The 72,089-nt window shown below is 36.7% G+C and overlaps 1 protein-coding gene across 1 annotated transcript; it reads right to left on the bottom strand.

Moving 5' to 3' along the window:
• Positions 1–37,775: 37,775 nt before the first annotated feature.
• KIF2B (kinesin family member 2B) lies at positions 37,776–39,839 on the bottom strand. Its single transcript, XM_025996290.2, has one exon. The coding sequence runs from the start codon at positions 39,837–39,839 to the stop codon at positions 37,776–37,778; it is 2,064 nt and encodes a 687-aa protein (XP_025852075.2).
• Positions 39,840–72,089: the final 32,250 nt, after the last annotated feature.

The raw sequence follows: 72,089 nt of genomic DNA, 5'->3' as shown, positions 1-72,089 counted from the left end.
TATAACTCATTAATTACGTGTTAGCACATTAATGGTAAACAAATGGATCAAACTGTTAGAATAGTGAATATATGTGTTTTGTAAGATTTTAGCCAGTAAATCTATAAGTTTGTACTGAGGCTTAGATATAGTTATTAAATAAATAACCTTCTCACATATGTATAGGTCAGATATATGTATCTGTATGAGAGTATGTGCTATAATTTTTGCATATATAGAAGGAAATTAAATTAGATTCTCTACATTTCACTTAAGAAAACACAGAATAGCTTAAACCATTTGAGCATGGCTGCTAATAAAATGGTTAAACTTTAAAATGATACTCAAAGGGAGATAAATCATGTATGTGAAAATTCATAGTTTTTGGGGGGGGGGTTGTATATGTTTTTAACTGGAGTTGATTTGCCAACATATAGCATAACACCCAGTGCTCATCCCGTCAAGTGCCCCCCTCAGTGCCTGTCACCAAGTCACTCCAACCCCCTGCCCACCTCCCTTTCCACTACCCCTTGTTCATTTCCCAGACTTAAGAGTCTCTCATGTTCTGTCACCCTCACTGATATTTCCCACTCATTTTCTCTCCTTTACCCTTTATTCCCTTTCACTATTTTTTATATTCCCCAAATGAATGAGACTATATAATGTTTGTCCTTCTCCAATTGACTTACTTCACTCAGCATAATACACTCCACTTCTATCCACATTGAAGCAGATGGTGGGTATTCATTGTTTCTAATGGCTGAGTAATATTCCATTGTATACATAGACCACATCTTCTTTATCCATTCATCTTTCGATGGACATTGAGGCTCCTTCCACAGTTTGGCTATGGTGAACATTGCTCCTATAAACATTGGGGTGCAGGTGTCCTGCCATTTCTGCTAAATCCCCAGCAGTGCAATTGCTGGGTCATAGGGCAGTTCTATTTTTAACACTTTGAGGAACCTCCACACAGTTTTCGGAGTGGCTGTACCAGTTCACATTCCCACCAACAGTGCAAGAGGGTTCCCTTTCTCCATGTCCTCTCCAACATTTGTTGTTTCCTGGCTTCTTAATTTTCCCCATTCTCACTGGTGTGAGGAGGTGGTATCTCATTGTGGTTTTGATTTGTATTTCCCTGATGGCCAGTGATGCGGAGCATTTTCTTATGTGCTTGTTGGCCATGTCTATGTCTTCCTCTGTGAGATTTCTCTTCATGTCTTTTGCCCATTTCATGATTGGATTGTTTGTTTCTTGGGTGTTGAGTTTAATAAGTTCTTTATAGATCTTCAATACTAGCCCTTTATTTGATATGTCATTTGCAAATATCTTCTCCCATTCTGTAGGTTGTCTTTTAGTTTTGTTGACTGTTTCTTTAGCTGTGCAGAAGCTTTTTATCTTGATTAAGTCCCAATTCATTTTTTTCTTTTGTTTCCCTTGCCTTCATAGATGTATCTTGCAAGAAGTTGCTATGGTCAGGCAACTGCTATGGGTGTTGCCTGTGTTCTCCTCTAGGATTTTGATGGATTCTTGTCTCACATTTAGATCTTTCATCCATTTTGAGTTTATCTTTGTGAATGGTGTAAAGGAATGGTCTAGTTTCATTCTTCTGCACATGGGTGTCCAATTTTCCCACCACCATTTATTGAAGAGACTGTCTTTTTTCCAGTGGATAGTCTTTCCTGCTTTGTCAAATATTAGTTGACCATAGAGTTGAGGGCCCGTTTCTGGGTTCTCTATTCTGTTCCACTGATCTATATGTCTGTTTTTGTGCCAGTAGCATACTGTCTTGATGATCACAGCTTTGTAGCACCACTTGAAATCTGGCATTGTGATGCCCTTGGCTCTGGTTTTCTTTTTCAATATTCCTCTGGCTATTCAGGGTCTTTTCTGATTCCACACAAATCTTAAGATGATTTGTTCCAACTCTCTGAAGAAAGTCCATGGTATTTTGATAGGGATTGCATTAAATGCATAAATTGCCCTGGGTAACATTGACATTTTCACAATATTAATTCTGCCAATCCATGAGCATGGAATATTTTTCCATCTCTTTGTGTCTTCCTCAATTTCTTTCAGAAGTGTTCTGTAGTTTTTAGGGTATAGATCCTTTACCTCTTTGGTTAGGTTTATTCCTAGGTATCTTATGCTTTTGGGTGCAATTGTAAATGGGATTGACTCCTTAATTTCTCTTTCTTCAGTCTCATTGTTAGTGTATAGAAATGCCACTGATTTCTGGGCATTGATTGTATCCTGCCACATTGCCAAATTGCTGTATGAGTTCTAGCAATCTTGGGGTGGAGTCTTTTGGGTTTTCTACGTACTACTATTATCATGTCATCTGCGAAGAGGGAGAGTTTGACTTCTTCTTTGCCAATTTGAATGCCTTTAATGTCTTTTTGTTGTCTGGTTGCTGAGGCTAGGACTTCTAGTACTATGTTGAATAGCAGTGGTGAGAGTGGACATCCCTGTCATGTTCCTGATCTTAGGGGAAAGGCTCTCAGAGTTTCCCCATTGAGAATGATATTTGCTGTGGGCGAAAATTCATAGTTTACATGATGTTACTTCAAGTGTACTTGGATATAATCATATCTGTAGGGCCTGATGAGCAACTAAGTATGACTTTTGTCTTTTAACCAAAATATCCTAGGGTATCATGCTTTTATAATATTTCTTCAACCATCAATTCCTTTGTGGCTTTTGGTTTATCTTATTACATCCATTCTGCTACCTAATTTTCTCATTTGCTTAAATGAAGACCTGGGTATCTTCCCACAGTTCTGCAGAGCAAAGTTTGTGGATTTTATAAATATTTGCTCCTCAGAAAACTTTTCAATCCATCTCCTTGTAAATTTATAGCCATGCTATTAAATATTTGCTTGGTTGAATTCAAACTTATATATAAACTATTAATATGACTATAAATATATTTTAATACGTATTTTTAAGTCTCTCAGGAAAATCTGGATTCCTCAATAGTGAGAGAAGATGAGTCCTGCATAGGGTTTTCAAGCCTTAGCACTATTGACATTTGGAGGTTTTTCCTTCATTGTAGGGTCTGTCCTGAGTATTGTAAGATGTTTGGCAGCATCCCTGGCTCCTAACTACTAGATTCCAGTAGCAATCCTTGACCAGTTGTGCCAGATAAAAATGTCTCTAGACTGCCAAATATCCTTGGGGGGGGGGGGCAACAAATCACCCCCAAAAAAGAATGACTGAAAACCCTGTAATAAACATTTTATTATTAGTTATTTGCCTGAGACTTGTACTTTTAAAAGTGAGCAACTTTCACCATGAACCAAACATCAGTACATAGTCTTGTAAACTGTTATTAATTATCCAGAACTCTAGTTTATGTTTAAAGTTGCTGTTTTCATTACATTTCTGTCCAGCTCTTGACATTTGGTTTGTTTTCTATCTTCAATCTTTCTAATTGAAAGTTTGTCAAGCTACTCTAACAATATAGATTTATTGCATTGATGCATTTATTGCATTGATGGTGTGAATTGATGGCTTCCCTAAATCCAGTCTTTGCAACATAACACTACATCTCCCCCAACAAGAAGTAGAGTCTATTTTCTTCTTTTTTGAATCTGGATTGGATTTGTGACTTGTCTGGACGCCAGACTGTGGCAGAATTGATATTGTGCCAATTCTGAATTTAGGTCTCAAGATGCCTTGCCTGCTTTGCTTTCTCTTGAACATATCTGTACTTACATGCTGGAGGGATGAGAGAGATCACAAAACAAATCATCCAAGTAGAGGCCACCAGAGATGATTTCACCTTGAGCCAACCAGCCAGCTGACTGCAAAATCATGAGTGAGTTTAGCTGAGATCTTTCAAATCCAAATCAGAGGAATACACCCACCTGACCCCAGACTTAGGAGCTAAATAAATGCTAATCATTTAAAGCCACAAAGTTTTGGGGCTGGCTATTTTACAGAATTATTGATCAATTGATATATCTACTTGATTTCTCAGATTATCTCTAAAACTTTGGACCAGGTTATTCCTTTTATTCATTCTGCTTCAGCCACTCCAATAGGATTAACTACTGATCCAGCTTTTGTCCTCAACGGTAGCCCAGCCCCTCTGTAAGGATCCCATTAGTCCTTTCTCAAGCCGTGAAAGGGGCAGAGTGATTCAGTAATAGACTTTACTTTTCACATTCTTCAAAATGGCCTATCTTAATTTAGAATAACTATAATTTTGATTAATGCCACAATCTGAAACGGTTTTTATAAAACCTAGTAATGATTCTTATATAGACTTGTCAGATTTCAAATAGTTAAATTCATAGATGTGACTTGGCCAGACTTTCCACAAGGATTTAAAACTTGGACTCTCTTCAGTCTAATGTATGGAAACCATCTGGATATTATTCATTCCAACTCATTTTGGCATTGTTCTGGTCTTATACTGTAAATCTAGTGTTCAAATATGTTGGAGTTGTGCTTGCTTCAGCAGCACATATACAAATATGTTGGGCTTCCTGGCATTTTCAATAATTTATTCTATCTGATTAAATTTTCTGAGTACCTTGGTATTATCCATCCTCTTAAAAATAGGGTAGTTTGGGATCCCTGGGTGGCGCAGCGGTTTGGTGTCTGCCTTTGGCCCAGGGCGCGATCCTGGAGACCCGGGATCGAATCCCACATCAGGCTCCCGGTGCATGGAGCCTGCTTCTCCCTCTGCCTGTGTCTCTGCCTCTCTCTCTCTCTATCGTGAATAAATAAATAAAATCTTAAAAAAAAAAATAGGGTAGTTTATGTAATTTGGCTGACGAATAGCCTACAAAGGTGGAAAACACAAATGATGACAATTAGATAAGGTGCCAATCATATAATCTGAGAATCCACCAATTATATAACTATGAATTTCAACAATGAGTATAATGATATTTCTATTATATAACCATTTACCAAACACAGGAGAATGTTTTCTTTTTCAGTTTGTGACATGCAATGTATAAGCTAGGACTGTATGCCAAAGGTCTCTGGGTCCCATGTACCCATGGGGCTTCTTTAGGTTCAAAATTCTATCATCTTTGTCTCCAACAGTCTATTCTGTGTAACGACTGAAGAATTCATGCAGACCTAAAAATGCAACTCTAAGATTATTTTAGAAAATAAGCACATTGTTGGTGTGTCTGGGTGGCATAGTTGGTTAAGTGTCTGACTCTTGGTTTTGGCTTTGGTCTGATCTCAGGGTCCTGAGATGGAGCCCAGTGTCTGCTTCAGATTCTCTGTCTCCCTTTGCCTTTCTTGCTCATGCTCTTTCTCTCCCTCAAATAAATAAATAAATACATAAATCTTAAAAAAAAAAAAAAAAGAAAGAAGCACACTGCAATGTATCTCATCAGAGTGTTAATCACAAACCAGCAAACTGTGGCCAACAGTTTGAGTATTCTACGGCTAATAAATGCCAGGTGACATGATAAAGTTATTCTATTTAGTGGGAACATTAAGCCAATAAATACAAATTTGGAAATATAAGCACTTTAAAATAAAGTCAATTTCTGGAAAATAGTGGTCTTATAGTACTTTCATGTTTATTGAGAAACCCTATTTATTTCTTGTTCTGTAAAACTATGAAAGGGAGTAGTGTAGCATATTTAATACCTCATCAGGAAAATTCAACACCCCCACTAGACATTTACAATTTACTTAGGCATAGTCCCTTTGTGGACTTTTGTCTGTTACTTCTATTTTGTAGTTTTTTCTGCCCCCCTTAGAACAATATCCCTTCTTAGGTAACATACTACCTCAACTCCATTTCTTTGGGGAGGGAACAGATACCTATAATTGAAATCTAGTACAACAGAAATAATACATTTTTTTCCTAAATAATGGTTTAATGACAGGAACCATAGGCTGATGACTCAGAAATCCATGTCTCTAGACCATTTTTTTTTTCCTGCCAAGTTTCCACACTTTTATAATCACCAACCCACTTGCTTCCCAACTGGAAATCTAATGGACACTTCAAATTCGACACACTAACATTTAAATTTTTCCACACATCCCTTTCCTCCATTATTTTTGATATATTTTTGGCATGTTACTACTAGATGCCAAAAGCAGAAACCCAGGAACTAATGGATGTGTTTATCCCCACCTGCCATTCTCCTTTATCTTTCATTTTCCCAAATATTATTAATTCTACATTTTTTAAAATCTAGCCCATTTATTTCCACCTAATTGCCATTGCCTCCGTAAAGGCTTTAGGTATCAGTTCTTTGATAGTATCACCATCCAACCTTCTGTCCCATGCTAGACCATTTACTATATTAATTTCAGTGATTTTTTAAAGCCATACATGGAATTCCCTTGCTTAAATATTTCCCATTTAGTAAAACAGGGTGGGAAATGTCTACATAGTTCAACCAGGGGAAAAAAAAAATTACAAAAAAAAAAAAAAAACAAAAAACAAAACAAAACCAGCAAGCAGATTTTGGCCACCTGGAAAGCATAGGTTCCACCTACAGAGGGCAGTAATTACTCAGCTGCAGCCAACTGTCATATAGAAATGTGGGCCTGATAGAGACAGATGGTCTGATATTTCAAGAGAAGCCAGAAATTTGTAGAGAAGTCTCCCAATTTTTAAATGATTGCAGTGAATTAATTTTAACGTGTCTGGCCTAAAGGGTAAAGTTAGAGATCTCCAGCATGTTAACAAGAACCTCTGTGATCTGGTATAACTCCTAAATTTCCTCTTTTGGTACCATCCTCACAATTTACTCTTTGGATAACCAATGCCATTTGTTGATGCCAGATAGTTCCAGGCAATTTTGTGTTTCCTTGAGGACCCTCACCCTTCCAACTGTGTGCTAACCAACTGTGTATTCTTTATACTCAGATGGAGACCACTTCTCCTCTGACCCTTGAATATTTCCCACTCCTTAATGTATATGATCTCTGTATCTTTTATCACAACAACTGCAATCCTATAATTGAAATTCCATATTTGTTTTTCTATCTTCCTATAGCAATGTGAGCTCTTTGGAAAGAGAGACTGGGTCTTCCTCTTCTTTGTGTCTCCAGCTTTAACACCGTTCCTGACACTCCAATGGACATTGAGCAAATAAACTTAAAATGAATAATATAAATATTTCCTCAGCACTGTTTAGAAAATATAGATTTTTAGGGAAGAATCCAAAAAGTAAATTGGATCTCATACATTTTTGTATTAATCAGAGTTCTATTGGAAGACAGAAATCACAGTGATTATTTCAGCAGGTATAAACTTGTTTAATCACGTGACAGAAAAGCTAAAAAGGAGACCATAAAGTATCACAGTGGCAGCATTGTCAGGAAGCAGCCACCATACCCAAGGCTGCAGAAACAAAGAAAAGAGATGGAATTATCAAAACTCAGCAGCCTGGAGGAGGAGGGGTCCTAAGGAGTAAAACCTAGACTTTGAGGGCAGGGTTTGGCAGAACTGGTGATGGAGCCTTTGAGCTGGAAGAGGGTCCCTCAGACCTGGGACTTACACTTCAGAAGGGGGAAGGTCCCAGATTGAAGTTGGTGGATATGGGTGGGTCATGCTGAGGCCTTGTTCTGTGAGATTTAGAAAAATTGTAATTCGGATTCAACTGTTGCTTCTGCAAAGAACTGTTACTGTGGAGTGGAGAAGAAAGGATGAGGCAGGCGGCCAGGAATGGGGGAATGGAGGAAAAGAGGCAAGAGTGGCCCCTTTTGCTTCTTCCAGCTTTAGCGTCTCCCTTTTGTGCCTCTTTTTGGCAGAGCCAAACATGGGATGAGCTGACAAAGAAGAAATATGATTTGCAGGGTCCCAGTCCCAGCATTAAAACGCTAAGTGTACCAGCTAGGGTTTGAAACTGTGACAAAGATAACCGACTGGCATAATGTCTTTTAAAAATGATAGGAAAGTCTGAAATGAAGAAAGCAAGAATTTACATTGAGTAACAGCTAAGCAAAAACATAGCTACAGTAAAGGTTGACTGACTTTTTGCTTTACTCATACAGTCTCTTCTTCTAGACTTAACCTGCAGCTCTTTATGTCAGATGGAAACTTATTTTCAAGCTCATTTCAAGATCTACCTTTTCATAAAAACCTTTTCTAGGATTATAGGAAAAAATGTAGTATTACCCTGCTTTAAATTCCACTGAGTTTTCTAATTGTGTTAGATTATCAAAAATTAATTGGTGCTGTTACTTCCTTTGGGATCTTGGATCTCTAGAAAGAAACAGCATAATGTATACAGTAGGACCCAGTTATGCACAACACATAATCAGACTGAAAAACCAATCAGTGTGACTCACCTATTAACAGGCTAGAGAGGAAAAATTACATTATAGTATTAACTTATTCTGAAAAATTATTTGATGAGATACAAAACCCTTTCATGATAAAAAGAGAATTTCCTCAACTTGTTAAAAACAATCTACTAAAAAACTATAGTTAGCCTTATATTTAATGGTGAATGATTGAATGCTCTCCACTCTCCCCAGGAATGGAGCAAGGAATGGAATTATACTGTTGCTACTGCTAAAGTTCTTGCCAGGACAATAAGTCAATGGAAGAGAATAAAATACATATAGATTGGAAAGGAGGAAATAAAACTTTTATTAACTGTTGACATGATTGTCTACATTAAAAAAAAAAAAAAAAAACCTCCAAATAATCTACCAGAAAAAAGAAATCTGGAACTAATCACTGTGTTCAGCAAGGTCACAGAATACATGGTAAACTTGCAAAAATCAATTTTGTTTCTGTATACTAGAAATGAGTACATGGGCACAGAAATTAAAAATACAGTATCATTTATAATGGCTCAGAAAATGAAATACTTTGATGTAAATCTAACAAAACATACTTGGGATCTGTATGCTGATAATTATGAAATAATGATTTTTTAAAAATCAATGAATACCAAAATAAATGGAGAAGTATTCTGTGGGATAGGAAAGTTTAATGTAATAATGATGCCATTTTCCCCTAAATTGACATACAGGGCTAACCAAATTTCTAAAAATTCTCAGCAAAAATTTTTTGTTTGGATATAGACAAAATTACATTATATTACAAGGCAAAGGTATTAGCTATAATGGTAGCTAAAAGTTTTAGAAAGGAGGAATAAAAGGGGAGAATCACTGTACTCAAAGACTTATATAGCTATAACTATAATAATTAAAACTTGTATTGGTGAAAAGATAGACAAATAGAAAATGAAACAATACAGAACCCAGAAAGAAAAATCACAAAACGTGATATATGTTCAACCTAGTTCTGAATATGTTGCAAAAGCAATTTAATGAAGGAAAGATAGATTTTTCAACAAATCCATAGGCAGAAACAAAATAAAACAAAGACAATGAAACAAACAAAAAAATCTTCAATCCATCTTATGATTTTTATGAAATGAACTCGAAATGAACTTAAACTGTAAAACTATAAAACTTTTAGGAAAAAATGAGAAAATTTTTAGGATCTATGGTTGGAAAAGAGTAGACTTAACAACAAAGGTATGATCTATAAAACTTACAAATTGGACATTACCAAAACTAAAAAACTTTTACTCTGTAAATAATCCCATTAAGAGGATGAAAAAGACAAGTTATGTAGTGGAGAAAATATTTGCAAATTACATATGTGACCAAGGACTAGTATCTGTAATATATTTGAAAAACAACAACAAACAATAGCAACAACAACAACAACAACAAAAAACTCTCAAAACTTAACAGCTAAAAAGCAAACAACCAGATTGGAAGATATTTCACCAAAGATGATATATGGATAGCAGATAACCACATGAAAAAGTGTTAAACATTATTAACTATTAGGAATTGCAAATTAATACCTCAATGAGGTAGCACTATCAGAATGGCTAAAATAAGTACAAATAACAAGACCACAAATGCTTGCAAGGATATGAAGAAACTGGATCGCTTACAGAATGCTGATGAGAATATAAAGTGGTACAGCCCCTTGGAAAACACATCGGTGTGGTCTTTAAAAGCTAAACATGCAACTACTACAGTACCCGGCAATTGCTCTCATGGGCATTTATATCAGAGAAATGAAAACTGCAAGAAAATCTGTGCACAAATGCTTATAACACTTTTACTTGTAATGGCTGCAAAGGGGAAACAAGTCAGATATTTTTTCAACGGGTGAATGATTACGTAAATTGTGATTCATCTAAATCATGAGATATACTAAGCATTAAAGATGAACAAACTATTGATGCACACAATAAACCAACAACCTGGATGAATCTTTAGAGATTTAAGCTGAGTGAAAATATCCGATCCCAGAAGGTATATATATGATTCCTTGCATATATCATTTTTGAAAAGATAGAACTAAAAAATAGAGAAGAGATTAGTGGTTGCCAGGAATTAAGGAGGAGCAATATCAGCAATGAGAATTCTTGTATATCCTACTTGGGTCGGTGTCAACATTGTGACTTTATACTGTAATTTTGCAACATGTTGGGGAACAGGTAAAGCATCCACAGAAACTCTATAATATTCTTTATAAGTGCATATATCTCAAAATAAAGTTTAATTAAAAAAAATCCTCCTCCTCCATGATTCCAATGTGAAAACAAGGTTAAAAACCATTGCAAATATACCATAGTCCTTAATAATTCCAATTGTTTTCTCAGCTCTGAAGTACGTAGAGCTGCCAGTTGCCCTTCATTGTCAAGTTTGACCTGTTTACCTTAGAGTAAAATTATCAGCCAGTAAAATGATTGCTTGTCCCCTTTCAATGAAATGCATTTTTAATCTGATCTTTGAAAGCATTAAATTTTGTAGACTCTCATCTAGCTGTGTGTGTGTGTGTGTGTGTGTGTGTTTAAAGTGCTGGTAAATTGACAAAATGCTTCCATGTTCTTTTGGAATAGATGAGAAGAAGGGCTTGAAGAAAGCATATGGTTCTGAAGATAATAGCATAGATCATATTTTTAAAAAGAAAATAAAAATGTAATGTTAAAAATTAGGAAAAGATGTGAAAACACACCATTTGAAAATTGTCTAGGCTTAGCCATCAGTGAAGTTATTTGTGTATTGTACAGGCATATTTATATTTGGGAAGAGTTATGATGGGTAGTAATACTTTTAATCAGAATAAGGGAGGGGTGGATGGATGGATAGATAATATAGATACATAGATAGGTCTGTAGATTTGTATTTATATAAATAAGTGGATACCTAATGAGCTTACTATTCCAAATTAATTGTGTAAAGTCCTTTTATGATGGATTGATACCTGAGCTCACCAGTTGCTTGGGCTATGACTTTTAAAATTAGCTATCTGGAGAAGTCTACTACTTGCTAGAGTCAAGTTACTTAACCTGTTTAAATTCTTTATCTTTAAAAGTGAAATAATATTAGGATTAATAATAATTTGTAATGACTAAATGAGATAATGAATATACCACTTAGCAGAGTCTAATATACACTTGGTAAGCTTAGCTGTTACTACTAATATTAATACCATTGCGATTATCTTAAATGCTTTGTTCTGCTTATATAAAAAAGAAAGTTATATTTTAGATCTCAATAATTCATTTTATTTTCCCTAGATATAGAGCAAAGATCAAAAAACATGAGGCATGGGTGAAAATACCATCTGTTCAGGCACTGGCTTTCTAGTTCATGGCAGGGAGCAGCATGAACCAAGATAGTAGTGCATTAGGTAGTAGTACGGAGAACTAGCAGGTACTAAATATATACAAAATATCAGGTAGAAAGGGACGTCTGGGTGACTCAGTCATTTAAGCTTCTGCCTTCAGCTCAGGTCATGATCCCAGGGTCCTGGGATTGAGCCCCACGTCAGGCTCCCTGCTCAGTGGGGAGCCTGCTTCTCCCTCTCCCCTCTGCTTATGCTCTTTCTCTCTCTCTCAAATAAATAAATAAAATCTTTAAAACAAAATCAAAATACCAGGTATGTATTTGATGATTTTATTTTATTTTATTCTCACAAACTTCTCTTTAATAGTAATAACTTTGTTGTAATTTATATTATTATTATTATTGTTACTTTATGGGTGAAGAAATGGAGGAAGAGAGATGTTTCCCCAGCATCATTATGTTAATAGGTGATGGGAGTCTGAATTTGAATTCAGAACTCTCTTATTCCAAAATTCACACCCTTTATGCTGAACTTGGATTTTAAGGAACTATGTGTATGCTTCTTAGCAAAAGTTTAGATCGAATGTGTTTTATCCCTACAGATGTTAGAGAAGTCAAGATGAGTAGAGACAGGCTGCTTCCACAAGCTACCAATTTGAAAAAACTACAGTAGCACTGGATATACAGTTGAGATTATACATCAGTGCCTTGTACCTTGGGAGAAGTGGGACTTGAAGTTTGATGTATTTTCTCTGGACAGCTCTAATAAACTCTGATATGTTTATTGAAGATCTAAATAGTTCAGTAGCACAAAACAAGGACAAGATAATTAGCATCTATACTCTGTTCTGTTAGCTTTCCATGTGTACTATTATATAACATTCCTCTCAATGGGTAGTAACTCCCTATTTACAGGTTTATCCATTTAGTTTGGATTATGAGTTCCTCTTCTATTCCTAGTATATAACTCAATTCCTTAAATGTAGGAAATTGATTATTGTTTGTTGAACAAGTGGCAAAAAGCACTATAGTGTCATCACATGAGTATAATAAAGTAACGTTTGTGAAAATTCTTTGTGAACTTCAGATAGCCATTAAATCAGAGGTCAGGAAACTACAGCCAAATCAGACCCAGTGCCTATTTTTGTGAATAGTTTTATTAGAACATGGGCCACCTTTCTAGTTCATTTATATAATGACGATAGCTTGTTTTGCATTACAGTAGCATAGTTGGGTAGTAGCTAAGGAGACAATATGGATCACAAAGCTGAAAATATTCACTAGATGACTCTTAAAAGAAAATGGCTATCCATCCTTGTATTAGAGGCTAGTTCTTTACAGGCAATGCATTTGGTAATTTTATTGTTTGATGCTGGAAAAGGGAGAATCGGAGATGAAGGAATTTTTACAATAATCCAAGCAGAAGGTCATGATAACTTATTATCATCAGAGATGAATAAAAAGGAATATATGTTTATTCATTTAATAGGCAGGTAGTTATTCAGTATGTACAGTGTTCTAATTATTATTTCAGGCATTTAAGAAGTTTATTTAATAAATATTTAGTGAGTTGCTACTATGTTCAAACACTATTTCTGCCTTTTTTAGAGTTTATGTTCTTTCCAGTGAAGGAGAACTAACATTTGAAGGAAGAATAACTAAAAGTAGGTGACAGATAAGATACAGGGATTAAAGGACTGGAAGAAACTTATGTATTTCTATCAGCATGTAACATATTAAGGTGTATTATATTCATATGTATTTGCATGTAGGTCTCCCTCTATTTGATTGTAAGATCCCCAAGGACAGTTGACCTACATATTTGTCATTATAGTTCCAAAGTTGGGACAATACCTGGAGATAGATAGATAGATGATAGATAGATAGATAGATAGATAGATAGATAGATAGATAGATAGATCTTGAGAACGTTTTCTAGAAAAGAAATGATTTTTACATATGAAAACATTAGTTCTTTAATCTTTCATGTAAATCTTAGTCAAGAAAACCTCTTTTAATAGTATTTTTGAATGAAGCTAATACTCCTCTGGTGAATTAAAAGGGATAGGGTTACAAATACTTTGCTTATGTAATTTTTAGTACATATAAAATGTTATGGGCTAAAGGTGGTTAAAAATAATTATATATATATATATATATATATATATATATATATATATATACATATGAAGAAAGAGACATGAAATAAATGGTTGAGAAACTAGAGATAAAATTCAGCTTAGAAAGGAAGATTATGAGGTTCATTTAGGATATGTTGTTTAAGACAGTAATGTGGGACAAGTAGGTGGCTCAGTCAGTTAAGTGTCTGCCTTCGGCTCAGGGCATGATCTCAGGACCCTGGGATCAAGCCCACATCAGCCTCCCTGACCAGCAGGGAGTCTGCTTCTCCTTCTTCCTCTGCCCTTCCTCTGCTCAAGCTCTCCCTCACCCTCTCAAATAAATAAAATCTTTAAAAAAAAAAACAAACAGTAATGTAATACAGCCAAGTCAAATTGTATACATTTCTGTATACATTTCTGTCTATACAAGTGCAGGTAGAGAAGAAGAGAAAGTAAAGACTCAAATCAAGAGACAGCTCCTACTTTCTGATGCGCAGATCAGCACTCAGTCTTTACCATGCATTAATCCAACGAGCAGCAGTCAGCACAAATACTTCTATATGGATGGGAAGCTGTGCTAAATTCTTATTAGCATAAAAGGTATAATCATTACAGTTGCATTATTTAGAGAACAGGGGAGTTGTGAGGTACTGGCTACAATTTCCCTAATCTTGCCTGTGTCCTTACAACCCAGTCCACCAGCCTTAATGGTTCAGTGCCAACATCTTGACTGGCTTTCCTTTGCCTTTGATAATGAAGGGAAACACAACTGTCAGAGAAAGACACTCTAGAGAAATTTTATGACTCACAAATTGTATGCACTTCAACACTAAAATCAACATTATCACAACATAGAACTTGTTAAATCGAAGACATTCTTTTTTCAGTCCGATAGAGTTTCACTGAATATCAATAGGGTAATGGCTATAGCAGTTTTTTGCCAATTAACATACATTTCTTCCGCTGAAATTCACACTATTTTTCTTAATTAATCCTGACCTTTCATCCTGCATTTTATAAGCTTCTTAAGAAGTTAGAAATAAATAATTCACTCCACATATTTTCAGAAAAGAGACAAGCTGTTTTACTCTATCCTCAGAGAATAAATTAGATAGCTATTCAGATTAAGCTCATGGAAAATTGGATAAACAAATGCAGAAGTCATATATCTTCTGCATGAAGCACATAGATGGAGGCTTGTTGCTGCTGAAGGAGACCAAGAAAATTTCTAGAGATTCTAGAGAAAGACAGTGTTAGCGGAGGTCTTCTCCTGTTTCATATGTTGAGGAGGGCATCTAGCTTTTGGGATTCATAAGCTTTAAAGTTCATAGTCCGTGTTTGAAATTTAAATCACACCCTTGTGTTCTCACATTTCCCTGGGTGACGAGAATATAGAAGGTATATGTCACTAAATCCTTTGCAATTTTTCACCATATTACAAAAATGTCTATCTTCTTCCCCATCATGATTACATGGTCCCTCCTTGATACTGTCTAAATTTTTAGAGTAGTGTTAAAAACTTACAGCTCTCTTCATGTTACTCTCACACATTTAAATATTCAGAGGTTTCCTATTGCCACTAAATGATTTTATCATACCTCACCTTTTCAGTCTTATGCCTTATTATCTCCATCTATATATTCTGTCTTCAAGGAAAATGTAAATTCTTACTATTTACCAAGGTATTACCTTTCCTAAGGTGATTCTCTCTGATAGAAAGCTCTTCTATTCATGTAATCATTTATCTCCATTCCCCTCCCTGTGCAAATATACTCTATGTCTGGTGACGTATTATCCATTCTTCAAGGTCTAAATCTTAAAGAAAGTGTTTTATAATTCCTTCAATGAGATATATTCCCTTCTACCGCTTACTTAGATTTCTCATGGCTTTTAACCTACACTACCATGCTTTATAAATTTTATGCATATATACTCTTTTTTTTGAAAGATTTTATTTATTTATTCATGAGAGACACAGAGAGAGAGGCAGAGACACAGGCAGAGGGAGAAGCAGGCTCCCTGTAAAGAGCCCAATGTGGGACTCAATTCCAGATCCCGGGATCATGCCCTGTGCTGAAGGCAGACACTCAACTGCTGAGCCACTCAGGCATCCCTGCATATACAATCCATATACTCTTTACCTGATAATTTAAGAGCTCTTTCAAGGACTTGGGTATGTCTCTCCAGTGGTTAGCAAAGTATCTGTCATATTAGATGAGTATAGTAAAAGTTCAGTGATTAAGAGAATCTTTACCTGTATTAGGAGAAAGTTTTCTAGAAGAGAAATAAGACTTTTATATATGAAAGCATTAGTTCTTTAATGTTTCATGTAAATCTTAGTCAAGAAAACCCCTTTAAGTAGTATTTTTGAATGAAGCTATTATTCTTCTGGTGAATTAAAGGAGATGGGATTATAAATACTTTGCTTATGTAATTTTTAGTACATATAAAATGTTATGGGCTAAAGATGGTTAAAAATAATTAAATCCATTTTAGAGACTAGAATTACTAAGCAACTGGTCCACAACTGTGTGTGTCAGAGATTGAGGATGGATTAGATCCTTGACCTTGCAGTTTCTCATTTAATTTCTAAGAACCATGAGCCAGTCATCTTGTCAAAGACATATATTTTTATTGCTAAGTCTGAGGAGGGATGAGAAATAAAATGGCAAACCTATATATAGTGGAGATATGGGAAAACATTTGCTTATGTACTTAAATTTATGTTCTGGCATCAAACTCTTTACTTACTATATTTCCTCAGTAAACTCATAATCTGAAGATTCCAGCCTCATTTCAAGTGGTGATACAATTCATTTGGTCAAATTCATGTTTTTGATGTTTATGACTATCTTTTTTCCTCCCTTAGCTACTAATATTTTTGTTGTGATTTTGTGTTGTTCAATAATGTTTGTTTTTGCTTGCAATATGATTTGAGAATATGTCTATGTCTTTCCCTATGGCATTTAGAAAGATATAAGAAGTTAGGTTTTTTTTCTTTTTCAATGTTTTCATTGACTTTTGATGAAAATAATTCTATTAATCTTAAAACCAGAGTCCTGCTTTAAATTTTCCACACTCCATCATGATATTATTATATTTCAAAAGATACTTTCTGCTATTAGCTCAAAAGTCTGTGGAAATATGACTCAAAATACATATTTGTTGAACACTTATCTTAAAAAATATATAAGAGTCTGTGATTTGGAAATTGTCTTAAAAATCTGAGCTCCAATTGATTATTAGTCCTGTGTCCACATTTATATTGATGATGTCATTATCATTGGGTAACCTCTTCAAGACTAAAATCAGAGACTCTTTTCTCTAAAACCCATGTATACCACTAAATCATCACAGTCTCAGCTAAAGAAGATATTTGGTGATCTCTGGATCAAAGAAAGCCCATGTCAGAGCTATACATGAAACTGAATAGGAGAAAGGAGTTGACCAAATTCATTTTGACGTTTTACTGTGACCAACATGAAGATTGTTTTGGTTTACTGCTTTGTCAGCCTGAGGTGATTAACAGAGTTCTTCATGGATAGTAAATTATTATTTTACCCTTTGCTTAGGGCTGGCCAACCTTGGCTAATGCTGATTTCAAGATTGTACTCTTTCCCAGGTACCATGTTAACTGTCCTTTGGAGAAGAAAAAAAAAAAAATGAGGTCTATTTCATCAGACTCACTCAATTTTTTTTGGTTAATTTAATAATTTGACTTTGGTCTTCATGATGACTTTTAGAACATTGGTTCTGAAGAGGAACCTGCTGCCTAATATTGACACTTTGTAGATGTCGTATGACTATTCTTATGACTCTATTTACTGAGGGAATAATTTGGTGCCTCTGGAAGGCTTTGGGTTGTAAGAATAATTGGAAAGCTCCACTAACATTTAGTAGACAAGAACAAGGGATTTGAGAAACTCTTTAATAGAGGACAGAGTGAGCATAATAAAGAATTCTCTCATGTTATGTATGACTTTCAAATGTCTTAATGATCATCCACGCAGATTAAAAATGTTTTAGTAAATATTTGAACCCAAAACCTAACTCATTTTTACTCATAAGTCCAGTTATTTTTTGCTGATTTTTTTTCTTTTTTTTAATATTTATTTATTTATTTATTTATTTATTTATTTATTTATTTTTATTTATGATAGTTGCACAGAGAGAGAGAGAGAGGCAGAGACACAGGCAGAGGGAGAAGCAGGCTTCATGCACCGGGAGCCTGACGTGGGGATTTGATCCCGGGTCCAGGACCGCGCCCTGGGCCAAAGGCAGGCGCTAAACCACTGCGCCACCCAGGAATCCCCTTTTGCTGATTTTTTTAATGCACATCTCATTTTCCAGACACCCAACAATTTTGAAAAGCTTTATATTTGATTTTATTAAAACTTAAGCATATTAGTGTTCAATAGTATCTTAGGAATTTTATTCTGAAATAGTAGAAGTGGTATTATAGGAAAATGTTGGGTATCAGGGGAATGTTGGGTATCATGAGGTTGAGAGTCACTGCCTTAGTCAGAGTAAACTCACTTTTGCAGAATTTAGAACGATGTTAAAGGATTTTGAGATCTCCTATCGCTTTTCTTTGTGGTTCACACCAAGACTAAAAGCCAAAAATACCTCATGTGAAAAGAAGCTTTTTTGTGATTGAACTGCATAAGATTTATAGTTTATGGAAGCATTGGCTTAATTTAGGGATCCTGAACTCAAGCACACAAATGAAACCCTTTTCTCTATATATTTTGGTTTTGCCAGCATTATAGCTCCAAAATGTTTCATGTGAATGACTTTAAGTGAGGCACATACTTTAAGCTACACCAAATCTGCTTGTATATAAAGAGGAGCAAAATGTCAGGCAGCTCCCTTGCACAGGACTATGTTATTTTGTGACAAAAAAAAAAAATTGTTGCCAGTATTTAGAAATTAGGAGACTATATATGAAGCCTCTTGATTTCTGGCCAAGCCTGGAAAAATGGAAGATCTAGCAACACTGAATCTTGATTCCCTTGTGGCAACAATAATCTGGGGCTGAGAAGCAGCTGCCTCCTTTAGACAGGCAGCAACTCTCCAGGGGGACAGAGTACTTTATTGTCTTGCTCATCTGTCCTGATTCACTGATTTATATTATCTGCCAGAACCTTATGTTTGTGACCTCTGGCTTAATTGGATGTAAAACTACACACATGAAGAAAAATAAAATATTCAAAGTAATCAGAAATGTGTAGAGTGCTATAAAATACCAGGTCATATTTTATTATAAGGTTATATGTTAATTACAAAACTAAATAACATTATCGTATAATATGATGTAATGGGGGGGAAAACCTGCCAGAGTCGCATAGGATTTACAGCCAGGGTCTTGTATCATCTGTTCACAGCTTTACCTGTACATGATGATATATAAATCATATCTCCTTTCTAAACGTCATAGTTTTTTCATCTTCTAACGTGAGCTAGTAAAACCTGACTGTGGTGTACAGTATTTGTGTTCCACTCATATCCCTTTGGATCACTTTTTAAAAATACTGTTTGATGTATCCCTCCCTACTGCTAACTTCTGTGAGTTTTTGCTTCCAACAGCAAACAAAGGATGGCCCTTGGGCTATTGAAACCTATTTTGCCTGCAAATGGGATGCAACAGAATTACCCGGAAAATCATGTCTGCCTTGGAAATGCACAGCCAATGTCTGAAGGCAGTGGGCATATGGAAGGTTGAATCCCTATCTCAGATCAATAGAATTCTGAGACATAATACTCTACAATTTCTTTGCAGATGATATTAGGTTATCCTCTACTTTTTTTCTTTTTTTCTGATAAAAGGGCAGCCTTACTCCTGATTCCTTCACTTCCCTGTGATCTTTTCCTTACCATAAGTTTTGCATATAAAACCTCATCTGAGGGTCAGATTCCTGGAAATTACAGCTAAAACACTTATTAACCAACCTCACAGTATGGTGTGAGATAAATGTGATATATGAAAATGGAATTTAAAAATATAAAATGCCTTTCTAAAAAAAATTCCAGTAGAATTTTCAAGGCAAAATTGCCATCTTTTTCCATGCTCAGAACTTAGTGAGAGAATTAACCTGAAGAAAATGGAATAATTTGTCCAATCTATCCATATCTTTTACATAATGAGGAAGTCAGAAACTCAGTAGGAGTTAAGAAATAGGGACGCCTGAGTGGCTCAGCTGTTGAGCACCTGCCTTCGGCTCAGGGTGTGATCCTGGAGTCCCAGGATGGAGTCCCACATCAGGCTCCCTGCATGGAGCCTGCTTCTCTCTCTGCCTGTGTTTCTGCCTCTCTATCTCTCTGTGTCTCTCATGAATAAATAAATAAAATCTTAAAAAAAAGTCAATAAGTAATGTTTTGATGACAGATACATCATTTCTGCAACCAATTCTTTCTTACTCTAAAGCAGCAGTGAGGAATAACATGGCATTATGATTTTCTTTTTCATATATATATGAAATATATATTATGTATATAATTTTAACTCAAGTTTTATATTATTTTTTGGAGTAAAAGAGGGTTTTCACTGTTTCACAATTTAGAAGGTTATTTCTGAGTTGTACAAATTATCTCTCTGTATTACCATGATTTTCTCTGCATTTTTCCCATTCAATCTTGTCTGCTTCAACCAGACAGACAGAAATCAGGAGGACACTTTTTTCTTGCATCTGTAATGGGAACTGAAGCCGCAAACAGTAACTGTACCAGGCCCGCTCAATAGATGCATTCTATAGTTTTGATTATGTATTCTACATACCGGTATTTTCTTCTTATGATACTCTTGCTATTATCCTGGGATTATTGCTTTATTTCATTGCCATATCCAACTATCCTCAAAGTTAGAATCTACTTTCATTGACGAAATCTGAAAACTAAACTTTTCAATTCTCTAGTAGAGGCAAAAATGTAGGTGGGTCAAAAAGAGACACATTAAGCTTAAACTAACATTTGCAGCTGTTTTGTTAATTTGATTGTTATGATGGTCAATCAGCATGTATTAAATCACTCAAAACCAAACAATTAAAATATAAAGCATTCAGTTGAAAAAACACTTGTTTTCACACTAAATGATTTTTTTTAGGACATTAAATGAGTTGCTTGGTTTAGAAACATAATTTCAGTATAAAAGATTGGTTTGATACATTTCCCTTCCTCTATTTTACACACAATAGGAAACAACCTGGAAAGAAATACTATAGCCATCACACTTAAAATGTTTTTGTATTAGCTCCAGAAGGTGATTGACTTAAACCAAGTTCTTATTTTTAACTATTTTAGTCTTGGACTTAATGTGCTTATGAATAAAAAGCACTTCCAATTATTATCTTTTTGGAGATATTTTCATATCTACAACATATCTTCACAGTTATTTATGGGAAGGATCATGTCTACACTGATTTGGGAGTCATCTAACTGACTACGTAGACACAGATATCAGAATATGAAAATTTATGGCAGAAACTGTAACAGTTATGCTCAATCTAAAAATTTACCATAACCTGAAGAATAACTCTATTAAAAAATTCAGTAACTTCTGTTCTTGTCAGGAACTATGGAAATTTTTAAATATTTGTCTCATACGAGCTTTGAATCGAAGACTATATGTCAAAATCCTAATCATATAAGATGCATGTGTAAGTATTTATATCTTCAGAAAAAGGTAAATACATAATAAAAATTTGCAAATATTTGAAGACAGAGCTCTTGTATTCTGATGTAGGGTCTAGTTCTCTGGTGAGGCTATAAACAGGAAAGAAAATTACTTAGTAATAAGTGTTTTGATGTACATGATGCGGTAAGAACATACATGAGAGTAACTAATTTGGACTTGGGAACTCAGAGAATGCTTTGCAAAGGATGTGCAGAATTCATACATCTGGACATTTTACCTGAGAATTTTTCAGAGGAACAGATATGGGAAAGTCCAGAGGAGGTGTGTATGCACTCCTGTGAGAGAGAGGGATACACTCAGTGAGGGGAAGAGGAAGGAGGGAAAGGAAAGGGGAGGGGAAGAGAAGGAGAGAGAGGGAGAGTAAGAAAGAGGGGAAAAGAGAGAGGGAGAGAGATGGAGGGAAAGAGAGGGGAACTCAGTATTTTGGAAGTGGAAAGCAAGTCAATAGAACATACAATTGTGTGAAGGAGGGAAGGAAGACATATGAGGTGATTATGGGATAAATTGAAGAGGAAATCAGGAGCCAACTAGGCAGGTCTATTAGGATCAAGAATTTGTCCCTTGTCTCCAAAGAGACGAGGGAAATAGAGAATGTTCTAAAGGCTTCAAGCAAGAGACTTTCAGGCTGAGATGAAAATTTTAAAGAGTTCTCTCTGGTTATAGTGAGGGTTAATGAGTGGTAGGTATGAGACAGGCAAGACAGGAGGCAGGAGAACTGGTCAGAAGGCTATTGCAGTCAGACATGAGAGGGATGATTCTCATGTGAACCAAAGCAGTGGCAGTGGGAATAGATGAGTCTCAGAGATGGGTACAAGAAAGAGACAGCAGGAGCTGGAGATATCTTCATAATGAATGGTAGTGATGTAAAAGGAAGAGAACAGCAAAAAGGCAATGAGTTTTCTAATTGGACAAATTGGGATGCTGCACCATCATGTCTTTTACTGAGAGAGTGTTTCTAGGAGATGCAGACACTAGGATGCCAGGCTTAGATTAATGGTCAGATTTTCAAATAAATTATTCACACTAAAAAGTCATGATCTTAAACTTCTACATGTTGGCAGTATGTCTTCCTCTAAAGTAGACCTCTTAATTTTAGATTGGTCTGTTGCCTTAAAAGCAGAATGTAGGCTGTGTTCAACTCCTGGAAAGGATGCTTCTAAACCATGTGACATAGGGTAAATTACTAAATTTCTCTGAAACCCTCCCTTTTTTTATCTGCTTACTTTAGATATTATCATCTAATTACTTCTCAACTCTTACCTTCACTTTATGTTATCACAATTTTTATTTTTATTTTTATTTATTTTTATTTTTTATTTTATTTGTTTTATAATTTTTTTAAGATTTTATTTATTTATTCATGAGAGACACAGACAGAGAGAGAGAGAGGCAGAGACACAGGCAGAGGCAGAAGCAGGCTCCATGCAGGGAGCTTAACATGGGACTCAATCCTGGGACTCCAAGATTATGCCCTGGGCTGAAAGCAGGCACTAAACAGCTGAGCCACCCAGGGATCCCCACATTCTCACCATTTTTAAATCCACCCCAATAAATGTGAACAACTTGATCCCTCAAACCTGTAGATACACCATTTCATGTGGTGAGATTTGGCAGAAGTGATTCAGGTTAAGGACTCTGAAATGGAAATTTTATCCTGGGTTATATGGGTTGGTCCAGTATAACTGCATGAATCCTTAAAAGCTGTAGTCAGAGAGAGGTAATGATGGAGGAAAGAGCAGAAAAAGGCAACCTTTCTGGCCTTTAGAATGGAGGAAAAAGGCCATGAACCAAGGAATGCAGATAGAGCTGGGAAAGATGAATGGATTTCCCTTTAGAGCTTCAAAAAGAAACACAGCCCTGTGGACATTTTTATTTTAACCCAATGATAGTGAACTTTCAACCTATAGAACTGTAAGATAAATGTATGCTTCCTTTTAAGCCACTAAGTTTATGGTAATTCTTTACGTCAGCAATAGAAACTTCATATATATTTTATTAACATTAATATAATTAACACAATTTATATGAATAAAAGTGAATGATAGCTTTTAAAAATATGGAACAAGGACATATTTAAAGATAACAGGATAAGAGGCCCAAAACTACACACATCCTGTGCTTCAAATGGATTCATGTTGCCCAATTTCCGAACTCAAGTCCTCTTTACCCACATGAGCATGTCATTGACCATTGAGTCATTGAGTCTCCCTCTCTCTTGTTTGTCTATTCCACAACAACAAACTGCTTCAGTAGAGGGTGAGGAGATGTCATGTGATCATGAGATGCTTCCTCCATGTGATCCCAGACCAGGAAATGATAGCCATGCCATATGCGTTCGAATTTGTATCTGAGTAGAAAGCAACAATCAGCCTTCCTACTTGAGTGCAGGACTGGAGGGAGAGAAGTGGCAGGGAAAGGGCTTCATTTTTTTTTAAATAAATTTATTTTTTATTTAAACAATTTGTCAACATACAGAATAACACCCAGTGCTCATCCCGTCAAGTGCCAACCTCAGTGCCTGCCATCCAGTCACCCCCACCCCCTGCCCACCTCCCCTTCCACCACCTCTAGTTTGTTTCCCAGAGTTAGGAGTTTTTCATGTTCTGTCTCCCTTTCTGATATTTCCCACTTATTTTTTCTCCTTTCCCCTTTGTTCCCTTTCACTATTTTTTATATTCCCCACATGAATGAGACCATATAATTTTTGTCCTTCTCCGATTGACTTATTTCACTCAGCAAAATACCCTCCAGTTCCATCCATGTAGAAACAAATGGTGGGTATTTGCCGTTTCTAATGGCTGAGTAATATTCCATTGTATACATAAACCACATCTTCTTTATCCATTCATCTTTCGATGGACACCGAGGCTCCTTCCACAGTTTGGCTATTGTGGACATTGCTGCTATAAACATTGGGGTGCAGGTGTCCTGGTGTTTCATTGCATCTGTTTCTTTGGGGTAAATCCCCAGCAGTGCAATTGCTGGGTCGTAGGGCAGCTCTATTTTTAACTCTTTAAGGAACCTCCACACAGTTTTCCAGAGTGCCTGCACCAGTTCACATTCCCACCAACAGTGTAAGAGGGTTCCCTTTTCTCTGCATCTTCTCCAACATTTGTGGTTTCCTGCCTTGTTAATTTAGGGAAGGGGCTTCAAATGAAGGGTACAGATGAGCTGGGAGGAGAACTCTGGAAGGTATGTATGTGCCCGTTGTCCCTTTCTGTTAGGACCTGCCTTGGATTGTATGTCCTCTCAATACTTCCAACTGCCTCCCCCCAGAATAAATAAACCTCAAAGACTTCTATGACATTTATTTGAAAAGACTATGAGGGGTCAATGAACACTCAACTGCATGTTGTCATGTAATAGAAGCTCAAAAATATTCATTGTAAACAATGAACAGAGAGGTTGCATATATTTTCATTTAAAGGAGACAGTTTTAATACTACCAGGAGTTTAAACAAAAGCTTACTTTAATGGCTTTCTCCAAAATTACACTTTTAAGTCTCACATTTTCAAAGGTTGATTTTTTCTCCCAAAAAAGATTATCAGTTTGATCATTTTTTATTATTTTAGAAGTCTATTTGAAAGTAAAATATTCCTTTTTATTAAGATTTTATTTATTTATTCATGAGAGACTCACACAGAGAGAGAGAGGCAGAGACAGAGACAGAGGGAGAAGCAAGTTCCCCGCAAGGAGTCTGATGTGGGACCACTCCCGGAGCCAGGACCCTGCCCTGAGCCAAAGTCAGATCTCAACCGCTGAGCCACCTCGGCATCCCCCTAAATATAAAATATTCTAATAAACAAATAAATAAAAGTAAAATATTCTGATAGTAGAAAAAAAAATACTGTTTTCAGGGGCCAAGACCAAAGGTAACAAGGGGAGGCTCCAATTTATCCCTCTCCATTAGCAGTCTCTAGAGCTTTTAGCAAATGGCACGTCTCACAATCCAGAGAGAACTACTCCTCAGAAGCTCTTTGAAGTCACATTAGGGTTTTGGTTTCCAGTGGTTTGAAGCATTTTCCACCACATCATATACTGAAAAATACTTATAGTATCATGTTCAGGTTCCTTTAAAGGGCCATATGTTGTGGTTCTTATTTCATTTGTTGTTGGTTGATGATAAATTAGCTGAACATTAATTTTATATTCACTTATGACCATAAATATCATTTTCATTGAATTGGCCAATCTTTTTTTTTTAAATCATATCATATTTATTACGTGTGTTCTCATAAGATTAAATATCCCCCCCCCCCCCATCCCTCAATTATCTATTTTGGCTCTCTTTAGAAAGAGACTCATTTAGCTAGAGACAAACTTTTCTATAAGATTTAACCTAATATTTTGATATTCTTTATAACAAAATTATGAAATATTTCCAAACATGCTTAAAAATGTAATTTTTAAATAAGAATCAGTGTACCCACCATTCATTTATAACAGCTCCTAATTTTATTTTTGTTTCAGATTTGCTTCTTATTTTGCAGTAAGGAAAACATTTAAGACGCAGTTCAGATTCCATATAGTTAAGTGCCCATCTTTGATTACATTTACTCCCTTTTATTTCCAGAGTGATATTTATTATCTTTATGATTGTTGTATATTTTTGTACATATGATGTGTTCACATAAATGAATAGAATTGTTAGATTTTTTACATGATACATAAGGCTTATCATTTTAGGACTTCTTTTATTAATATTATTTGATTCAGATTTATCCATGTTGATAGATTCTATTCTAATTCAATCATTGTATGTTTTAAAGTATACCAATAGATATATATGCAAGATTTTATCTATTCTCCTATAATAGATAATTACAACATTTTCACTATTACAGTGATGTAGTTCTTAAAAGTTTTTTAAAAAAATATTTATTTATTTGAGAGCATGAGTAGGAAGGGCAGGGGGAGAGGGAGAGAAAATCTCAGGCAGATTCCCTATTGAGTGTGGAGCCCACTCAGGGCTTGATCTCATGACCTGAGATCATAATCTGAGCTGACATCAAGATTTGGGTGCTTAACTAATTGCATTGCCCAGGCATCCCTACAGTGATGCAGTTCTTGAAAATGTATCCTTGTATACATGTGTGAGAATTCTATTTAGAGTATTTACCACATCAAAATGCTAGATAGTGGGATATATCCACCGTAAAATTTATAAGTTATTGTCAAATTACTTTGAAAGGGAGTAAGTAATTTAGACTTCTCCAGGTAGTATTTGAGAATTCTAATTCCTCATAGACACTTGTTATTGTCAACTTTTAAAATTTTTGCTTAATTGATTGGTTGGGAATGACATCTTAGAGAAAAGCAAAAGTTAGAAGGAAATTGATCACCTTCAGGTCAAGCTCCATACTTTTATAGACAATAAACTGTAGCCAAGACAGTAAACACCTTTTCTAGTTCATAGATTTAGTTAAAATAAGGACAAGATAGAATAGGCACTTGCCTTGAACTCAGAATTTAGTCTGGGCTTTCACAGATTTCATTTGTACATATTTCAGTGATTTATAAGGAGAAAAGTACATCTGTTGTAACATGCAGCTAACTTTCAGAATTGCATCCCATATTTTTATTGCCTTATTTTTAACAACTAAACAGATCTGGGCCTTTTGAATTGTGAGTAAATGTTCATAGTCTTAAATAAGCAGCTGGATTTGATTTTATATTAAAAATGAAATTTTAGATATCCCCTATTAGTTTTTTTTGAAACAATACATTTAAGAGTTATTATTCTGAAACAAATCCTATAAAATATTGCATTACTTTTAATTTTAAAATTCTATTTTATATGCCATTGAACAATAGATGTCACTGTTTTGCCAACAAAAATAAATATGAAATTAATTCATTTGATTACTTTTCTTCATAAACAATTCTTGAGCTAAACAGATAAGTTGTAGGTTCTGGTAGAAAAATCTCAAACAGTGGCGGCATCTTTTAAATATTAATATCTGAGTATAAAATTAATATACTCAATTCATTGCTTTCTGAATCATTTATATATAACTAATCTAAAACTACTCATTTTATGCTTTATATTAACATTTTGACAATTAGAGGTCATTACAAGGAGAAAAGAATAAGTTCATTTGAGGAGCATGGGCTCAGGTCAAAGAAAGAAACTTCTCAGAGTATGGTTAATAATAGTTTGAGTCCTTGTCACATGTTGCAAGCTGACTTGATTGATAGGGAATCTATACAAAATGGAAATCAGGGATAGAGGAGTCAAGAAAGAAGAGGTATTGAAAGTAATTCAATCAGGTCCAGTTCTAAGGATTGACCAGGTGGTGAATTGTGTTCCAAATCTGATGGCTAGAGTCAAGGCCATATTTAAATTTATATTAATTTTGCCTGAACAAATCAAAAGTTTTAAAGAAGCTTAAAGTAAAGCTGCTAAACTGTTGGCAGCAAGGAGAATGATCTGGGAGAAACAGTAGGGAATATTTCGAGATCATTTAATGATAGTGTTTTTGTTGTTGTTTTCTTTTCTTTCTTTCTTTCTTTCTTTCTTTCTTTCTTTCTTTCTTTCTTTCTTTCTTTTTTTCTTTCTTTCTTTTTTACCTGGGGCATATATGGAAGATTTAGTCAAGGTACAAGAAGGCTGTTAAAATTTAAGGACACTTGTTTCCTAACTTCTCCATTGACTGCAACATTGTTAACGCCCTAGAATAGTGTGCCTGATGACAAAAAAAATAAATAAATAAATACAAATAAATAAATAATTTAAAAAGCTGATTTCAGAGAGTCTGGTGAATGAGCAACAGCCAGACCCTGAATCTAACAAGTTGCATATCCTAATTGTATTTGTAAAGTGGTTTAGAATTCATGAAGTGCTTTCACATTATCTAGGCTCTGACTCTTCAACTCATTGCAAAATGACTTCTGAACCATTTAGTTCACTCAGACTGGTCTCTCACAGGTTATTAATGACCTGCAAATTGTCAGAAACCACCCACCTACTCTTAAGTCTTTGTTTTATTCAATCACTCGTTTTTTTTTTTTTTAATATTGTTAACTATTTTCTCCCCTTTTAAAGTCTCTCCTCCCGTGTTTTCTGTGCCACTTTCTTTTTTCCTGGATTTCTTCTACTTTTTGACCTCTCTTTCTCATCCTCCTTCACTGCCACAGGGCTTTCCATTATCTTTTTAAATATTCTTTTAAATATTAATGTTCTCAGATTTCTTCCTTTTGCTCATTTATCACAGAATATTTTTCTGAGCGATTGTGTTGGTGCGAAATGTTGAGGCTACCTATATCTAATTCATCATTTAACAAATATTTATTTTCATTTATGTATCAGGTATGTTATAGGTGCTGGAGACACAGGAGTCAGTAAAAGTAACATCATGTCTTCCTTTGGTCCTTTGGTTCTTATGAGGAAAAGGGCATGTGTGCGAATATAATGAATTATTGACTGATACATCTATACCTTTTCCTTCATTACCCTCATCTTTGAAATACACTTTCTAGTACTCTCAGTCCCGACCTTAGCAGCTAGGAATTTATGGGAGGGTTGTTAACATAGAAATTCAGGGAAAAATAAATGGGTCAATATTTCATTTTTAGATATTAAAATAGACTTTTAGAATGGACATTAGAAACTATGATCTTCAAGAAAAGGCTTTCAGAAGTGCAAGAAGGGAGAGTTTGGGTTTTCTAAAACATGAACCTGTAGGACTTGTGCTATACATTTTATTCTTTAAACAACAGAGTTTTCAAGACTATGAGAGGATAATAGAGGGACAAGTATGGTGTACAGTGTCTTCCCTTTGAAAAATATCCTCAAGGGTGGTGGTCAAACCCTACAATGATTTAGGGACCCAAGGAGATATATGTTCAGATCCCTGGTTGGGTTTCAAGATGTTTGAGTCCTCTACAAGCGTAGAGAGAGCTGCATATGGCCAAGCAATGGCTGAACCCATGATTACAGAGCCTTAGGGCACATCTCTCGTAGGTGGCAGCTAAGAGCCAAATATTTTTCTGTAAGGCTGACTATGGTAGAGATGTGACAGTGGATGCTGAAGGACCTAGAGGAGCCCTGTGGCTAAGACAGATGAATAGCATTAGCAGGTGTGCCATGGAGTTGTTTGCTAGATGTCAATTTGGAGAGCTGAGGCCAGGTAGGGGCTAGCGTGAAGATATGACTCCTTCTTTGGACTGTCAGCCTAAGTAAATGCTACAGCCAAGGCATTCACTTGTGGCAACTGCCCCTGCAAAAATTTTACTTTCTGCCACTAGGCAGAATTATTTCTCAAAATATTTTGATTTTTTTTTTTAAATCAAGAGCTATACATTTCCACCAATTCTAGTTGAAACTGAAAAAAAAAATATCCCCACAAGTGTTGAGTTCTTATAGTGTCAGGGATCATGTGAGGTGCTAATGATATAAACTAAATAAGACATTGTCCCTGTTCTCAAAGAGCCTACATTTTATTGAGAAAGACAATACTGAGATGGCTTCTGGCTGGTTTTCCTTTCCTTACACAAATGGAATCATCCTATTTCCACTTTGAATGTCCATTCTGTCTTTTAGGTCTACCAGTTTTCTTCTTCATCATTCTAGACTGTGGGGTGGATCATTTTGGAAGATTTCTCCTGCCTCTTTTGCTAAATTAACCATCAACTTCGATATTTCCATAGCACTTACCATACCAAGATAACATATTTTTTTAATGTATTAAAAGCCTCGTTTGTGAGGCTTTGTCTACTCATTTAAATGATAAGCTCCTCAAAGGCAGGGACAATTATATGCCCATATTTGTATCTTTACCATCTGGAACATAGATTATCAATAAAATCTTATTTTATGCAACATTTTTATGTTTATTTTCCAAAATCACTCTGTGAAATTAGTGTTGTGGTTTTAGACTTTTTAAAAACAGATTTAAAAGTAATGAAGAATACATAGGGTCAAATAACTTGTCTGAAGCCACACAGCTACTCAGTGGCAAAGCTTGAAATCAAATGTAAAGTCTCTGACTCTAAACCGGGCATTGTTCCTCACTTAGCTCATTTGAGTTCAATCTCAGAATTCACAGTCTTGCCATGAGAGTCCATATAAGATTGACAATTTAGATTCGCTGTGGTTCGGTATAGCCTTCTCTTTCTTGTTCTCACAGACCTCATGACAAACATAAGACTGAGCATGGTATATTAACTGGTACCACGTCATTAACTTTTATTTTCAATTATTTCAGGGTAAAGGCCTTTGTACTTATCACATTGATAATTTCTCCCATTTTTCTTCATCCTGATTATTCCATTTATTTCCTCTGTTACCATGTAAGCCTTGTCTTCTAGCTCTGACTGGTAGACATCTTCATTCATGTTGAGGATCACCTCAAACACACAAATACCAAAGGTTGTCTGATTTTTATCCTCAATCATTGTATGGGTTCAATATCTTCTTTAAGCCATTAAAATTCTCTGGTATTTTTCTTTTTAATTACTGAGATTACTTTTATTTAAGATTAGAAAGGAAATGCCTTGAATAGGAAAAACAATCACATTTCAGAAAGATGATGCCTTAAGGTTTTCTATCAGCGGTTGCTCTTTTGGAGAATAAAAGGAATTGCACAAATACTTCATCAGTGACAGTTTGCTTTGAAGATAGTATTCTACACTTTGAATAACAGACAATTTTGACATTTTTTTAAAGCAACACATACTAGAAACTGTGTTTCTGCTATTAGAATGATATTTAAATCAGTAATCGAACTTCAAAGAAAGAATAATTCACTCATTCATTGAACCAATATATACATATTTATCTAGGGCTCTCCTACTTTTTTTTAATGTAGATTGTTGAAAATAATGTCACTGAAAAAAAGTCATAGAATGACCCTGTAAAAACTTACTATCACAGATTAACTGTGGGAAGGAGGATTTGAAATTATGAAATCTTAAATTCTGTATTTTATTTTATTTTTTATTTATTTTTTTGTATTTATGATAGTCACAGAGAGAGAGAGAGAGAGAGAGAGAGAGAGAGAGAGGCAGAGACACAGGCAGAGGGAGAAGCAGGCTCCATGCACCAGGAGCCCGATGTGGGATTCAATCCCGGGTCTCCAGGATCGTGCCCTGGGCCAAAGGCAGGCGCTAAACCGCTGCGCCACCCAGGGATCCCTTAAATTCTGTATTTTAAAAGCAGTTTTATTAATTCCAAGTTCATGAAGCAATTAAAAATAAGTCTGTTCACTACAGGAGTGAAGAAAAGCTACTTTAATTAACAGATGCAAGCTTGTAATTAGCATGTCAACTTTTTGTGTGCAAATAGATGTTTCCAAAGTACTGAAAGTATTCTATTTTTCTCACTTTAGTAGTTCTGCCAGTTTCCAAACACTCTTGTTAAAGCATTAATTTACTTTGCAACCCTCCTCTTCAACTTCAGGACATCCATGTGAACTGCCAGCAATTCTTTTTTAGTGGACCCCAATTAATTTTCTGAGTTTTTTCACTTACACAGTATCTTTTCTTTTTTTTTTTTTTTTTAAGATTTATTTATTTTTAAAAAGATTTTATTTAGTTAGTTAGTTATTCATGAGAGACATAGAGGGAGAGGCAGAGACATAGGCAGAGGGAAAACAGGCTGCCTGTGAGGAGCCTGATGGCAGGGCTCGATCCCAGGACCCTGGGATCAGGCCTTCAGCCAAAGGCAGATACTCAACCACTAAGCCATCCAGGCAACCCTATTTATTTTAAAGAAAGAGAGAACAAGTGGGAGGGGCCGAGGGATAGGAAGAGAGAATCTCAAGCAGACTCTGGCTTAGCATGGAGCCTGATGCAGGGCTTGAGGCAGGGCTCCATCTCACAATTCTGACATCATAACCTGAGCTGAAATCAAGAGTCAGACACTTAATCCACTGAACCACCCAGATGTCCCAGTAATATCTTACTTTCTGTGTTAATGTTAAATTTCATGCCATGTGTTTTGAAATCATTTCAAGGACATATATATTCTCAGGAAAACATTTACATTGGTGGAAACATTAATGAGCACTTGTTAAGGGAGAATGGCAACTCAACAAAGGCAGTCAGACCAAGAGCAATTTTTTACTAAAGGAGAATGTTTAAGTTGTATTCTACAGATGTGAAGGTAACAATCCATGGGAAAAATATGTAACTATGTAAAACTCTGTGTCTATACACACATACATAACTAAGTTTGTGTACACAGCTCTTCCTAAGGAGGGTTAAGATCTGTAGGTGAATTGCACTCAGGACTTTGTTCCATTTATTTTTTCCATTTCCAAACCTACAACAAATAAGCAAAAACTAGATAAAAGCCCAGTAATATTTAACATATATCTCTCTAGGTGGCAATGATGCATTCAACATTGTCCTGTATCCTCCAATGAGTACCATTAGTTACCTATGTTGATATGCTGCTCCCTAACTTGTTAGGTTTTCAACATAGAATGAAAATGTCCATTGGATTGAGATCGATTAGAACTTATTATAATAAATGCTAGTGATATGTAGTTTGTCTACAAAGTCATGTATAAAATGCATAATTATTTATGTCAACAAATATAGTGTCATCAAGACAGATACAAGCTATCTTACCAATGGCACAATGAAGTTTAATAGAATATCAAAAGACAGCAGTTTAGGAAGACATCAAAGAACAAGACAGTCAGGACCTACCTAAGGAGTCAGAATTGCAGAGAGCTATAGGGACACACAGTAGGTTAGTGATCAACTAGGGTTAGGGGTAGGGGAATTAAGGAATGAGACATAAGGGGTGCAGGTTTCTTTGAGGGGTGATAAAATCTTTTAAGTTTGATTGTGGTGATGAATGCACAACTCTCTGAATATACTAAAAGTCAAATCTATTTATTTTATTTTATTTTATTTTTCTATTTTTTTTTAAAAATCACAGAGAAAAGAGAACAATATTAAGATGGTCAAAAAAAAAAAAAAAATAAGATGGTCATTACATTCCCTGCTGCTGCCTTTTCCCTTTGAGGCATTTACTTATTCTTGAATGTAAACAGTAAGCCCAAATGAGCAGTACCCAAGTAAATATTGCTGCAGCCTCACAGGGACCCAGTCTCATAGGGATTTAAGACTGAAATTCAGGCCTCCAAGCCCACAGGAATGATTTTGGAGAAAAAAGGACCATAGAGGAGAAAGACCTACCTTTCATGTGCAAATTATCCTCAGCTATTTGCTGAATCTAAACTGTGTGTGCATAGAACAATAAACAGAATGCTGTTGAAAAGTGACTTTAAAAGAGCAGATAATTTAGCAAGCTCGTAGTTTTGGGAAAGCAAGTTTCCATGGAGGTTGGGAATTTCAGTGAAGATATCATACATGCTATACTCTAAATTTAAGGGTAAATCAGAACTATGGATCAGTGTGATATGTGTTGACTCTGTATAGATAAATCAGCACATAGGAGAAAATTTATAATATTAAAAGCCTAAAGAGAGCTGACAAATTCATGATCTAAGTATTGAGCTCAAAAAAATGAAAAAAAAAAAAAGCAGAATTTACACAAAGGAGGGAAAATGGAATTAATGAAATGGAAAGAAATATACAATAAAGAAAATAAATGGCCAAGAGTTGTTTCTTTGAAAAAACTGATAATAATTTATAAACATAGGGCAGCCCAAGTGGCTCAGCGGTTTAGCGCCACCTTCAGCCCCAGGTGTGATCCTGGAGATCGGGGATTGAATCCTGCATCAGGCTCCCTGCATGGAGCCAGCTTCTCCCTCTGCCCGTGTCTCTGCCTCCTCTCTCTCTCTCTCTGTCTCTCATGAATAAATAAATTCTTTTAAAAAAATTTATAAACATATTACAAGTCTGATTAAGAAAAAAAGGGTACAGTATCAGGAATGAAAACTTAGGAACCAATAATATGACCATTAAAGATAATGAACATACTATAGTTCTATGATAATAAATTAATACAACTTATTAAAATGGTATAAGAAAAAATACTAAATCTAAATCATCTTATATGTACGAAATACATCAAGTGAGTAACATCTTCCCATAAAGAGAACTCTAGGTGACATAAGACTCATAGGGTGAGCAAGGTGGTAGAACAGAAAGTCCCCAGCTCCTGTCCTACTCAATAAACAATGATGTGCCAACCATCCAGAGACAGAAACACCTTTTTAGGATCTTGGGGGTCCAGGTAGGAGCCTAAGACTGAGGAGAGCTACTCTGAGAAGGCAGGAAAACATCTTAATGACAGGTTTGGCAAACACGGTCCCACTTGTAGACTCAAAGAAGCCGCACACCGTATGTACTGAGTCTTACTTGGCTCCAGTCCTGCTCTTTTCTGATGCTGACCTGGAGACATACAGATGAGCAAATGCTGGATCCAATCAGAGCCCAAGTGATAGTTTTTAGAAGATGCCAAAAGAAAATACTTTCATGATTTGGGATAGATAGAGACTTACTAAATGCAACTTAACCATTAGATTTAAAAACCTACTAAATTGAACTTCAGTAAATCTATAAGCTTATGGTCATTAAAAGATATCATCAAGAGAATGAATAGGCATTCCACAGACTGGTTAGGAGACATTTGCAATGTCTTAGTCTAGTCTACAGAAGAACTTGCATCCAGAGTGCATATATGGCACAAGAGAGAATAGCTAAATAGCCAGTAAGCATATATAAACATCTTCAACTTTAATTATTGGGAGGGAAAAAACATAATGAGATTGGTTTCCAGACACATGAGAAGGTGTAAAAATTAGAATTTTACAAAATAACAATATTAAATGTAGGCAAATATATGGAGGACCCATAATTCTTGTAAAATGCCTGTGTAAAATTGGTCTACATTCTTTGGAGAACTTGACATCACCTGTATGCTGAATATACACATATTGTAAATCTAAGAATTCCATTCTGAGACATACTTAACATATAAATCGGTACCAAATGACATATGTAAGAATGCTCAGAGTCTCACTAGAAATTGTTTAAAATAGAAACAACTCAATTTTCCATCAGGAGTAAAATTGATAAATTATGAGCTATTTATGCAGTGAAACACTATAGAACAATGTAAAAAGGACAGATCATAGATTATTTTGATTGAGAGAAATAAGAGATGCAAGAGTATCTAGGGTATGATCCCATAAATATGAAAAAAGAAGCAAACTTATCTTTGATAACTTTAGTCAGAATAGTCCTTTTTTTTTCTTTTTTGTCCTTACTTTTGATGCAGGGTAGAGTGAATGGAAATGAGGCAGGAATGAGGTTTCTGAGACATTATGTTCTCTTCTTGCTATATGTGTTCTCTTCTTGCTATATGTACGCCTTGCATAGGTGTACTCATTTTGTTAACATTCCTGGATAAGATTTGTGTGCACTGTAAATCTCATGTCATTCAAAAATAAAATAGGAAAAAATTGATGTTATTGATATCAAAATGTTGAAACTCGCAGTAGGCTACCCAAACTTGTGTGGCAGGAGTGGTAGAGGGGGAATGAGGGAGATGAGGGTTGTAGTACAACAATGAGGACAATTACAACAAGAACAATAATAGGCGCTGGTCACTGGCATAAAAGATGCAGAGAGGGAGGGAGAAAGTAAAACCACCCTCTGATCTTTGGAAGCAGGTGCTATAATTAGCCTGATTTAAAGGAAAGAAAGCAGTTCAGTGGGACAAAGGTACTTACCAAGAATTACAGATATTAACTATAATAGAGCTGGAACTGGAACCCAGGCAAGATTCTTAATCTCATACTTCTTTCTTTGCATACAAAAGTAACTTAGATTAAAAACATCTCATTTTGAAGGAAAGATCTTCTAGCACTAAGGGAAGATGGATGTCCAAAGTTTCATTTGATTTTAAAATAGTATATAACTTCACCTGCGCAGGTAAAGCAGCTGAAGAGAAAATTATTTAGAGACCATTATATTGCCCAGTTATTAGAGACCAGGTGTTCCTGATTATCCTAATTGTTTTACACTGATAACTTTTTGCTAGGATAATACCATTCTACCCTATGGTAGTTACGAAGTGTCTGTTTTCTTAGTGCCAGTGAGGTCTTTGCAACCTAGAGGAAAAATTTGAAAACAATAGGTCATGTCTGCCAAAGGTAGTTAACAGAATTTGGATGCTTGTTTTCTGTGTCCCCAAATTTCTCCCATCTGCCATGCACTTTCTTTGCAAATCATTCCATTGTATTCTTTTAAAAAGGAGCTTGGAACTGATGGACTTGGAAGCAAAAGATCCTTAATCATTTCATTATAGTATTTTATCAATATGTTTGCTTAAGCTACCTTAAGTGTATATTAGGGTATTTATTATATTTATATTTGTAAATTAGATTAGCTTCTATCTCCCTTTTCCCCCAAAATGATGGACTTTGTGACCTCTGAATCAGGAATTTTTTTCCTTATTCAATTGACTTAAGGCATTGCTAATCTCCCACATTCCCTGTGAAGCCTTTATGGGATGTGTCCTGGTTCAGGCTAGACCCTTTCTACTACTTTGCTGACTTGCTCCTCACCTTAATTTGATGGAGGAAAGTTTTTTATGTGAATTATATAAGCACAAAATTTGGCAAGAAAACGAGAGGAAAAAAGTTTAAAGACACCATAGTCAACAAAACCAATGCTTATCCAACACACATACACACACACACACTTTATCACTCTCAGGAAGTACAGTGCTCTGCCAATTTCAACTCAAAAGATTAAAAATAAAGCTCTCTCTCAATTCTAGGTTCTCACAGATTCCCTCAAAGAAAATCCCCTCCCTTCCCCACCCCCTATTTGACTAGAGCTTAGAAACCACTTGAATCTACATATCCATGCAGTAGAAATTCATGAGTGGATATCATTAGATTTACTCCATTGTGTACCCTTGATATGTTCTAATTCTGGTCTCTTTTTTGGGGGGTGGGGAGGGGGTAATTCTGGTTCCTTTAATCTGTAATTTCATGCTTTCCTGGTCACAGACCTAGCATATCTGGTTTCATCATAGCTAGACTCTTTCTACAGCAGGGTGTCTCAATCTTGGTACTATTTTTAACCAGATAGTTATTTGTTGTGGGGTCTGTCTGGTACATCTTAGGATATTTAATAGCATCTCTGGCCTTCTACTCAATATATGTCAGTATCACTGACCCCCTCAACCTCAGTTTTGACAATAGAAAGTTTCCAGACATTGCCAGATGTCCCTGGGAGGCAAGTGGTTCCCAGTTGAGCACCAATGTCCTACAAAATGAAAATGAACTACAGAAATATGGAGGAGGAAAGAGAACATTTCTGACAAGCATACTTTAAGATGTTTTAAGCTTTCCAGGAAGATCTTTATATCTAGATAATTTAGACATTTTCTTTTATAAGAGAGGTAGGGGCCACAGCAGTGTATCCATCATTTCAGATCTGACTTCTAGCGATTACTTTTCAGATCTGACCTCTTATCATTGGCTCCATTATACTTGGTCTTCGTTTGGAGGTCAGCTCGTAATAATTTCAGTTTCTTTTGAATCTCAGTCAGAATACCTATTTTCTGATCCAAAATGGACAATAACTGGGCAATGCAAAAATCAGCATCGTAATTTCCCTCACCAGCTGTCTCCTGGATGTTGTTCCCTGGCCATTGGCTTGATTCCTTCCATGAAGTCCTCCTTGTATCCTCCACTAACGGGGTGGATAATGTTTCAATGTCTTTAGCCTGTTTTTCCTTCTCACTCTGTATATTAGGTATATTAATAAATCCATCCCTCTGAAGGGATGTTTTTGAATTTCTAATGTGATTTTCCAACATCCGTGGCACCTCAGGTCCAACCGGATAGACACAACGATGGTGGGGCGTTAAATCCAGAGCTAATCCTTTCACTCTATTTGCATATCTCAAAGTGTTGAGGGTGTTTTCACAAGAGGCCATTCCTGGAGAGATGGTAGCAATCATACAAGTGGAGGAGTTCTGGCCTATAAAGGAGTCCCGGAGCACCTGCGTCAGTTTGCTGGCTCTGAATGGGGTGTGAGACTTGTTCTGACCCAAAGCTCGGATGCATTCTTTGAGCGCTAGGAGACTTTTATTTATCTCCGCCCCCTCCAGCTGCCTTTTCCGGTTGGCTTTGGCAGTATCTGCTCCCCTTTCGTTCCCGGCTAAGTCAACGAGGGAAAACTTGCCATGCAGTTTCCCCCCTGACTTTAGGATGATCTGGAACACGGCATGGCTCCTGGAAGAGTGGGCGTTGACCGATGTCTGGCCAGAGGTCCGACAGCTGTTTCCTAGTTCCACGAGGTTCAGCACATCCTCCACACTACACACCTCCTGCTCCTGCAGTCCGACCACCTGCATTTGCTGATTGCCATCCTCGAGGACTTGCAGCTTCTTCTTCCAGTTCAACAGATCATACACCTTGCCCCCATAGATCTCAAAAAATGTCCCATAGACTTTGAGGTCCAGCTTCTCATAAGCTCTGGCTTTGAGCAAGAGGAAGACATCCTGCGCCACCAGGGCATAAATGCCTTTGGAACAGTCTTGATCCCCTCCCGAAAAGGCTCCGCCCATGGTGTGCGTTTTGCCGCTGCCTGTCTGCCCGTAGGCAAAGCAGGTGGCCATGCCCTTGCGGAAGATGGACTCCACCAGCGGCTGGGCAGTGAACTGGTACACTAACTCGGTGGAGGCGGTGTCATCGAAGGCATGGTCGAAGCAGAAGGTCTGGTTCTCCAGGTAGCGAGTGAGGTCTACCTTTTGCTTGGACTCATGCACCATGACCACGTTGTCCGAGGGGATGGTGATGATGTCCAGGTCCTTCAGGGTGGTCTCCCGCTGGTTGAGAGGACGCTTCCTCACGCAGACGCAGATGCGGTGGTCCTCGCGGGGCTCCCGGCTGCACACCTTGCTGCAGTCCAGGTGCCTGCGGCACTCGTCGATCATGCGCATGATCTCGTAGTTGGGGTTTCCCGTGTTGACACTGAGGGCGCGCTGGGCTCGGACCTCCAGCTGCAGCCGCCTGCGCTTTTCCCGCTGTTTTTGCAGTTTCTCAATTTCCCGGAGGCAGGGGGACTTTTTCCGCTTCATCAGGCAAGGGTTGCTGGGGACTCTGAGAGCCAGGCTGTCCCCTGAGGGCATTTCGTTTTTCTGGGGGATGGCCGCAATCCAGCGCGTGGCGGAGCCCTGGTCCCCGAGGGCTGAAGCGGGCGCCAGAGACAAGGGCAGCAGCGGGGACGGCGTGGGGTGTCCAGCAGAGGCCAGCGCTGGATTCAGCAGGAATATGGTTTCTAGGTCAACCTTCTTGCCCTTTTTAACTCCTTTTTCGACCCACTCTACCGTGACCCAAGAGTTTTCTCTTTTGATCTCTGTGACCACAGCGAGGTGGATCCGCCCGTCGCTGCGCTGGATGGCCACGCAGATGCCCACTTGCACGTCCCCCGAGTGCGGCTTCAAGGGTTTCAAGGCTGCGAGGCGGGGGGCGGCCGGGAGGCGTAACTGGCTGGCCATGGTGAAGGATGGAGGTGTCAGGGCTCGCTTGCTGGGGCCCTTGGGGTTGGAGCAGGAGGACCTGAGCCCAAGCCAGCCTGAAGCGCCCAGGGCACTGAGGCGCTTGTGGTTTGCACCTGCCTTTGTGAGTCCCATACCAAGGCTCTGCCTCAACCACTGGCGTCACAAAAGGATGGAGACAAGTGGCAGCGGGAGTGGGGGGTTGGGGGGGAGGAGCCGCGAGGTGAAAGCAGGGGGTGGGGGGGTGGGGGTGGGGTGAAGTCACATTCGTGATTCTAGGTACAAAGACAGCTGGAATAGAAAAAATTGTTCTCTGCCACTGAGTACATAGGGGTCGCAGTTAGGAGCGTGGTATGTGTCCCGTGGGCTGTTGTGCTTCAGCTTTAGGACCATCCGTTCCGGCCTGCAGTCTGGAGCCGCATGCAGCGTCTAAGCTGGGTGCTTCAGTTTGAGGACCGGTGAATGTTTGCTTCAGCTTCAACCCTTTTGTGATCAGCAGGAGCGAGTGAGGGTAGAGCTGTCTGCAAATCACAGGCTTCTAAGGGCAGGATCCCAGAGAAACTCCCTCAAACCTGCCATCCCTCTTCCGGCCCACATCCCCTTCAAAACTTGCTGGACTTTGAACAGTCACAACTTCAAGTTATTCCTGTTCAGTGGGAGTTCTCACTACAAAATCAAAATGAGTTGAATGTAGTGGCTTCTTGTGGTAATTTGCTAATATGGCATTTCCTTTGGTGCAGCATCTGGGTTTGCAAACACAAAGTGTTTATCACATTCCAGGTGGCTCTGATAGCTCTAAAGTGAGTTTTGTTGCATGGCAGACACCACCATTTTTGAGATTATTTCAGTAATTACCTTTCTAAATTCCTTCAGTAATTACACTACTGGCCTCGTTATGCATAATTTGGAGAGAAAGGAGGGACTGTTGGTGGAAAGAGAGAATTCATCTTATACCCCCTCCTCATCCCAAAATGTGTGTGCGTGTGCCCTTTAGAAGTTAAGGTAGGGCAGGCAGGATGGTTAAGGGAAATGGAAGGGCAGCTAAGATCATCAGAGGCAACTGTATGTTTTGGCAAGATTGCAGATTTTTTTCTGTAGGATGATTTACTTGCAAAAACAAAAAATTTTTAAAAATTTAAAAAAAAATTGACATCAACTGCTAGATAGGCCACATGAAGATGAAGGTGACATTTTCTTTTCCTTCCGCATAGCACATTGTCTTTTAGCTGTAAGTCTGGTGGTAATTTCAATGACAGCCTCAAAATGGCATGAAGTAGCCTGGTGTACTTCCAACCTTCTTTAGGACCAAGGGCCATGATGGAAGCACATTCTTGTTATAAATCGACTTCTTCTTAATGGAAGTTCCTCTCCTCAGTAAATTTAATAAAACTTAGATTTTAAAAAGAAGGTGTATTGGGGGGATATTTGGTAAGTTGGATTAGTATGTTGTGCTCATTTCAGGGGGATGCTGAATGCTAGTAGAGGGACGGGAGAAAGGACTTTCTCCAACTATCTTTTTATGATTATTATTTTTTTAATTTTCCAACTTATCAATATTGAAAGTTGTGCTTGAAATCAGTTTTTGTTTTCCTTTTCTCAGGGCGTTATGTAAATAACCCTAATCCCTCTGTTTTTCATTAGGTTAAATTATCTTTAAAAAAAAAACTTGCTGTAAAAAAAAAAAACTTGCTGCTTTCAAGTTATACATATATATATATATATTTACATTTATATATATATGTATATATAATTTACCTTTATCTTTTAAAAAAATGTAGTCTCTCTCAAAATTATACAAATTCTAGCTCTTCTTGGTAAAGCACATTTTTATACCTGAGGCAGTGATTTTTATTTACTTATTTATTTTTTTACAGATAGACCATAAATGACAAGATTCAAAGTGGTGGTGCAAAAATCAAAGGTTAAAGTTTATTTTGCTGTCCAGCATATCTATAAAGGTCTTTTTAGCTATTTTAGGACTTTTCCTCACTCCTCCCCTTTAGTTGTCTTCTTTATATATATTTTCCCTTGACTATCTCATGTATTTCCACCGTTTATTATTATTATTATTATTATTATTATTATTATTAATATATATATGGAGAAAGGGAGAGTGAGAGAGTGCATGCACTCTTAGGTATTTTTAATTATTCTTAGGAGTTCCAACATCCACCCACTGACTTCTCCCTCCTCTTCAGCCCATTCTGATTTGGAGTTAGTCCTTTCCCCATCTCTAGAAGTCTTATTTAACTGTGACATCTTTTAATCTCCCAACCAATTATAACCCTACTTCCTTGGGGTTATCCTTATCCAAACAGGGACTCGGTCTATTTCTCATGCTGCTCCTAGAGTTATCCTGACAGCTAATTCCATAGTAATTCGCTGCTTACAAACATTTTAGTAGCTCTCCATCACCCTAATTGAAATTCCATACGAGGGCACAGGTACAAATTCCGTACAAATTCCGTACGAGGGCACAGGTGCACATTGCCACCTTGACTGCCTTTTCATCCTCAAGCTTTATACCCTCCACACTTAGTCTAAAATTGAGCTGTACTGAATAATTTGAGGTCCTTCAAAGTATTTTTTTTCCAAATTACTAATTTCTAGCCCAGTGGTTCTCCATATAAGGGTATGTGAAATTCACCTACAGAGCTTGTTAAAACAGATTGCTGGTCCCCTCCCTAGTGATTCTGATGCAGAAATATAAGGTGTGGCCAAGAATTTGCATGTCCAACAAGTTCCCAAGTGATGCTGATGCTGCTAGTTCTGGGAACACATGCCTTGGGAATCACTGGTTTCTCTCTAGACCAGAATAAACTTTCCTTGGCCTCTCTAATACCTGTCCTAAATATCTCTACCCCTGGAAATGTTGCTCTGACCTTGTTGATAATACTCAGGTAAAATAGCATTAAATGGAGATGTCCCTTCCTAGGAAATAGTATCTGGTACTGGTTAGGTTTGTTTGATCAAGGGGACTCAAACTCTTCATTTTCAGGAGCAACTACAAAAGAAAATTCTCATAAGTAAATATAACAATAATCTGAGAGAGTCATTTGAGTGCTTTGACAATTTTGATAATTTGAAACTACATTTGCAGCAATATCTTTTTTATCTACTAATACAGAATTCAGAATTAAGTCACCATTGACATAACCTTCTCACTTTGTGGAATTTATTCTGAGGAAACTGTCCATCTAAGAAAACACCGTGAATCTTCACTAATGAAATAAATATAGTATTTGTCAAAGTGTGAAGGCCTAGATACAAGTTACAGCATCATTCTTGACCAAGACCTGAATGGCTATATGATAGAGGAGCAGCTTCTCCAGGTTAGATACTGAAGGTTGGAGACACTGTATTTTTTTTTCTAAAAATAACCAAAAAAAATCTATTTCTATGAAATACTTACCACCTGCTATTTCTTATGTCAAACGTATACTACCCTCAAGGAGCTTACCATTTACACGTTTTTTTCCGTGTCCCTGTTAGAAGCCTATGCCTTGCCAAACAACTGATACATCCTCTTTATTTCAAGTCCCACCCCCCCTTTTTTTTAGAAATCTAACAAGTATCACGTGTAGACCCCTCAAGAGAGAGTACTATGGGAGGAAGTAAGGACAGGAAATGAGCTTAGTAATTTTCATCTATTAATTACATACCTTCTCCCAGGTTGGGCCTGTCAGAATAACTTTACGGGACAGAATGTGATTTCTAGTTTCATTTTGGATACAAACCTCCCAGGAGAAATGCATCAAATAACCACCTTTCTAGCACTGTATTAATGGGCACCTAGCAGCTGTTCAGTTTGTTTGATCACCAAGGGGGGCTGCACTTTGCCAGTATACGGATGCAACCTGCAGTTGATTTAGTCTTCAGAGGAGCTCAGTAAGTTTTCCCAAATCTCTTTGAAGAAATGGAATTCATCATTTCCAGTTTAAAAGTTGTGGTTTTTGTGTGTATTTTTTTTTAAGGAGTAGATGGGTAACTTAGTAGGTGTATGCCTTTAGAAAACAATGGGAAAATTACCTTTTAAAATAAGAATAGTATTTTACCATTACAGCAGGTATCTCTGTCTTTTGACATTTCGACATTTTCCCCATGCACTGCACTTAACCAGAACTGATAAGTCCACATTTCTCTAGCCTCTTACTGATTTAATAGGCAATTGTTTCTATGACAACGACATCAACCTTGAGCCATCTTTCCCCAGCTTATTAAACAGCACTGCTTACATGGGGATATTTACATGATTCCTATGTATCTGTTGATTGTGGAAGTTAGTCTATGGTGTAAACCAAGGTGGTTAAACTAACCACGGTGTCTCACTTTAAACCTATTTGTTGATCAGCCTTCATGTTTCAGTTTTACTCAGTATGCTGAAAGGAGAGGCTTGGGTTTTGTTCATAATGTATATATCAGTATTTTTTGCTTGTAACTCAGGCTACAACTACAGAAATCATGCTACCCATGAGCAAAGTAGATGTCTTTGTAGCTTAGCCATGGCCCTTTAACTTGAAAGCCACATGCTGTATTCCTTGCCCTTTGAGGCTTTATATCATGCAGTTCAGGGTATTTAAGTTAATTGCTTGCTATGGAATGAACAAAAAACTATAAGGGATACATAATACCTTTATGAGAAAGAATTATAGGAACTTGGATATTTGTTCTAGAGAAGGTTTGAGAACAGACCTTTCTATATATACTTATAAAGAAGAGGAGCATAGTGTGTGCTCTTTGAGATAACATGTGTGAACATTCAATTATGGAAGTGCTAAACCATCAAGACTTAGCATCACTTCTCTTGAAAAGCATTTCTTGACATTCACAGCTTCTTCTCCTCTGCCTCAATCACAACTAGATTATTTGCCTTCCTCTCAATTCCCACCTTTATTCCATACTTATGTTTGACAGTACACTTACCATTTTTGATTAAATGTATCTGCATCTTTCTCTCTAAAGTTGCTTTTGTGTACCTGGTATCCAGAGTAGGGACATACCAAGTTTTGTAAAATTATAAAAACTGAAATAATAGGTAGATGTTTCAGAGGGGAGACTTCTGGTCAAACTAATGAAGGAACTCATTCAGTCAGGTATACTTTCAACAAACCTTAATGACTATCTTTTAAATGTCAAGGTCTGAGCTAAGTGCTAGATATGAAATAGTGAAGAAAACTGTCCTAGACTCTGACCTCGAGGGCTTACAGCCCCAGTTTGGGAGACATGTTAACAGATAATCAGGCACATGCATGTATATGCATGTGTATAACATATACATACACACACACACACATATATATATATATATATATATATATATATATATATATAGCAGATATATGGATAACATTCTTGTAATTGCAGCTGAGAGTCAGAGTCCTATATATATCCAGAGTCCCAGTATATATCCAAGCAAAAAGTAAATGATAAATGACAATTTGTTTGGAGAGATAGTGCAGACCAGATTTAAATAATAGATCCAGGAGTTAGGCTAGATCTGGGTTCTCAAATCTGGCTATATATCAGAATCATCTGGGAATTTCTGACAAAGTACAGATTGCCTGTCTCCACCCAGGACTGCTGAATCAGACTCTAGCAGCCAGAGCCTGGGAATCTATGTCACTAAAAAGCCCCCTGGGTGATTCTTATATTAGTGTGAAGCCAGAAAGCATTGGATGGCATGCCTTCTAGGTCTCTTTCTGTTCAGAGATTTTATGATCTCATGGTTCTGTGAACAAAAAAAAATGAATAATCCTTTGATATACCTGTGGCAGTGGCTACTGAAATTTCTTTCTTTCTTTCTTTCTTTCTTTCTTTCTTTCTTTCTTTCTTCTTTCTTTTTCTTCTTCTTCTTCTTCTTCTTCTTCTTCTTCTTCTTCTTCTTCCTTCCTTCCTTCCTTCCTTCCTTCCTCCTTCCTTCCTTTCTTTCTTTCTTTCTTTTTCTTCTCTCTTTCCTTTTGTATTTTGAATGTTTGAGGATACCGCTGATTCAACAATTGGGACATAATTAAGTTTTACTGGGAAAGTTACTTTTAGGTTTCTGCAAAAGGCTTGTTGCAAAATCTAATCTTTGGTATTATTGTCTAACAACATGAATGTTGTGCCCAAGATTGCGAATCCGAGAAACCACCAAGGAGCCGACACTGATGCAAGTACATGAGGGTTTATTTACAAGCTGGAGCTTGGGTCCAAGTTTACCCGACACAGCAGAGCAGGGACTTGGACCCCGAGGTGGGTTTCAGCTTAGTTTTATGTGCTGGTCTAGGGGACCTCCGGGGGGGGGGGGGGGGGGGCGGGGGATGGGGGGATTTCTCAAGTTCTGTTTACATTCTGATATGGGGCTTTCAAGGGCATTGAGCTCTGTTCTTATTCTAATAGGGGCTTCCTGCCCTTGCTTGGGCTCTGTTCTTATTCTAATATGGGGCTTTCTAGGATATTAAGCTGTAAGCTGTTTTCTTCCTATAACTGAAGTAAGGTAAAGTTCAGCTCTTATTCACAGGGGCCTGGGATGGCTGGACTTGTGCTAACGCTGAACTTAAAGTGGAATGGCCTTAATTTTCTCGGCCCCCACAATGAATAAAATTGTATGATATCAAGACCTCATGTCATCAAAGATTTATAAACATGAAAGCATACCATTTATTTTTGTATCCCCCACAGTGTTTTAGAATTGCATGTAGTACGTAGTAGATATTTAATGAATGTTAAATTGAACCATTGCATAGCATGAGGTAAATGTATGATTTACCCATGCGTTTCGATTGCTTTTGCCTTTTTGCTAAGTGTGTCAGGTGAAACTTATGCCAAGACTGAAAACCCTTAGCTTTATACTATGTCTCAGTATGATTTCTGTAGGTAATATTGCAAGCACCACTTATCATTGTTGGAGCCTGGTATCTACCTGTCAGAGTAACATATGTTTGCCATTTTCTAACACTTTTTATATTCATATCTGGAAATAAAAAAGAAGAACACTAAGATTCTAAAGAATAGGACATGATGTCAAAAGAACCAGTTGATTCAGGGGGTAAAAAAAAGCCTTCTCTTAAGCAACTGGTTGATTTCACAGAGATAACCAATGGATTGGTTTATATGCTGAGTAATGTATTTCATATTATACAAGCTGCTAAGATTCAGCAATTGTTGGGAAACCTCTAGATATAACCTTTCACTATTAATGAATATATATTTGATTTGGTAAATAAGGTGTATTGCTTGCATAGCGAATGTTGGGTAAGGCTGTGTGCAAAAATCAGCACTTAGCAATTAGTTGTTAAGTAAATGAATGAATGGATACATGAATGAAGACATGATTGTCAAATCTCAACAACATGGATTTTTCAACCAGACTGAACAAATGTAATTCAGAACATGTTCCCATTCTGTTTTAAAAAAATGTTCAATGCTTTTCCATTTCACTGCTTGAAAACTCAGCCTTTTCTTCCTAGCTGGAAGACCTTGCATACTTTGCCCTTTGTCATTCTTCCTCCCTTTTAAAACTGACATTCTAGCCATCCAGTCTTGTAGTTTTGGGACACACCCAACTTTTTCCTGAATCAAGGACTTTGCATACCTTGCTTTTTTTGGAATGAGATTCTTGGCATTCCGGCCCTCCTCTTGAGAGATGTGTGCCTTTGTCTCTTCTTGATTGGAGCCCTGACTCCATTGTTTCCTAGGTTCCATGACTATAATAAACGAGTCACTTAATCTCTCTGTCTCAGGTATTTTTCATCTATAAAAGTTACCAGTAGTATCTGCCTCATAGGGGTGCTGTGAGGAATGTGTACAAGTTAAATAAAAAAAAAAAAAAAAAAAAAAAAAAGCTTAGAACAAGGCCTGGCGCACTGTAAAAACTTAGCAATTGTTGCTTATTATTACCATATTGTATAATTACTGTGTTTATTTGCTTCTTTCATTGTTTATTCTCTGTTATTCCTATTAGATTGTCACTATCAAAAGATGACTACCAAACAACGGAACTTTAATAAAAGAGCTTTAGACGTGGAGAAAACAGACCTAGGTTTGTCAGCTCGGACAATGGTTTTTATTTGATCCTTAGCAAGAAACATCACTTTTCTGAAATTCCACTTCCTCCTCTGCAAAAAAAAAAAAAAAAAAAAAAAAAAAGGGACCAAATCTCTCAATTCTCTGTCCCTAAGTTAAAAGTGGTTCTGATTTGCAGTTAAGCTTCATTCAAAAGGTAATCTAATTATTTTCACTGTGTAAAAGATTTTGTTTTTTATATGAATAAGAAACTTGTATAGAAAATTCAGTTTTCATCCAGATTTGACTGAGTATAGGTATACATGACTCTGCAATCATTTTGTTCTCATAGCCTTCTTTTATTTAAGTATAAGTAGCATGATATATGGTCACAAGTATTAGGGAAACCTAGTACATGATTCATTAAATGTTTCTAGTTAATTTTATTGAAATTTACCTTCTGGGAAGGAGAATATTTGAAAGTGAAACATGCATAGGGTGACAGAAAGTTGTTCTAGAATATTTCTACATTGTGAATGGGACCTTTGAGATGGGCCTTGTTTCCTACTTCATTAAAACATAATAGTATATAAAAGAGCTATCTCAAATAGAATGGGAGAAAACATTATCAATCTTGTCAGGTTTTATTTTGAGTTATAATTACTGGTCTCATTAATTAAATAGATAAATTTTATCAAACCAATAAAAATTAGCCGTTATAATGATTTACCAAAAACTGAAAGTACTATATTGTCTACTTGATGCTTTAATGAGGCACAGTCAATTTTTATTAATTTTATGTGTAAGAAAAGTGTTAAAATATTACTAGGAGAAAGCTTGTATTTAATATTACTGCTACTAATTCATAATCATGCAGAGATTCTATTAATTCAGATTATAGTTTAGCATTAACCTCAGTCTGTGAGCTAATAACACTATCACAGTTCCATCCATATGTAAGTATTTCTTTGTTACTGACAAAGTACTGATACATACTATATCGTAAACAAGGTAGACATGATTTGTCACATCTTACTAATAAGAAAGCTGGAACCCAGAGAAAATTTTTACACACTGTCATTGATAAAAAGTGACCTCAATTGGAACCAGGGCACAAATACTTGTAGTAATTTTAATATATATCAGAGCACATTTTAAAAATCAGAGAGGAAGACAAACCATGGGAGATTCTCAACTCTGGGAAACAAACTGAGAGTTTCTGAAGGGTAGGTAAGTAGGGGGATGGGGTAACTGGGTAACCAGGTATTAAGGAGGACACATGATGTGATGAGCACTGGGTGTTATACTCAAATGATGAATACTTGAAAACTACATCTGAAACTAATGATGTACTATATGTTGGCAAGTTGAATTTGAACAAGAAAGATTTTAAAAAGCAACAAGAATCATAGTTCCCAAATATGAATACTGGGAAAGTTATTATCTCTCTAATTCTCAGATGTTTTGTTTTGTTTTTTTTTTTTTTTGGTATGTCAAACATCAGTAACTGATGTTGGTATGCTGTAGTGAAAACAGTGTGTAGTAATATATGTGACACTCTTAGCATAGGACCTATGTAACAGTAAGAATTCAAGAAGCCATATCCTAATGGAAGATGTTGAGGGCTGATAAAAGATGACCTTGTTGAGAAGGATTTTGAATCTATATGACCCATGACTTGGAACTTATCTGTAAGACATCTTTAGGCTTTATCTACAGAGTGTCTTTATAGTTTCCTTCTTTCCCAGGTCACTAATGAAAAAATGATTTTGTGGTGTTATATGTCCAGAGAGACACATGATTCTTGATATTTCTCATAGTGGAATTACAGAATTTTAGGTTTGAGAGAACTTAATAATTCATACTGTCTTTTACTTTGTCCTGTTTTTTAATACTCTACAGACAGTAGCCAATCAATTAGACTTTTCTGGTTGGAAGCAGATGGATTTTGAGATCCTGCCTGGTCAACAGAACTCAGAGATATTCATTCAGTGTACATTTATTGAGTAAATATTATGTGCCAGGCACACACTAGGCTATCATTGTTATATGCACTTTGCCTGAAAAAAGTGTTTATATGAAATACATTAAAATTAATATGTGTGTATATATATTAATTTAAATTCCAGTTAGTCAACATACAGTGAAGTATTAGGTTCAGGTGTACAATATAGTGATTCAAAACTTCCACACATCACCTGGTGCTCATCACAAGTACACTTCTTAATCCCCATCACCTTTTTCCCCCATCCCCTTACTCACCTTCCTTCTGATAACTCTCAGTTTGTTCTCTGTAGTTAAGAGTTTGTGTCTTGGTTTGCCCCTCTTTCTCTTTTTTCCCCTTGGCTTGTTTGTTTTGTTTCTTAAATTCCACATATGAATGAAATCAAATGGTATTTGTTCTTCTCTGACTTACTTCATTTAGCATTATACCCTCTAGTTTCATCCATGTGGTTACAAATGGCAAGATTTCATTGATTTTTATGGTTGAGTAATACTCCATTATATATATATATATTTTTTTCTTTATCTGTTCATCAATTGATGGACCCTTGGGCTGTTTCCATATTGGTTGATAATGGCTATTGGCTTGATAATGCTGCTATAAATATCAGGGTGCATGTATCCCTTTGAATTTGTGTTTTCAGGTTCTTTAGGTAAATACCTGGTAGTGTGATTGCTAGATTATAAGGTAGTTAGTTCTATTTTTAGCTTTTTGAGGACCTTCCATACTGTTTTCCACAGTGGCTGCATCAGTTTGCATTCTCAGCAGCAGTGCAAGAGGGTTCCCCTTTCTCTGCATCCTTGCCAACACCTGTTGTCTCTTGTGTTGTTGATTTTAGCCATTCTGACAGATGTGAGGTGATGTCTCATCGTAGTTTTGATTTACATTTCCCTGATGATAAGTGATGTAATGTGGATATATTTTTAAAACTAAGAGTACTTTCATTTGTATGGGGAACATTTGTACTATAACAGGACAATGATTAGATTATTACTTTAGTGATTAGTTTCAAAGATCCCTATGATAAGGACTTTTCTTGGTTGGGAAAATAATGGCAATTGTAATACATATCTGTATTTGATACAATGTTGGAACTGCGAAACTAGAACCAGGTTGTACATAATAGTAGCTTTAGAAAGATAAAAAGAACCAGAAACAGTGAGAGAAAAAAAAATCTACTATGTATTGAATGGCTCTAAGGTACTAAGCACTTTGCATCTTACATAGTTTTGACTTCGAAGGTTATTTCTCCTGATTTCCCTGTCTGGGTTAATCTACCCAGTTTCTCCAGCTCCAAACCTAGCTCTTCTCTTACTTCTTGTTTCCCTTCATTTCATCATCTTGAAAACTTCAGGATCTGTCCCCAAATTACTTCTGTCACTGCCTTAGTTTGAGCCATCATTATCTCTTAAATAACTTACTGCCAGAACCTTCTAATGGTCCCTCTTCCTGCAGATTTGTCTCCAATTCAGCCAAGTCCATGCACTAAGCCATCTCATGCCTTTGCTAAACCACACATGTAAGGCACTTCCTTCCTCTCCCATAAAGTCCCATCAACTGGCTCATTCAGGGCACTGGTGCTTCCCTCTTTTCCTTTTTGGACTTCTGCCCTTGCCCCCTATCCAGCTTCATGCTCCAATCCCATGATGGGCTAGTCCCAAATATTCCATGGCATTGGGGTAAACAGCCTGTGCATTAAAGTCAGATAGACAGTATCAGCTCGATAAATACAGGTTGCTGATCTTGAGGTTTAAATGAGATATGCAAATTGCTTGATACAGTGTGTGACCCAGAGAACACTCTCTAAAAAGGATGATTGTTTGTTATTTTCTTTGACTCTGTCTTCTCCATGTAGAACTCCATCCCTCCCTCATCTCCCTTATTTCTCTTGGTTACCTTCCTTGTGCACTTCAGACATTTCATAACTCACAAGCTATTTTACATAAGAAGACCTCCCTTAGCTTTTAAGTTTGCATTAGATCATCCCCCTACATACTTTATTGTTTCTCTCTGTGGAAGCACTATTGTACATTTGCCACTTGCATGTATTCTACACTACAAAATAAACTCCTCAAGTGCAGTGACCTATCACATAGGTGCCACTCAAAAATGTTTGTGATTGAACAATGAATCCTAGAACTAGTAATGATAGATACTACTTAGGGAACGTTTTATTATGTGCTAGACCCAGGGCTACGTTCTTAAATATTTTTCTCACTTTCTCTGTCTCCTTAGGCATATGTGAACAGTTGACCTTTCAACAAAGTGGAGGTTGGGGCACCTACCACATGTGCAATCAAAACCACATGTAGAACTTTTGACTCCCCCAAAACTTAACTACTAATAGCCTCTATTAATCAGAAGCTTTACTGATAACATAAGCAGTTGATCGACACGTGTATTTTATATGCATAATATGCTGTGTCCCTATGATAAAGTATACGCTAGAGAAAAGTCATAAGAAGAGAAAATGCATTTACAGTACTCTACTGTATTTATTGAAAAAAAATCTGAATATAAGTGGATCCACACAGTTGAAACTTGTGTTGTTCAAGGGTCAACTGTATCTCTCTGCTTCTCATACATACATATATATGTGTATGTCTATACATGTACATAGATTCATAAATATGTGTGTAAAATACATAAATATTTTATATAAAATTTTATATGCCACAGATTATGTGTATCTCTATATATTTAATTCTGTTTCATTTTTAGAACAACTTTATAACTCTCTGAGGCATTACTATCTTCATTTAATGATGAAAAGCAGTGATTTTTCCCTGCAGAATAGTGAGTGGCTGGAACTTGGGGCTTACATACAACTCCAAAATCCATATGATTGTGCCATACCATACTGTCTCCAGCTCACAGCCTAAGTGTTGTCGTGGGAGAAATCTCTGCTATGACAAGGAACGGGAGAAAATAGAACAGAATCTACCCTGACACATTTAGGAGGTTACAGCAGAATGATCTTTTACTGGGGTCTTAACTGTTCCATACTGTCAGTATCTGGAATTTTTTTTAATCCATAGAAATGAAAGGTAGGACTTGTGTTGTTTTACTTTAGGTTTTGCAGTTCTGAGATGGGATCTCACATGGCAACCTTGTCTGTCCCATCTTTGTCTTCACATACTCTCCATGGTCCCTCCCGCTTTCCAGACTCTTTTTCCTTGTAGCTAATGTATTTTTATGTATACTGTCAGGGAGATTTCACTGAAGTCTCTGAGCAAATCACTGCTGCTGAAGAGCACACATGCATTGGTGCTGGAAATGTGTTCTCCAGCTGTGGGATATTTCAGTCATCTGAAACAAAATTAACCTTTGTGTTGTGAGTGCAGCCAACTCTCATTCTGAAGTTGGAAGTGTGACTCCATGTGGAACTAAGGTGGCAAGGCTACCTCTGTTCTTGCTTAGATTTTGATCTTTCTCCCTTCTGCATTTGTAAACAAAACCTCCTCTCGAGGCCTGAAACTTTACAGTGAGTCTCCGGCCAAAAGAAAATGATTCTTCCAAAGTGTGGAGAAAAATTGGCCAGATTTGAGAATGTTTTGGATTAAAAGTGGCAACGATATGCCAAAATCATAAAGAACATACACACCTGCTCTGCTTATACTCATGTGTACATAAGTTACTGATCCTGTGGCTGTGAATCAGTTGTATAGAAAGAAGCAAGGCACAGCTTCTCTTGCACTTTGTATGAGACCAGTTGCTCTTCTTCTGGCAGCTGCATTTTATACATAAGAATTTCCCTTCATGTTTTGCAATTTATCTACAGCATTTTGCATGTCAAAATACATGGCCATTTTGAAACCATTCCATATCATCATGAATAGTAGTTCTTTGTTTCTTACCCTAGATGTTTAAGCTATAATATGCTTCCAGGAACTTACTGATATTTTATCAAGGTGAAAAGTCAGAATGGCTTCACTTTTAACACAGTATTTTCACTAATAAGAAAACTCCCCCTTTTCATTAGTAGGGGAAAAAATAGTCCTTTGGCAAACAACTACCAAGACACCTAAAAACAAATAAAAAAATAATTCTGTTGTTCTTTAGTGTTTTTTTTTTTAATATTTTATTTATTTATGAGAGACACAGAGAGAGAGAGAGAGAGAGAGAGGCGGAGACACAGGCAGAGGGAGAAGCAGGCTCCATGTAGGAAGCCCGATGTGGGATTCGATCCTGGGTCTCCAGGATCAGGCCCTGGGCTGAAGGCGGTGCTAAACCGCCGAGCCACCCGGGCTGCCCTAGTGTTTTATATATACATATATGTGTGTGTCTTTATTTATTTATTTTAGAGACAGAGAGTATTTATTTATTTATTTATTTATTATTTATTTATTTTAGAGAGAGGAGAATAGGGGTGGGGACAGAGGAAGAGAGTATTAAGCAGACTCTGTGCTGAGCACAGAGCCTGATGTGAGGCTCCATCTCACAACCCCGAGACCACAACCTGAGCCAAAGCCAAAAGTCAGATGCTTAAGTGACTGAGCCACCCAGGTCCCCCTCTTTTGTATTATATTTATATAGTGCCTTCCAATTCACAAAATTCAGTTACAGTTATTTGGTTTTGTTCAATAATTTGAATTAGGTAAAAAATTTTAAGTAATCATTGAACTAGACTCATGCAGTCTCTACTATAATTGTGTGAGGCAGGCTGTATTATATCTTGTTCCAAGAAGAAGAAACTGAGGCCCAGAAAAGTTAAGTTATATGACAAAGGCACACGTAGCTTATCATTGTCAGAAACAGGGCTGAAGATCTTTTTATTCAAAATTTGATACCTATTTTGTGACACTTTGCCTCTATTCTATAACTAGACCTAACTCTGTTCGAAATTAATGCCAATCTCAGCTATAGCCAAATTACACTGCTGAAAATAATCACTCTTGAGTAGATCTAAGAATTTCCCAAAACGAGCTATTTGAAAAATTTCCAAATTATTTCTAACTGTTGTATATTGAGCAATAAAAGAAATTGCTTTCTTGTATTTTTTTCCCTTTGTGTTTGTGTACCTGCTTACAAAAGTCATCTCATACATAATGCAAGGTAATAAACTACAGCTTGTAATGGTGGCAAAGCCTTGCCCATGTGGAAATAGAGCTGGAAACCTATAACTAGTGATGTACCTTTCAAATACAATTCAAGTTTGACAAACATTAAGCAATTTGGGCAGGCACTTGCAACCAGTGTTTCCTCTAAGTGCTTTTTAGGTGTCTCATCATCTGGCTATTATTTCAAAATGCTGGGAAGAATTAATGATTTCCTGCAGGTAAATCACAGTGGATTGAAATGCCACATTGAAGTAACCATTGCCCATTTCTTGGTGGTGGTGGTTGGGAGGATAATATGAGCTCCCTGTTAACATGCTGTTCTTTTAAAATGCTTGTTCTCTTGAAATTCTGTTTTCTTCATGGCTTCTAAAACTGTTGTCATTTGATTATAATTTCAAATAAAATTGGTATTTTCTCAAAAAAGTAAGTACATTCATTTATGAAAACAGAAATATAACTGACTGGTGGCTTCATTCTCTTGAGTATCTGAAACAAAATAGTCTGTAGTTACCAAAGGATTAGAGATTTCCTTTACCAAGGAACATCCCACCTAACTAATTAAAGTACCTTGCTCATATAAACTAATTTTATGCTTACTAAGAAGCATTCTTTAGAAGAATCTAAGCACATCTGTTTCTGGAGTCATTTTTGCTATTTCAGAGGGGAAGAAGTTCTTGGAATTTATGGTTTACTTTTTAGGAAAAAGAAAGCTTTATAATTTACACATTTTTATCTTTGAAATGAACACTAAGAGACATTAGTTTTTGCCACTGTGTTATCACAATTAAATGAAAAAATTTTGACCTGTGCACAGGGCATAAGTTAGGAGATTCAAGCAAGGGACCATGATGTTCTCAAAAGATTCAAAAGCGAAGGACCACATGTTCTTAACCACATATACCTCTGTTGAAAAGAAATTCTCTCTCCTCTCTTTCCCTCCTCTCCCCTTCTCTCCACCCTTCCCCCCCACCCCCCTCCTGTCCTCTCTTCTTCTCTCCATCTCTTTCTTTTCTGTTTGTTGTTATGGAAAAAGTAAAACAACTCCAAGTGTAGAGAGAATAAAATCCTGTACTGTATACTCATCATCCACAATAATTCATCTATATTCCTCCCTACTCTCCTTGACTATCCTTAGATTATTTTGAACAATTTTATTTAATTGTTAAATATCTCTGTGTATTTATACCATATAGTAATTATTTTGGAAGGAGGGGAACTGAGTGGGAAAAATTAGAGAGGGAGACAATCCATGAGAGACTCCTAACTCTGGAAAATGAACAAAGGGTTGCAGAAGGGGAGGTGGGTGGGGGGTTGGGGTAACTGGGTGACTGGCACTGAAAAGAGCACTTGAAGGGATGAGCACTGGGTGTTATACTATGTATTGGCAAATCGAACTTCAATAAAAAATTTTTTAAAATTGCTTTCAAATAAAAAGAAGAAAACCATAATGTAACCATAACATCGTTGTCACACCAGCAAAATTAACACTCCCTGATGTCACCAGATAGATAATTGTTCAAATCTCACCAATAGTTTCCTTCCATTTGATTTGTTCAAATGCACTGCATTTCTCTGAGATTTCTGTTAATATTTTAATATTTTATAATATTTAATAATTTAATATTTTAATATGTAAGTTCCTCCAGTGTTTTATTTTTTCCATGTATTTGTAGAATAAAAAGATTCATTGTTCTGTAGTATTTTCTATTTTCTATATTCTAGATTTTGCCAGTTGGTTTCTTGTGATATTGTTTAACAACTCCTTTATCTTCTATAGATTGATAGTTTGATAAGAGGCTTGATTGTACTACTTCAGAGATTGAGTTACATACTTCTTATTTGATGAAATCAGGAGGCACATAATGTCTAGTTGTCTCTTTTTCGGTGATGTTGTAGTAGATTCTATTATAGTTCAACAAATAATCTCCCTCTCCTTATGCTTCCTTCTCACCATCCCTCATAAGAGGAATATACCTCTCCATTCCATAGATGTTGAGCTTAGCCATTGGACTTGCTTTAGCTTAAGGAGTGTGAATGAACATGACATCCACCACATCTGTGCCAAGGCTCAAATGTACATGGTATGGCCTAGTCTTCTAGAACTTCTGCCTTCTGCCATGAACATCATGGGGCTGCTTCTTTCATCTTGGATTACAGATTGTAAAGGCTTAAGTAGACCTGAAACCAACTCACATTTTGAGGCTAATCACAACTGAATGTCAGCTGACCCACAGACACAATTGTTTCATAACCAAGGAATAAATGTTTGTTGTTGTGTACTACTGAGATTTGTGATTACTTTTTGAACATTATTGTAGAAAAAGTTTAATTGTATAGATATAATATTGATGCGTGGATTAAGGGGTTGTCAGATTATTTCATTCTCTTTTAAATAGTTAAAAACCTTTCAATGTTTTTGACAACTATTGATGATTATTGCCTAGAGCCTTTGTTTTATAATGGATTCCAGAGTGGGATATGCATTACTCCCACCAGAGAACCTGAAGAGGTACTGTGAGATGTTTATAAAGGAAAGTCAGGGTAATTTTTTTGTGTGTTCTTTCATTTTATTTTCTATTTTTAAGAATCATGAACTGGTTCTCTAGCATCCTCCAAAGGAGACTAAGGGGATTTTATTTCATTTTATTTTTGTTAAGTATGATGCATATGTATCTCATCATTATAAAAAATAAACACTATGTGATGTATTTTCACCTCTTGCTGATATTAATTTCTTTTTTAAAAAATTTAATTTTATTTATTCCTGACTGACACAGAGAGAGAGAAGCAGAGACACAGGCAGAGGGAGAAGCAGGCTCCATGTGGGGATCCGGATGTGGGACTCAATCCCAGTACTCCAGGATCACACCCTGGGCTGAAGGCAGGCGCTTAACCTCTGAGCCACCCGGGCGTCCCAATTTCTTTGATGCTTGTATTATCTACTCTTAAAGTGTTATTTCTAATAAAACCCAAGATTGATAAGTTTTTTTAAACTACAGAGCTAGAGCCTTTCACTTTCATTTTTTGAGTAGAGCTATTTTTCCTTTCTCTAAAACCTAAAAATCATGCTAGAATTTATGGAAGAAGGAAAATTGCTGATGGTAAAATTCCTTAATGGACTGAATCAAAGGCAGGGATCTTTAGCTGCTAGAAAATCCCCAGAGTAGATGTAGTATACTAGCAAACAGTTGGGAGATACACCATCTAAGATTTTGGGACCCCACAATTCATGAAGTGTCATTGATAGGGGATCCCTGCCTTAAAGATGGCATCCCAGTTAAGTGATCTTCAGTAAATGACAAATAAAGGATTAACTGCCTGGAGCATTAGTCCCACTAATTCAGTATTTATAGCTATTCAAGTTATTAGCTTTTTAATTAACACTGAAAGATCTGAAATATCTAATTGTATTCCATTCTAATTATATTAAATTATACACATGAAAATTAAAATTCTAGTTTTCTAATATTCTCTTTTAAGAATGTGCAAACAGAGTTGATGTTTTCTTAATAAATGTCTCTCAACTGTTATTATGTTTCTAAACAGAATAGAAAAAATACAAGTTAATAGTGCTCATTTAAGTATGTTTCATCCAGTTGGGATTATAGAATTAAAACAGGATTTACACTAGGGTATTAGAGATATACCACGTCCATTTATTTAATTCTCTGTAATAATAATCTGCTCATTGAATTATTTAACACATCTTTTTATAAAGTACTTTGTGCATTCAGGTTTGAATGTGAATAGATTAGATTGTTACATTTATTTATTTTAAGACAAAATCAACTGGAAGAGTTATTTCAGAGCCTAAAGGATAGAAATGAAATAAAGGAAAGCAAATACAAATTTGAGGAAAGAGTAAGAATTCAACTTTTGACTCCCTGATTGTTCACTTGGGCTTAACTTTAATGATGTTGGTTTAGGAATCTTAATGAGTGAAGCGTCTACTACTGAAATTTTTCAGTTCTTTTACTGTAATATCAAGAAAAATTATTGTTTTAAAGTTGTTTTTTTATATTTGATTTTATACCTTAAGGATATATGCTGTCTGTGCTTGATAATAGAATCTCATGGATATTTGACATAATGATCCAAATATTGGGTCAACTCTAGTGTGTAAGAACTGGGGGTAGCTTTCTGTGTTGGAATTATTTGTTGGGCCAAGAGAATTGGATTGACATGTGTCTAATTTAAAGAGATGTGGTAAGATGATATATAAAGTTTAAAGATGTTGAGCTGCCACACCCAGACTTAAAATTTTTACTGTCTTCCATCCCCATTTAGTTATGATGTAGGAAGCCTGGATTTCTCCGTGGTCAGCAAAAATAACAGTCAGAAAATTAGAGGAAAAGATAATTCATATTTTAAAATTCAGAACTGGGGCACCTGGGTGACTCAGTGGTTGAGCATCTACCTTTGGCTCAGGTTGTGATTCCGGGGTCCTGGGATCAAGTCCCACTTTGGGCTTCCTGTGCAGAGCCTGCTTCTTCCTCTGCCTGTGTCTCTGCCTCTCTCTCTCTGGGTCTCTCATAAATAAATAAATATTTTTTTAAATAAAAAAAAATAAAATTCAGATTCTTCATTGTGATGAAAGATAGAACAACTGGGAAAGAATCACTGTTGAAGTAGCCATCCCAACCCTCTCTTCAGCTACTTCCACTTCCTTTAAGTTGGAAAGCAGGAAAGGAGATAGAGACAGAAGTCTTGCAATCCTACATATTCTTTAAAGAGAGTCCTATATCTCACCTTCCTCATCCAGTTAAGTATGTAAGGTACAAGTAACTGTAATTTAATTATACCCCAAATTAGTGGCCTACCACAACTGACTTATCATCAAAAATAATTTCCCATGATCCTATATGTCAGCTGGGTTCAACTGGATAGTTCCAATGTTCCATATGATTATAATGGGACTACTGTTGTTTAGGGGTTGAATGGGTTGAAGTATCCCAAGATGTTTCACTCACATGATTCGTGTGCCAATGGACAGCCAGAAGACTGGCAGAGTGAGGCGAAGGCAGTGGGATTGCTAGCTCTCTCAAAGGGAGTCAATGACTCTGGCAGTCTTGGTGAAGGGATGCTGGATGCTGTACCTGACAAATAGGGATTTCTACAGAGAAGTAACTTACTCCTTTGTAGAAAACTCATAGATCATAAATGCCTATGAAAAGCCATTTGTTCCATCTCTCTCTAGAAACAGATTCTTATCACTGATAGTTGAGAACCTGATGTTCTATAACTTGAGCTATAGGGTCGATCACAATTTCTAGATAACAATTTTTTTTTCCTGTTGCAGCATGCTGAAGAAATGTAATCATTAAGACTGTTTATCCAACAAATATTTATGGAGAACTTAGGCTTAGGAGACACAGCGGAGCAAATAGTTTACTAAAAACCTGCTTTCATTAGGCTTTTGTTCTCATGTAAGATAGGAAATAGACAATACAAAAAATAGAATATATACTGGGTATGATATGTAATATTAAGAAAATTATCATGGAAAGGAGTTACAGTGTGTGAGTGGGGGAAGGTGGAATTAGAGGCAGTAGGGTATGCCTTGCTGAGAATATGCCCTTATACAGGTGCAGCAGGGATGGGAGCAGACCAGGAGGCTCTCTAGGGGAAGACCATTCCAAGTAGAGGGGACAGCTGAAAATATTTAAAGGTGACAATATGTCAAATTTGTCTGTAGAATCTCAAGACAGCTCTTAAGGCTGGACTAGAATGAAGACAGAAGAAAAAAAAAATCAAAGAAATAAACAAACAAAAAACCCAGAATATGTTAAGGAGAGGTAGAGGAGAGGCATGGTTAGAGAGTAAATATTCTGGAAACCTTTCTCAATGGTACAAGAGATTTAAACCACATAAAAAATGATTTGAGTGACTTTCTCTTGTTAGCTATCCCTACATGGCACAGAGCTGGTACCATTCGACTGATGCATACAAAATAACTAAATTCATGACACACAATGCATGCTTTAGAACATCGGGGCTCAGTTCATTCAGAGAATGCTTCAGTTCATTTCAGAAAAAGGTTGGCTTGCTAGGCCATTTTAGGGTCTTGGATTTTGCTATGAGTTTTAGGGAGAGAAGAGTGAGTGAGGCTATTTAATGTACATTTTTAAAGGATCAGTGTGGGTGTTTGGTAGGGTAGAAAAATTTCCCAAACTCCTAGTCATGTATTTTAATACATTCTACAAGGTAGAAAGACATCAGGTTTGCACCATCTAGGTATTGACTATATCTCAAAATTTTAAAGAAAGTGGCATTGAATATGGTTCTGTGCATAGGAATAGATCTAAAGAAACTTATAACTCATGATCTAAATAATTTTGTGTATGAATAGAAGCCATAATGGGTTTTATGTATTTTATTTTATTTACTAATTTCTATGGGAGTGAGACTAAAGTTCTATATTTTAAGAGTACTTTAAACATCATAGATCTCATTCATTTATTCATTAATTTGACCATGAATATTCACTGTATTAATTTATAGTATTGCATAAAATAGAAGTGACTCCTATAGGAAAGAGATAAAAAGAGAAAGGAGCATGGGGGACAGGGGGGTAGAGAGAGAGGGGGGAGAATAGGGAGTGGGCAGGAGACAGAGAGAGAGGGAGAAATCAAGAGAGGGAAGGAGGTAAAGAGAGAAGAAGAGGAGAGGGAGAGAGGGAGGGTGGGACAGAGAGAGTGAAAGCATGCCTCTGCATCCACATCTTGGTTATGGCATGTGGTTCTCATTTTCCCTAAAGTGTGGCTGTTTGCCAATATATATTTTCTTAATCTCTTGGGTATACTACTATACTTTAGGTAGATTTACAGTTTTGTATATGCTAGTTTATAATGGGTTATTTTTCCTACCCAAGAAGCATCTTAATGAAGACAACTCTTAGCTACAAATTTCATTCTTGCAGAGCCATGACATTCCATGACTTCAACATGCCATACTGGACAGATAGAAAGGAGTTAACTGAGTGTGTTGTTATCTCCAACCCATTCATTCTAAAAGCAAGCTGATCCAATAACAAGCTAATTGATTTTGTCATGTCATAAATTGCCATCAATTGCCTTCTTTGCTTTTCTGCTGTTCAGAGAGAAATTGTCTTTAAATGGATTTCAAATGGTATTTGTTGGATTTTTCTCCATCCTAAGTGCCTTCTAAATATTTCAGCGGCGGATCACCTGCCAGGCCATGATAATTTATCATCACGAAGAAAGAGGGAATAAGTATTTTTGTAGGAAATATATGTAAATGATTCTGCAGAATACAAAACGATCCACAACCAAATTCTCGCCTGTTGTTCACGTTTGGTATGATTATTGCCTGGCTTATGATAAGCAGCAGGAATATTCTATTTCTGAGCTTCTTAAAATGCCTCTATATCTTTACATTTTAGACTCACTTTATTTCCCTAAAGGCTATGTTATCAGGTATGCATTTTTTGTTTTGTTTTTAATACATTTTATTGGAATATAATCTACCTGCTGAAAACTGCACAAGTCATTAAGGATACGTTTGAGGAATATTCACAAAGTGAAATGCAGCCAGCTCCCAGATTGAGGAGAACCTTCCCAGCACCCTAAACCCCCTCATAGTCACTCCCAATCATGACTTCCCCTGCAGGTATAATCATAATCCTGTGTTCTCACACTTTAATTTTTCCTGTTTTTTTTTTTTATTTATTTTATATAAAGGTGCAGTTTTTACGTTGTGTCATATGTATGTACTCTTTTGTATCTGGCTTCTGTCCCTCAGTAATAGGTTCATGGGAGGCATACAAGTTGTTGTAATGTGGCTATCATTTGTTTATTCTGATTGCTGTGAAGTATTACACTGTATGAAGATGTTACCACACAATTCTGAGTTATAAAACTGATGCCAGACTATGAATCTGAGCAGGAGAGGGGTGGAACAAAAAAGATACGACACTTTATTGAAGGTCAATTTCCCAGGTAAGCAGCTTCTGAGATGGTGATTGGTGTAGAGGACGTTTACTGGAGTATTCTCTCAAGCAACACCTGCAGGAGAAAGAAAGGAAGCAGGATAGGGCAGAGGAGAATTTGAACAGTCACAGCCTGGCCTCAGCACACCCCATGTAGGTCAGTCCTTCAGATTTGTCTTAGCTTTTATCAAAAGAGCTTTATCCCCAACGTAACTTGTCCTTAGATTCATATTGCCCACGGTGTGGAAACTTGACCTTCGAACAGGTGGCCAGTGCAACACAGCACCTCCTCTACTCCTTGTTAAAGGAATATTTTAAAAAATAGAATAAAATCTAACACTTCCACCAGGCGTTTGTGATACTAATAAGTATGCACATAATAAGCATCCAGTCAATGTTAGAGCCTTTCTGACTTGGAAATGAAACAAATAAACTTTAAATTGAGCTGGGAAAAAACTGTTGGAAGAGATACTTAAAATTAAACAACTGTTTTGTGGTGAATGCTGGGTGCTTCATAGTCTGCATTTTGGGATCATAATGGAGGAAAATGAAAGAATCTAAATAGCATCGCTCCACCTTTGATGCTGAATATGTGTGTCTTTCATGGAAGCAAAGAACAGAAGAAAAAGAAGGTAAGACGAAGAAAAATGAGAAGCAGCATTTACTGACCATGTACTCTATCCAAGGCACTCTACATATTTTACATATTTTGTCTCACTAAGTCTTTATTACTTTGTGAAATGTCTACTATTATCCCCACTTAAAGGAAATGGAAAACAGAACACTGTGGACTGGCAGTTCATAGTGTTATAAATAAAACTCACACTTCTTTTCATCTAGTTCCAGTTTGCTTTTCCTTCCAATCACAACACATTTTCTCTCCAAGAGACAAAATAAGCATAAAATATAAGAGTAGAGCAGGTGAGTATTTTGCCCTTACTTACAACTGGGTATGCATGTTTTAGCTTGGGTATAAAACTGGGTATATGTAATTTAACTTAAAAGAGCCAGTTTCTTATACCATGCCTTGTTTCCCCAGCTTCAACACTGACTTTAGGTGTTATAAAACAAATTTAGGAGGCCTGCCCATTAGAAAATAAGCCCTAATGGGGCACCTGGGTGGCTCAGTGGTTGAGCGTCTATCTTTGGCTCAGGTTATGATCCTGGGTCTGAGTGTTGTATTGGCCTCCCGGCAGGGAGCCTCCTTCTCCCTCTGCCTATGTCTCTGCCTCTCTCTGTGTATCTCTCATTAATAAATAAATAAAATCTTAAAAGAAAAGAAAAGATGCCCCGAGATGATAGAGACTATGGTCACTTCCATATCACCAGCACTAAAGCACAGCTACAAGGAGCTCAATGAATATCTGCTGATTTAATCAGTGTAGTCATCAGCTCTCATAGTTTTGTGGGGCTTAAACACCAATTGATAGGCATCTGATTAAACTGGGCACTTAGCAATATATGTGAAACACAGATAGATAATAATTCAGGCATTTTTTCCTTTTCAGAAATATAGCAGAGTTAGAGCATCACCCAGGGGCACACACTTAACGAATTTGGTTTTCAGTGTAAAGAACCATTTTACAAATGGAGGGAGACTTTCAGTTTCTCTCCCTTTGCTTTCTCATCCTTCCCCATTTCCATTACTCATTTTTGTTAAAAAAAAATATGGTGAGAATAACTTTTGGGAGAATTAAACACCAAAGGAGTCAGAAACAGAGACTCTGATACTGGAGGGAGCAGTGAGGACAGGTTTTGAGGACATTTCCAGAGGTGGCAGCCAAGGAGTTGCAGCCAATCAGAGAGGTTATTTGTAGTTAAATGAATGAACAAAAGGCTCCTTGTGAGGATGTTGGTTGTGAGGTTTTGTTTTGAATATGTGGAATAATCATACTCATACCCCAAACAGAAAAGATTGAACTTGGGAAATCTCTTTAATGACAGAAGAAGCTGTGAGATTTGCTGTAGTGAGGGTCCTTTGCAGTGGAACAGTGATTGAATCCCAAACTCTGCTTGGGGGCATCTACGAGGACCTCATAAATACCAAATTCATTTGCCTGTAGGCATTGCCATTAATAAAGAAAACCGATGTCACTGATTCTCTACTATGGGATCATCTGGAAAAGACAAAAAAGCTGACCATTACTAAGAAGAGTTTGATTACCTTTCCTTCTTTAGAGTTTAAAGCCAAGTTCAATAACTAGCTAGTCACTGTACTTGCTGTATTTTCTCATGCCTGGCAGCTAGGCTAGCACACCACTCTTGCTGAGTGTTTCTCCAGCCTGTGATCACACATGTCCAGAGTCAGAAACTCACTCCATTTTGGGGCAATCAACGATGTTTTTGGACGGCTCTCTTGGTTGTGTCTTGGCCTACTGCATATGAAGCTGAAATCTACTTTCTTAAAAGTAATTAACCTACTGGTTCTAGCTCTATCTCTTAGAAAATTTGGAAGAAATAATTCCATGTCCCCAAAAATAGTCTTTAAAATAATCATGGTCAGGGATCCCTGGGTAGCTCAGCAGTTCAGCGCCTGCCTTTGGCCCAGGGCATGATCCTGGAGTCCCGGGATCAAGTCCCACGTTGGGCTCTCGGCATGGAGCCTGCTTCTCCCTCTGCCTGTGTCTCTGCCTCTCTCTCTCTCTCTCCCTCTGTCTCTCTCTCTCTATCTCTCTCTGTCTATCATGAATAAATAAATAAATTAAAAATCTTTAAAAAGAAATAAAACATAATCAGGGTCAGTTCACTCTCAGTAGCTGAATAATCCTTAGTTGCTTTAACCCTTCTAAGAATGATAGAGCCACACTGTTCTGAAAAGTCATATGTTAGCATCTTTTCTTTTTTTAAATTGAGGTGTATTTGACTTATAACATCGTGTTAGTTTCAGGTGTGCAACATAATTTACTATTTATATATATTGCAAAATGATCACCACTATAAGTCTAGCTAACATCCATCAACATATATAAGTTATGACTTTTTGTTGTGGTGGTGAGTACTTTTAAGATCTACTTTCTTAGCAACTTTCAAATATGTAGGACAGCGTATTTAACTACAGTCACCACGTTATGCATTACATCCCCATGACTTATTTATCTTGTAACTGGAAGTTTGTGCCTTTTGTACAAGTTTGTATCACTTTCACCCATTTGGCCCAAATGGCATTAGTATCATTTTCAAATTGTGCCTCTCCATTCTAAAAGCAGGTTTGGAGATGATATAAGTAAGTTGTCTACACAATATGTTAGCTTGTATATTTTGTGAAATCATATTTTAAATGAGCATTTGCCCTTTCACGCATTTAAATTGAGATCTAATTTTATGTTTGCTGTTGTGATTTTATTAAATTAAAATTTGTTACGTAGAGCCTTCAGGTGTTGGATGATGAGCAGGGTTTCAATGCAAGACCACATGAACTGAAATAGAGAAGTTTATTACTCATGGGCCCTAGAGGAATTGCACAGTGTACTTTGAGGGACCTCAGGGAGAGGTCAAAGCAGGGGGCAAGCAGAAGGATCAGGGACTGGGGCACATGCCTTTATTAGAGTCTATGGGTAAAGTGCTTTGTGGTTCATGGGCTAAGGCTGGATTGGTCTATTCAAACCAAAAACAATGGGGTCTGGTAAGCTCCACAGAGGATCTTGTCTACACAAGTAGGTGGGGAAGACTGTTTATCACCAGGGTATTGGAGAATTCTATTAGGGACTTACATTTACTTGTAACTCTGTGGGCTGTTATCCAAGGGCATGTACTTCATATGGGGCTGATGCCATTTGAAGACCCCAAAGCCTGCTTAGTCCAAAGTAGATACCAAGGCAGCAATAAGATGAAGTACCTTGGTTAACTCCTCAATAATTGCAAATTGTAATGTTTACATTACAACATACTGTTTACATTTGTAACATACAGTTTCCTCAAAACTTTGAGCTGCTGATTTCCCTCTTTCAGCTTATGGAAAATATTCACCATACAACCCAAAGGGTGGGCAGAAGCTAGACCTCATTGGCCAACCATTCAGCCAAATCAGAGTCATTTTCTGACTATTTCTGAGTTCATTTTTCAAAGCAGATGAATGTGTTAAATAGGTATCTCCTTGGCAACCACTCACTAGTCTATTCTAATTATAAGAGGGTAGGGTAGATAAGACCTAGAGTCTTGTAATGTGTGTATTGTATGGCTGAAGTAAGATACTACCTTTGAAGTAATTCTTACTTGGGCTCATTTTGCTTTGGTGTGATGGGCTGTCTTTCAGGAGCCTTATATTCTTGGATTGTTCCTTTTTTGGGGTCCAGAGGTTTTGCATTGTGGGACAGTGCCCCACAGTAAAATTCAGGGTGGATGAGAGGAATAATTCCCTTGTGTGTGTGTGTGTGTGTGTGTGTGTGTGTGTGTGTGTGTCTGTGTGTGTGTAGGTAGCTATCTAGAAAGAGATGCCTCTTCAGCAAATTTCAGGGTATAACGATACTCCAGGGCAATTTGCCATATGTGCTCTTACTAGCTCAGATGAAAGGAAAAATAGGGGAAAAAGAAAGAAAGGGTCCTTGTATTCCTGCAACCTGTATAGTAGGGAAGTGTCTAATTGGCTCTGTCTACTGGAAACAATTTATTCTTTGCATGCTTGGAGGCTTCACATAGCAAGTTTTCAATGTTTAAGTAACATGGATATATGTGCCAGGCTCTAACTAGCCAAAAATGACTATGACACATTCCTTCTTCTGTGGACACTCAGAGTCTGGGGGAAAAGAAAGAGTTTTAGGAAGCAGTTTGTTTGAGTCAGCCTATGAAGAGTGTGGGAAGATCACAGATTTTGCAATGAGATGCAGTTGAGTTTCCCTCTTCCCTGTTTTGCTTTTCACCAGCTACATGGCCTGCAGTATGTTTCTTTATATTTATGGGCCTCTATTTCCTCATATACAAAAATAAGGATAATAAGTATTTTGTAAGTTGCTATGAGGGCTAAATGAATTAATATATGTTAAATTCCTGGAATACACAATCAGTATGCTTGATTCGTGAAAGTTGCCGAGCAACATGGAAGAGGTATGGATCATATGCTATCTAAGCGGTGCTTCCCAAGATAGTTTACACCGTTGGGCTCATAGAAAATGATCATTGTCTTACGGTCCACTAGGGTAAAAGTCATCCAGCTGTCTCATGGGATGGGAGAGCTGTATCTGGGCACAGTTGTGATCCATGTGGGGCACACCAGAGTACCATGGCACACTGGTTGGGAGGAAGGGTGCAGAAGTAGTATATGCTGTTTTTACTTGCCTCTCTGGCATTCAAAAGCATCTAGTTCCACATTTCCAGACCCTTTCTTATACCTCTGTCTTCTTTTTCTTGGGACTGCTGGCAACTAGAATAACTTTGTAGGAGAACCCACTTGCCTACACACCCATTTAACTGAGAAGTAGTCAGAAAGGTGTCTACAGAAGTCCTTTCTCACCCATCCCTGGTTCAGCTCAGACTCTGCCTAAGCCAAAACTCAGGGTAGAACCAGAAGTAAGGATGCCAGGAAACTTGATGCTCTAGGGCATATTGTTTGCTTGCCTCCCTTGTTGGTGGCCACATCTATAGGTATCATTCTATAACTAATTAAATATGTTTCACAAGGAGGACTACAGTGAGAGGCTTCACTGTTTTTCCTTCTCATGACCTCTCCCTGCCCACACTCTATCCATAGGTTATTAACCTCCTGTATCCTTTTGAACTTCATGTAGCCATTCACAAAAGTATTTGTTCCAGTGACTGCTTTAAAAAGGAAATGCCTGGCAGATTATGGGAAGATAATAGTTTAATTGGTTGGGCAGGTGGGATTACAAGTGTTTTTTTGAGGACTAGGAGAGAATAAGGAAAAAAAGAGGAGTTCCATTGATTTTGTTGTTGTAAGAGTTAGGGGAAAAAAAACCCTAAAAATTCTGAAGGCAGAATTCTACTTAATAGAGAATCTTCACCTAATCCTTTAAATCCCAAATTCCTAACTTTTCAGATTCCTAGAGATTAATTTGATTGTGATTGATAAACCAGATTATTTTTCCTTTGGTATTTTAATTTTATCACTGGATGAGAAATGCACTGTGATTAAAGACCATAGCTTCATAATTGTTCTGCCTTCCTAAAGATTCAAGTGTAAATAGGTCTCTCTCTCTCTCTTTCACTCTCTCTCTCTCTCTCCTCCACTCCCTGCCCTTTCTTTCTATATCTCAGCATTTAAGATTCAAGTACTTTTTAATCTAAGAAAATTCAAAACCAGAATGTCTTAGATAAATTTTAAAAACTTGTCTCGACTTTTAGGGAAAACAAGAATGTTAACTATTTCTCTAGATTTTAAATGCCCAACTCTGAGATTTAACTAAGAGTGTTTTAGACAATAGCAACTTTGATTTATACTGTAATAAGGTAAAAACAAGGTGCCAGGACTCAATCTACTCACAAACTGTATAACCTTTTTAATGTGCCCTAGAATTCTTAATATTAAAGTTATAGAAGTGGAAATATTAAGCCCTTTCTAGTGAGGTGAGTAGGGAGGAAAGTTCACTTGACAAAGAAAATATATGGTAATTTATCTATTCTTTGACTTTATGAAAAGGTAGCACTCAGAACACACTGCCAATGCAAATTTATGACATTTACTTCAAGTAGGGAGTTTGCCTCTATGATTTTAGCTTTGATCTGAGTTTATGTTAACTAAAATTATTCCTATAAGATATATATGTTCACCTTGGCAATCTAAGTGAATCATCCCAGACAAGTTTTGAATAGATTGTATGAAACCAACCAACAGTGGCCTATCACAAGGAATAAAAGACTGGCTTCTGGAATCAGAAGTATTAGATTTGAGTACGAACCTTAGCACGACAATACTGATAATGAAGTACTGGTAATAGGAGGAAAGTACTAGCTTTGAAAAGTACAAATCTTACTGACATTAGGCAAGACAGCTTCTATACATTCAGTTTCTTCATCTATAAAGTGGTGGGCATTAAAATATCTACTGCATAAATAATTAGAAGTATTAAATAATATATATCTGGACTAAAATAAAAACAGGAAATGTTAGCTATTACTCAGTCTAGCATTTGAGAAAGTGCCAAGTACATAAGAAACTCAATATAAGAACAATAATAAAGGGATCCCTGAGTGGCTCAGCGGTTGAGTGACTGCCTTCAGCTCAGGGTGTGATCCCCGAGTTCGAGGATCCAGTCCCACATCGGGCCCCCTGCATGGAGCCTGCTTTTCCCTCTGCCTATGTCTCTGCCTTCTCTCTGTGTCTCTCATGATTAAATAAATAAAATCTTAAAAAAAAAGAACAATAATAAAAAAAATTCTTTAACACTCATTGGATACTATGAGCCAGATATAATTCAAACATTTTTATATATAATTATTTATTTAATTGGTCGAATGAATTAATGAAGAATAATTTAATTAATAAGATATTCTTCTTATAACTATTCTTAAGGTCTCTGTGATACTTCTGGAATCCATGGATGGTTTTCAAGGAAAATACTGCACCTTAAAATTTATGCAGTTTTTAAATTATATGTGCTTATATTTATCTTTCAGAAAGGTGGTTGGTAAAGCAATTAGATTGTCACAGAGGTTTTATAAATCTCCAAGTAGGTAAAGAATTACCACTACTGATAATTGCTTTGATGGCTTCTTCCAACTGTGTGGGGGCAAAATGTGTGAAGTTCAGAAAATGGCTAATTACTTCCTAACATTATCATTATCTTGGTTTCTGTGAGTAACTCAAAACATGCTAATTCATCTCTGAAGATTTTTCTCTCATTGAAATAGGTCACCAACGGGTTTATTTCTCACATCTACTTCCAATGTCTATATTAACTGGTGGCTGTTGAGAAGTAAAGCAAAAGAAACCCTTCATTTTCCTTAGCATTCACAATAAGAATGGAAAGTTTTATCAAAAGCTGTGACAGGTCTATTCAACAGCTTTTCCAATCTAGTTTCCAATCTAGTCCTGTTATAAGGAACATTTTGGGGACAAAAACAACAGTTTTTGTCACAGGGCAGCTGCTCAGAAAATACTTACTGAAGAAACTAATGACTAGACAAGTTCTTAAATTTCAGTAATCCCATATAAATATCTACATCATAATGGTGTACACCATTCCATATGGAGGCAGACCAAAGACTTAAACAACTTTCTACTTAGTGGGTTATGGATAAGAACCAATGCCAGCAGAAGAGAACTGAAATGGAATTTTGAAGTTTTTGCTTTTCCAGGCTACATATAGTATTCGTCAGATATGTATACCAGAATTTTTAAGTGGCCTTGTTTTAATTAGCTTTTCCCTCTTTCTAATGAAGTCTGCTTTATAATTTCTGATTTGGTTCATTGTAAACTAAATAAATGATCAAGGGAGAAATATAAAAATTAAAAATAAACATCACTTGTAATTCAATGACCCTAATATGCCCCCCATTAATACTTCTTTGACATATGGGGATATAATTCACACCCTAAAATTCACCCTTTAAAGGTGTGCAATTCAGTGGTTTTTAGTATATTTATAAGGATGTGCATACATCACCTCTATATAATTCCAAAACATTTCAGCATCCTTCACAAACTCTGTATTTATTAGTCTGCTCTCCCTACCCCTTTTCCTCCAGACTCTAGCAAACATGAATCTACTTTTTGTGTGTATGCATTTTCTTGTTTTGGACATTTCATATAAGTCAAATCATATACTATGTGACCTTGTGTCTGACTTCTTTCTCTTAGCCTGATGTTTTCAAGGTTCATCCACATTGTAGTTGGTTGTCCATTAACGCTTAAGTGACATATATTAACGGCATCTCTCTGAGTCTAGATGCATTCCCTGGTGTAAAGGATCAGCTAGCAGGCTGAGCTATATTTAATTCAACCTTTGTGTTAGACAAATTGTCCATTCTACCTGGCAGTTCAAGAGTGTACCAAGATGGATACTGTTAAACATACTGATTGGTGTGTATTGTCTCCTTAGGTCAATTTACCAGGTCTGTCTCTCAGTCTTTTGGGCTTAGAAACTTTATTTAGTCTTCTAATGAAAAGTGGACCCATGTCTCAGACAAAGTTTCATATTAACTGAGCTCATGAAACTTAGTTGAGAAATAATGGAAATGTATTCGTTCATAATAGGAAAACTGTCAGAGTCAGAAGCATTTTGGGGCACATGACTCACATATTCTTTCATTGTAGACACATTTACATGTAAAACTAAATTATGATCAGACTGCTGCTCAAAGCA

Source organism: Vulpes vulpes, chromosome 2 (genome assembly GCF_048418805.1).
Source record: "Vulpes vulpes isolate BD-2025 chromosome 2, VulVul3, whole genome shotgun sequence".
NCBI classification, from domain to species: domain Eukaryota; kingdom Metazoa; phylum Chordata; class Mammalia; order Carnivora; family Canidae; genus Vulpes; species Vulpes vulpes.
The sequence above is the reverse complement of the archived record's forward strand: the minus strand, read 5'-3'. Positions and strand labels throughout refer to the sequence as shown.

Coding starts and splice junctions, on each gene's coding strand:
- KIF2B (XM_025996290.2), bottom strand. CDS start 39,839: ATGGCCAGCCAGTTACGCCTCCCGGCCGCCCCCCGCCTCGCAGCCTTG.